Source organism: Periplaneta americana, chromosome 9, assembly GCF_040183065.1.
Source record: "Periplaneta americana isolate PAMFEO1 chromosome 9, P.americana_PAMFEO1_priV1, whole genome shotgun sequence".
In the NCBI taxonomy this organism is placed as follows: Eukaryota; Metazoa; Arthropoda; class Insecta; order Blattodea; family Blattidae; genus Periplaneta; species Periplaneta americana.
In genome coordinates, this window is record NC_091125.1 from 29116347 (window position 1) to 29188435 (window position 72089).

A 72089-nucleotide genomic window follows, 5' to 3' on the forward strand; every position below is an offset into this window, starting at 1 on the left:
CAAATATCAACAACGGGAGTTGGTTCCCCATATTCAAATATCAACAACGTGAGTTGGTTCCCCATGTTCAAATATCAACAACGGGAGTTGGTTGCCCATGTTCAAATATCAACAACGTGAGTTGGTTCCCCATGTTCAAATATCAACAACGTGAGTTGGTTCCCCATGTTCAAATATCAACAACGGGAGTTGGTTCCCCATGTTCAAATATCAACAACGTGAGTTGGTTCCCCATGTTCAAATATCAACAACGGGAGTTGGTTCCCCATGTTCAAATATCCAAGGCTGTGATTTTGTAGCAGGCTGTGTGGGACATGGATGTTAACCGATCATGTAGCAGAGTAGTTGTTATTGCCTATAACGCCACCTATAATCGATCATGACCCATGACTTCATCTACGCTGTGTGGGACATGGATGTTAATCGATCATGTAGCAGAGTAGTTGTTATTGCCTATAACGCCACCTTAATCGATCATGACCCATGACTCCATCTACGCTGTGTGGGACATGGATGTTAATCGATCATAAGTTACAGTGGCAGTGGAAGTACAGGACAGCTGTATTGCACTTAATTATGGATTTTACTACTATGCTCAGTTCTTTGATTACCTCCTCCATACTTATATTACACCAACAAATGAGCATCCACCTCCAATATGGGCTGAGTTTACTTCTTCCTTAGAGCGAAACCAACTGTTGTGAATCTTTTCACAGTAAACTTAATGCGCACTTTTGTGCTCCATACCCAAATATATTTGCACTTGCAGATGCTCTGAAGGAGGTTCAGTGCGATACTTACATTAAGCTTAGGAGTAAAAGTAAATGTAGGCCTAAGATAATGCAACACAAGGAAACTTTTGTGAAAGATTGGATGGAAAGATTTCTGATGGCAGTGAAAGTAGATATGCATTCCTGAGGCACGTTTGTTTCAAATTTTTACCAGTACAGAAATAAAATTGTGAAGTTATTCGACGCAGCGTGTCCGCCAAGCACAAAACATTTTTAACCTACCTACTACTGTAGACAGTAGTTGACAGTCCTAAGTCTGTATAAAATGGGAAGGGAAATGTTTTCTGTCTTGATCTAGCGCGGGAACCAATTGCAGTACACAGGAGAAATGAACCTGGAACTAACTCGAGTATAGCTCGGGGACGAACTGGGAACTAATTCACAGATTTGGGAACCAATTCCAGTACAGCTTTAGTCTGTCTCTTTCCTTTTCGCCGTAAAGCGCTCAGGCTCTCCTGGGCTCTAAAGCGCGCGCTTGCTCCTATGGGCATCAGTTGACATAACTGCTCTACTGGAAGGATTTGTGTTGGATATATCGGTTTTGCACGCATCAATATTTGTAAGTCAAGCAGTGTTGTCACATTTTCGTTCCAAAGATAATTCCTAGTTACAATTATTTTTATACCCATATCAATACATTGACTTCTACCACTCTCATCTGACGCCCTGAGTGGCGCAGTTTGTACAGCGCTGGCCTTCTGTGCTCAAGGTTGCGGGTTCAGTCCTGGCCTAGGTCGATGGCATTTAAGTGTGCTTAAATGCGACAGGCTCATGTCATTAGATATTGTGGCTTGTAAAAGAATACCTGCGGGACAAAATTCCGGCACCAAATATAACCTCGGCAGTTGCGAGGGTCGTTAAATGAATTTAATAATTTTTAATTTCAACCACCATCATCCACAGTGAATACATTTTGAGCTATAAAATGAATTTTAATTAAAATTGAAATTAAAATTACTAACTTTTTTGTCGTCATCAATCAATTCCAGGTACGACAACATTGGTTTTAATCCACGTTGAGTATATGATATGAAAACGTCAATTACAATTGCTAATGCATCACTGATAGACATAATATTATCTTACCGCTTCTTGTGACTGAAGCGGCATTTGAGACAGCCTAATCAATAAAACAAACTCTTGTCTATCTTTTCAAAAGAAAACGCCCTCTTTGACACCGGATGCGTTTTAACTGGACGCGGATACTGATGTATATATGTAATGTAATGTAATTTAATGTATGGCATGGTATTGTATGTATGTATGTATGTATGTATGTATGTATGTATGTATGTATGTATGTATGTATGTATGTATGTATGTATGTATGTATGTGTGTGTGTATGTATGCCTATGAACAGTATTTATTTATTGGCGCAATTTAGAACAATTTTGGGGAAACTACGTTGTAACTGTTATACACAAAATTCGCACTATCACTACCATCATACATATTGTGGTCGCCATCATTATAATTGCCACTATCATCATATTATGTTTTTATTTCCGACCGAGATTAGACTGTTCAACCTGACTCATTGAAGTTCCATTTCGTCCATAACGTACAGCTTAATTTTTTCCATCGCGTGACACCCCATCGGCCTCTTGTCCACATGCTTCAGCGGAGGTGAACAATCATTCAACGAGAACGGAGGGACCATACAGTTAATTTTTTACATATTTTGCTAAATGTTGATTCTATACCTATTAATACATTTTCCAATTGAATTGAATTTTTTTAAAAGGGCGTAAGTCAACATTTTTTTACATTTTCATTTTTATCGTAGTTTCAAAAGTACATTGATAAACTCATCGTTTTTGCTTGAAAGGACGCCGATAACATTATTCGTTACCTTGTTACAATCAAGTTAAATTCACAATTTGTTTTAATTGGCCAGTATTCAATGACATGTATCGTTTTAAAACTATTAAATTGGCAGTGGTTACTGAGTGCGAACATCTGAAAACAGAAGCAATATTATAAAAAGACTGCTGTTTCTGAAGAAAGAAGGAACAAACAAAGAAGTGAGATAATCAATTTTGCAATGTGCACCATTCCACTTTGAATATACACATGACAGAGTTGGATACATAAAAGTAACTAATAGTAGGCCTATTATTGAATTAGCAAGCCACGCATTCTTCATGGCACTTCTGCGAGGATCTGTTCCTCCATCAACAAGTCCAGTCTATCCATCAGGAAAAATGCCAAAAATACAGAAAGAAGTGCAAGACTTGGAAAAAATGAAGCAATAGGCCTTACATCTCAAGTGAGATTAAGGCATTTTATAAAGAACTTTTCAGCTGGTCTACAGAGAGTAATGCAACGTACGATGACTGGAAAACAGTACATCCTAAGTGAAAAGACTGATTTCTCTTCATTATTGATGATATTTTCCTATTTGCTTTCATTTATAATTTTATTATTATACATTCTGTTTTCAACTTGGTGGATTTAGTGAAGAACTATTATTTTTCAGAACATGAGAGAAGTGATAGTAGGAGAAAGAAGAATAAAGTGCATATGATTTGTTGATGATAGGGCTTTGTTAGCAGAAGAGGAGATGATACTAAGGGATATGCTACAGGAGCTAAATAACAGCTGTGATCAGAATGGGATGAAGATAAATGCAAGTAAGACAAAGACCATGGTCATAGGAAGAAATATAAAAAAGGTAAACTTGCGAATTCTAAATGAGGGAGTAAAGCAAGTGGACAGCTACACATACATGGGATGTACTATAAGCAATAACATGAGCTCCTAGTCAAGAGGAGGATAGCAATAGCATTTAATAGAAAAAGGAGCATCTTCTGCGGGCCTCTGGAGAAAGAACTAAGGAAAATATTAGTGAAGTGCTTTGTATGGAGTGTGATATTGTATGGGAAAGAAACATGGACATTACGACGAAGTGAAGTGAAGCGACTAGAAGCATTTGAAATGTGGATATGGAGAAGAATGGAACGTGTGAAGTGGACAGACAGAATAAGAAATGAAGCTGTGTTGGAAAGAGTGGGTGAAGAAAGAATGATGCTGAAACTGATCAGGAAGAGGAAAAGGAATTGGTTGGGTCACTGGCTGAGAAGAAACTGTCTACTGAAGGATGCACTGGAAGGAATGGTGAACGGGAGAAGAGTTCGTGGCAGAAGAAGATATCAGATGATAGACGACATTAAGATATATGGATCATATGAGGATACAAAGAGGAAGGCAGAAAATAGGAAAGACTAGAGAAAGCTGGGTTTGCAGTGAAAGATCTGGCCTTGAGCAGAACACTAAGTGAAATTACATTGTTTGTTGATTGTGTATGATTTCCAGTAAAGTAATTCAAGAGTAGCACGAAAATATCTGTATCTTATTTGATTTTACTTGTTATAAATTTTTTTTTTTTTAGGGCGGCTTTTTTTTCATATTTTAAATCACAATGAAACTTTAAGTATCCACATAATTCGTATAATTACTTCTAAAACCAACAACTGTAACCTAGACAATCAGCCCACATGTTCGGAATTATATCTTTTCAAATAGTTTTCCTCTAACTTAGTTTTTTTTTCAGTTTCCCACAAATTTACTTTTCCTGACTTACACTCTTAAAAAAACCGATTCAATTGCATTTGTATCCGCGTACTATTACCCCAACTGCTGCTCCCCATTTCCCACTTGGTAGGGTAATAGCATACATTGCAGCTTTATTATATATCATCAGCAGAAAAGAATGTTGTTTAGAAATACACTTTGTAAGCTGTAAATATTATTAGAACCTAATTATCTTATTTTCTCTAAAATGTTCAGTGTTACATCAAAATTATTTTGGAATGTATAGCAATACGAAGTTAGGCGCTTGCAATTACCCCACTCTCACCTATGTTTCATGTGTTCTTCGTTGCTACAATATTTTGTCCGTGCGCATGTATTATTTACTTACCATAACTAACAGCGACTGAGTCTTAACATTACAACTAGGCAACGTTGCTTAAGTGCGAATGGCTCGTGGTGTTCTGGGCGGCTGAAAATCCGCGACCTCCATCAACTAATTCCCATGAAAAAGAGTACCATATACAGTAATTCTGTAATTGCAAACCTCCCCGGAATAAGGATGTAACCAACAAATCTATAATCAAGTTTCAGGAGAAAGGAAATTACTTTCAGGGACATATTTCATTAGACCTAGGCTTATATTTACTAACACAACCGTTTGACTAATCAAGGATAGATGTTTATTCAGCCATTTAAAGCAATAATTTATTGTTATAAATAAATGCTTCAAAGTCACTTTTTCCAATTGCTTCTTATATTCAACGATTTGATGTTACATCCTTCTTCCGGGGAGGGGGGTCTTCAATTGTGGTCAGATTTTTGTACTATAAACCGTCTTAAAAGTGAAGTAGTGTTAGTCGTCTTTATTTTTAAGATCGCGTTTCTCTGTTTCATTCGTCTATTCTCTATTTTCAAACTTGCATACAATATTCGTGTACTTTAGAGTTTGCATTTTGTTTTCTCTATATGTCTACCTGATATTTATTTTTCTTTAACCTATTTTGTGTATATTTTTGGAGTTTTTTTTTTTGTGAAGTATAATTTTAGTTATCTCTACCGGCAATATAACTTTTCGTCTCTTTCACTTATCTATACTCTATCTGTGGCACGCTAAGCATACCTCTTCATAGAACATCTGGTTATTTATCATCTTTTACAGTACCTACCTCGCGACATTGGAAGTTATTGTCACAAAGTATTAGGGGCTGCAAGACAATAAACATGTTTAAAAATAGCTTAAAGGATAACCTTCTTAGCAATTCACTCTAATTATACTGACATAAACGGTCACTGACTATATGGTAATTTCTTTCTTTAGACATTCATCCTGATAGCGCTGTATTTTCACTAATTTTTGTGCGAGATCGTGCGTATTTGCTTGTTTTCCGCACAGAACCAATACGCGGTAAGTGTGAAATACCACATTCAGTATTCCCAACGTAACACACATAAGAATTTCCCTCTTCTTACCGCTTAAGCGCGACATTCATTTTACTGCTTTAGGCTTTTAACATATTATTTTTAGAGACGTTTAACATAGTAATAATTATAAATTGGAAACTTACCACTGCAATTTCACCTAAATTGCAATGTTAATTATTGTTTTTAAATATTTGCAAAAATTAAGTAAAGTCTACTACTCCACGAAACTTATTGCATTCCTGATGCAAGTAACATTAAGGAAGCCGTGAAAAAATCAACGAGATTCCAGATGCCGATGTTATTACTGCAATATGTTATATAAATAATATTGTTAAAATATTAAAATGAAAAATAAATCATTACATAACCTTACCGTTTGTTTTAAGTTCGCATTTACAGACTGGGGGGGGGGGGGAAAGACAGACGTATATCACGGCCTGCTGGAGTATAGTAAACACAGAAAACATTTTATAGCAACAATGTTGAAGAAAGATATTTTGGTGTTCCGAAGTTGGCGTTATTAAACAGAAACCAACATGGAGATTTCATTGCAATAAATTAGAAATTTGTCTTTCAGGTATGTAATAAACGATCTTCGCACAAAATAATGTACGATACACGAGCGGTATGTTTGTTTTCATGTTCTCGGAAATTAAAAAAGCTCAACTACGTTTCGCTTTTTCAATCTTTTCCTCGAACATGAAAACGTCAACATACCGCTCTTGTAACGTATATTACTATTGTCTTAATCAAATTGTTGTAGTCTTTGTAGCTTGTAATTTCATTCATTTATAATATGTAGGCTATGCTTTTTGCTGGTTGAGTGGAAGAGAAGGCCTTACGGCCTTAATTCTCCCAGCTAGAATGAACTATTATTATTATTATTATTATTATTATTATTATTATTATTATTATTATTATTATTATTATTATTATTATTATTATTATATTTGTGTAAGTTTATGATTATTTTTGTAATGAACATTGGCCACTGTTCCTCTCTGAAAACACGATCCTCAATCAACGTATTATTGACTGTAACCCGCTTAAGTCCTCGCAGAAATTATCTAATACGAAACTGTGGAAGACTGCTTTGATCAGCGACGGCAACAAGATACCTCCGTCTGCATCTGATTACAGGCACTCTCGCCCGCTCAAGTTATGTGACTGGAGAGCTGATGGGTGAATTGGTGTCACAGGGGGGACGGGATAGAATGTGCCGTTCTGTATCTGGGTTATTGCATCTCCCTATGTCATGCCGGCAAAAGAAATAAACAAGTGTTCGATGGAATCACAGATATGTCGTATTGATTCAGGGGTTTCCTGACACGACAGGAGATATGCCTGCAAGGTAACTGAGTCTCAATTTCACCCAAACGCTCATTGATGTTAGCTATCATTTCCGTCACTCCTATCATACTACTACTACTACTACTACTACTACTACTACTACTACTACTACTACTACTACTACTACTACTACTACTACTACTACTACTACTACTACTACTACTACTTCTTCTTCATATATGTAACTTACCGGTATTATTTTCGGTCATAGCGCGGGTGTCCAGTGGGAGATCGACCGATCTCTCGCACGGGAGGAAAACGAATCGGCGATGAATGGCGGTGATTTAAGCCTATAGTCCAACAGATAATGCGCCAGTAGAGGCAATAAAACATTATTGATCTTATCTTTTATTAAAGCATATCGATGGCTAAGAAGTAATGGGATCCGGATCATTTGTCACAAATTTTTCGTCATTAGGACGATTCGTAATAAATTATAATTTCGTAACAGGATTCGTAACACGTTACGAATTACGGATTATATTTGAAAATCTAAAAGAAGAAATTGTTACTCGATTTAATAAAACATTGATGCCGGCTTTTATTTCGGTTGATTACAAATCTGCACTTTTGAGTGCCATTGGAACAGTCAACGATTGCTGGATGTCTCTTTCATCTTGCCCAAGCAGTCTGGGGACGTATACAGGAATCAATGAAGACTACATGAGGGAAGAAAACAGTGAACTTCGAGTTCATTTTCATTCCGTTATTGCCTTAACATTTGTTCCCGTAGACGATGTGACACTTGCATTTGGTCAGCTGCGAGAGATGGCTGAGGAAGAACTGCTACCAATTTTCGGCTATGCAGAAGACAGTTTCATTAGAGGTCGAAGACGCGGTCGTGGGAGACAACCCCTTTTCTCACAGAACATATTATGGAACTGCTATGATAGGACCTTAATGGAATTACCAAGAACAACAAAACCTGTGAAGCTTGGCATAGGCGACTAACCTTTAAATGGGAAAAGCGCGCCCCTCAGTATATCATTTTCTGGCACTCCTTCAGAGACGGCAGAAATCTAAGTGGAAATAGAAAGAATGGCAAGTGGCATACCTCCACGCAAGAAAAAGAAGAAATACGTTGACTTAGATAAAAGAATTCAGAGAAATGTTGAAAAACATAGGGAATACAAGGATAACGATAATATATTGGGGTACTTACGTTTCTTGGGCATAACGTAGCAGGAAATTTTTTACCTTTTCGTATTGAAAACATAATAAAATTCATATTGGCAGCAGTAGTACTGTGGAATAGTTGTCATTGTAAGGAATATGTCACATGTTACGAAAAAATACTTCTAACCAACTTATCACTGTGACAAACAGGATCTGTGACCAACTTATCATTGTGACCAACAGGTATTGTGACCAAATTTTCATTGTGACGAACTGCAAGTGACTGAACTGGCCGGTGACGAAACATTTGTGACGAAGCGTCTGCTGGAGCAATTGTTCATGCTAATTCAATTATTTGACCTTCCAATAAAAATCGATTAATATATTTATTGAAAACTCTGGACCCGAAGTGATACCTCGTATCTACAAAAATAGTAATTTAATTTAATTAAATTATTATTTACATTAACTACGTTATTATTATGTTCACAAAATTGGAGAATTAGCTAATATTTTGTCCTCGAGTAGAAGATCTTGTAAAGCAGAAACATAAAAAAGTTTGTCTATTTTTAGAGAAATTAATTGAGGGAAAGTGGTCCATGCCACAAAAAATAAATTTTATAGGAGAAACAGTTATTCCACTGAGATTATCTCTCTTCAAGTGAAGAAGAGGCATTTATAAATGTTTACCGTGTCCGGTAGACACATGCCCGAAGAATGGAAGTTCATAAAAAGATCCTTGATGGCAAGATCTGTCGGATTATCGAAGAAACTAAAAAGCAACAAAAATATGGCATGGACCCCTTTTTCATTGGGGCCCGTAATTTTTAAAACAGTTTTCTGATTCACCTGCAAATTTGCAGATACGAGTTATCACTTCTTAACTATCTACATGTTAAAAATGACGTCTATCTTTTCGGATGCAATAATAACATCGGAGAAACTTGCATTTATTCACGCAAGAATACCGCTAAGTCCTAGGAAATCTTCACGCAAATTAGCACGAGAATGCGACATGTTACAAAGAACAGCATTAAAAGGACTGAAAATGCTGCACTTTTATCCTTGTAGAGTGACAGTGATTAATCGTTTGCAACAACGGAATCCAGCCACTCGTGTGAATTTTTGTGAGTGGATGCTGCAATCTGTTCATGACGGTGCTGTGGATCCATCTCAATTAATAATGATGAAGGAAACTTTGTTCCATTCAAGCGGCTATGTCCACTCTCAAAATACAAAGAACTGGGACACTAAAACATTTTTGTTTGACATTTTTAATTTTCACAGCAATATATGTACAAATTATACAGGGCGATTCAGTGACTATGTTACAAACTCTTAGGATACAATTATGATCAACTTTCATATAGGAAACTATGTCCGGAAACATTCTGTTTGGTAGTCACAAGCCTTGATATGTTAGTCGGTGCAACCAGCTAGAATCGAACTCAAGGCCATCCTTTTGAAGTTTGGTTGCAGACAACCTTTTCGTGCAAACGTTGGTGATTTCTCACAAACATGGTATACAGTAATCTATTTGGCATCGTAAATGATATTTTGACTGACTAAACCTTGCAACTTTCCTTCCATTGCCTTTTGCTCTTTCATAAATGAAATGCGTATCAGCAAGTTGCAAGGAAAGTTTCAAGGTTTAATCAGTCAAAATATCATTTATGATGCCAACTAGCTTATACTATGTTTATGAGAAATCACCAAAGTTTGCAGGAACGAGTTGTCTGCAACAAGCCTTCAAAAGGATGGCCTTGAGTTCGATTCTAGCTGGTTACACTGACTAACATGTCTAGGCTTATAACTACCAAACAGAATGTTTCCTGACATAATTTCCTATATGAAAGTTGTTCATAATTGTATCCTTTATCATCCCTAAGACTTTGTAGCATAGTCACTGAATCATCATGTAGATAGTGTCAGAAATATGAAGTGTCTCAACTGAGATACCAAGACAGTAGCATTTCATGTTGAGGTAACTGTTCGTTCAAAAATTACTTATTGCTATTCTGTAACACAGGCAGTTAACTTCAGTTATCGTAAACTAAAATAAATTCAGTTGTAGATGATGTATGATTGATAAATGTGAAGGAAGTTACGGGATTTGAGAAAATCCTTATAATTTCTTTTAATGTTCATAGGGAATTGGGCTAAATGAATGCAACTTGGTATAAGATTTAAGTTTGTCTAACGAACGAAATGAAGTAAGCTATGAATAAGGGTCAAATTCTCGAATAACAGCTGATATTATAACAATAATAATAATAATAATAATAATAATAATAATAATAATAATAAACATGAAGTACTGTTCAGAAAACAAGTAAAGAACAGTTTTAAGCCACACACATTTAACAACTAACTGGTATAGCCTACTGTACATAATCACATGAGGATATCCCGCAGATGTTATATATATATATATCCATCTACGAGTAATGTCAAGCTTGTACGACTATTAACTTTCTATAGTTACGCATGTAGACTATTTGTACGCCTTTGTTTCGCGTCCATATCTAAGTACAACTGAATTATTTTATTATTTGAAATAGTTGTATTGCAACCCTTCATGGATTACAATGAACTCTACCAAGCAGGTTATGTACAGAGAGTTCCTTTGCAGACCTGTACCAATCTAACCTCTACCTAACAAAATCTGTTGTCGGACGGCAGTTCAGTGCAAGCTCGGGATGGGTGCACTACGGTCATTACGCCGTGGAACATCAATACCTGGGATTGGTTTGCATAGGAACTCTCTGTATCAGTGGCAGCTCCTGCGTATTTCTTAAGAGGAGGAAAGAAGTTGACAGTAAAAAATGACACTTTCTTGAAATAAACATGCTATAAATTAGCCTACATGCATACATGTAAGATCAGGTAATGTTGAGGTTGGCCTTCTCTTTTCTATAGCAATAATCTGTTCTTGTAAACTGAGTTTCCTAAATTGTCCAAAATATAATATGTTTTTACTTCCACTCATTGTTGATAATTGCACAAATTAAAGGAAATTCACAACCTCGCATCATTTTTCGCGCACACTACAGCATCACACGTGTGAGACTAGCTACTAACACATAACCGGAACCGTTTTACGGAAGTGGGAATGGGAAATAGTCTGTTAGGAAAGCGAGACCACTGCACCCACCCATGTGGTCTGTGTTGTCACATGTACATTTTACAAGCTCGGTATCACATGCTTTTGAAGAATGTCAGTTCTTGTGAAGTCGTACTACTATTATTGTTAAAACATAGTTTAAACATTTAAGGTGTAAGTGGCTGATTAATTTTTTTATGTTAAAATAATATAGTTTGGAGTACTTTCAATTTCAAGTATATTTGTACAAAACTAACAACTTGGCTGTCGCCCTTTCTATTAGACAACGAATGGAAGTGAATTTCAGTGGTCGAAAGATCTGCGATACTAACGTAAAACTACTTCATCTTTGTTTTATATAAACCCGACTTTAACTCTCAAATATCCTCGAAAGTTTCAAACCATGAATAGTAGCCTATATAAAGTGCAATGAATAATATTTTACTTATAATTTAAAATTGTTTTTATTATGCCTCCTATGTGTTATAGTCTGGTTGAATGCAACATCGCTAGATGGCATCGGTAGCGAGCTTGCTGCACGACCAGTCGGTTTCTGTCTGCTACAGTATTTCCCGTCCATGAGCAGAATCAGAGTAGGATCTCCTCCACATCAGTTCATTTACTTGCTTTAAAACTCTCTAAGGATTGATTTTCCTCCTCACAAACAATCTCGCATTTTTCTTACAGTTTTCGCGTCGTTTAAAACTCGATCAATCCAGGTTTTCTGTTAGCTGTGAACTTGAAAATTATTTAATCTTCCCCGAATTTTAAGGCGCATATTTTATTTGGTATTTACAATCAAAAGAACAAAAATGTGAGGAGGACATTCCTCCCTTCCCTCCCCCGAGTTGCTGTCACTGCTCTGTATATATGCAAACTCCGCTCGTGTATAGGAATCGACTAGTTCACATTGTTCAATTTATCAGATGTGACGCAAGCATTTCCATGTCGAGCGAAGTCGAATTTGCGTTCCACATAATCCTTTCATTTTATTCTGTTAGTATAGGTCGGATGTAGTCATTACACGTAAAAATTAAAATAGGAAAAATACCACATTGAATTCATACAAGATATTTACTGTTTCATATTTCTTGTATGAACCGTAACTGAAAGGAATTTCGAAAAATACAGTTCTTTCAAATTAAGTCTCTGTGGTTGTGCGCAAGAACAAATTGGAAAAAGGAACCAAGACATGAGAGAACTCTGTATATTTTCATAAGAGACACACTGATTAAATACTGAGTATAATACACTTTCATGGAGTCGTCGTCCTCGGTAACGTAGTTGGTATAGCGCTGTCCTTCTATGCTCGAGGTTGCGGGTTCGATCTCAGCCCAGGTCGATGGCATTTAAGTGTGTTTAAATGCGACAGGCTCATGTCAGTAGATTTACTGGCATGTAAGAGAACTCCTACGGGACAAAATTCCCGCACACCGGCGACGCTGATATAACCTCTGCAATTGCGAGCGTCGTTAACTAAACCATAATTTTTAAACACTTTCATGGTGACCAGCGTGGTGCGAGATTTTTTTTTATATTAGCACCGTCTAGTAGAAAAAGGAAAAAATGAGGAAACCTATCTCTGGTCTAGTATTGCAGAATGGCTCTTGATGACGAACCCAAAAGATAATTTTCTCGTTGCTGTTCCTGAGGATGGAACTGTCATGTGGTTTCGTAGCGTTGGATATGCCTACATCTAAGACACAGTGCATATACCCAACATTCTCGCACCATGATGGAATATTGCAATGAACATATGCAAAGAATTAAACTAAATCGTCTCCCTCTGCAATACTAGAATTGTAGACGCAATGGAAAAGAACCTTGGTTACGTCTGCAAAGTCCTGTTCACTCTTAGGCCTACAGGTTTTATAGCCTAATTCTTGAAAGAATAAGAAGAAGACAACGACGGTGATGATATATGACGGTAAAGGAAAGGTGGCATCGGGTCTGATATTATAAATTCTTCCTCGGTTACATTGCAATTCGGACGTGATAAATGTAGGTTGTCAACCCCCAGAGTTTCGCCCGCGGCACCGCCTTCGTTTTGTGCAGACACTGATTTCTAACACCTGTCTTGACTGTCCTTGAAAGCGATCACTGTAAGCAGTTACGACATGACTTATGGCTTCAGTAATATAACCTCACTACCATTTGTTCAAAGTGGCATCTTTCTTTATTTCATTGCCGGTCTCATCATACGTTTACATCTTACATACACATTCATTGTGCGCTGGACATGACTATGTGAAATTACTCGCATATTATTTTACCCCGCGTGACTACCGTAAGTACTGTTAGCGTCTCTGTCCTCATATAATGCGAAAGAATGTACAAGTGTAGTGGTCCATGGAACGGTAAGGTTACTCCCTTTTGAGTTCTGTACATAAAGTAGCTGTCAGTCATCCGGTTAGGAAGAAGTGCTGGGTACATCCATCTCTCCTGCCTGCATCAAGTCACAATTCTTCTCGTTTTCCACAATGACTCCACAGCAACCTGTTTGCTGACCTCCGCATTCATTTCTGTAACCTCGGCGTCGTCTCGCCTCAGACGTACAGTAGGCCTATGTTTTGATCGGTTGCGCAGAGCTCGACCAGAGTTGGAATATTATTCCTGAGTGCACGTAAACACTTAATGCCGTGGCTCCCAAACTTTTTTGATCCCGGATCCCTTTCGACTCGAGGAAAGATTTACGGATCCTCAAATTAAATTCAAATTAAATTAAATTAAATTAATCACTAGATTAATGGAAAGTCCAGGATAACAGAGAGGGCTTGGAATTGAACGGGTTACATCAACTGCTTGTCTATGCGGATGACGTGAATATGTTAGGAGAAAATCCACAAACAATTAGGGAAAACACGGGAATTTTACTGGAAGCAAGTAAAGAGATAGGTTTGGAAGTAAATCCCGAAAAGACAAAATATATGATTATGTCTCGTGACCAGAATATTGTACGAAATGGAAATATAAAAATCGGAAATTTGTCTTTTGAAGAGGTGGAGAAGTTGAAATATCTTGGAGCAACAGTAACAAATATAAATGATATTCGGGAGGAAATTGAACGTAGAATAAATAAGGGAAATGCCTGTTATTATTCGGTTGAGATGCTTTTATCATCCAGTCTGCTGTCAAAAAATCTGAAAGTTAGAATTTATAAAACAGTTATATTACCGGTTATTCTTTATGGTTGTGAAACTTGGACTCTCACTTTGAGAGAGGAACATAGGTTAAGGTTGTTTGAGAATAAGGTGCTTAGGAAAATATTTGGGGCTAAGAGGGATGAAGTTACAGGAGAATGGAGAAAGTTACATAACACAGAACTGCACGCATTGTATTCTTCATCTGACATAATTAGGAACATAAAATTCAGACGTTTGAGATGGGCGGGGCATGTAGCACATATGGGCGAATCCAGAAATGCATATAGAGTGTTACTTGGGAGGCCGGAGGGAAAAAGACCTTTGGGAAGGCCGAGACGTAGATGGGAGGATAATATTAAAATGGATTTGAGGGAGGTGGGATATGATGATAGAGAATGGATTAATCTTGCTCAGGATAGGGACCAATGGCGGGCTTATGTGAGGGCGGCAATGAACCTCCGGGTTCCTTAAAATCCAGTAAGTAAGTAAGTAAGTAAAGTAATCACTAGATTAAAATAGGCCTAGCTGTAAATTTAATATGACTCTTTATTTATATTCTGTACGTATTTAACATCGACAGTTCGTCTACAACTACATTAATTGTTATCATTAGAGGGCGGAAAAATGTGCGTTACCACGCGGTACAGGTTGGTTTGGTCTGAAGTATGGATGACGTCACAGGTACAAGAGCAATAACATAAATGCACTACGAGAGGGAGGCAGTGCAAGTAGGAACCAACAAATGACGTTCAGTGTCAACTTTTAGTCGTATGGAAAAGAAAGCCAGGTGTTTACAATATTGTTTATTGCCTTTCTGTATGTAGTAGTGTTGTGTAAAATTGATTAAAAATATCTTAGTCGAAGTATTTGGAATTAAACAGTCTAAGAAATAAATATGGAAGAGAGATTTTGATTCCGGAAAGGGAAAATATTTTCTGTGCATTGCGCAAATGTGAAAAAAAAAAAAAAAAAAATACGTAGGAAATATTACATAGAACGGCATTGTAAAAGCAAGAAACATACCGAAAACGTACAAAGGTCTTCGACATTAAATAATAAAACATACACCATTTGGATGTAGTATGGATTTATGTTATATAAAGATTTCTACAAATATTCCGTTCAAGAAACATGATAATCCACATTTTAGAGGTGAAAAAGCGAAAGAAAAATTCCTCAAATTCTACAAAAAAAAAAATACCAGTTATATAGTTATGTGTAACATTTTGAGTGGAGGGAAAAACGACATACTACAGCGCTCTTTTCATTTGCACCTCTAACAACTCGTGGCAAGGAAAGAAACTTTTCAATGTTGAAAAACTGTTTGAGTGAGAAACGTCGAACTTTCTCTTTTGATAGTTTACGGATATATATTGTGGTTCAGTGTAATGCAGCCTTTAATCATCCAGGCTGTGCAACCCAATATGAGCAAATGCTGGGAAACTTTTGGTGTTGGGACCCCGGACTCATTTCACCAGCATTATCACCTTAATCTCATTCAGACGCTAAATAACCTAAGCTGTTGATAAAGCGTCGTAAAATAACCAACTAAAATAAAATAAAACCAGGCGGTGGCAGTTAACATTTGAGGTAAGTCATAACTATATTACAACTTCATTCCAGAATTTATAAATCGATTGGAGTGATGAGGTTCTCATTGCCAGACTGTACTCTCTTGGCGCTATTTACGTGAGTGAATGACAACAGTATAGTCCGTTGATACTGAACTTAAGGCATAACGCACATTTTTCCACCCTTTAGTTATCATTCTATCAGAATTTATCTTTCGATTGACTAAAGAGGGATAAATATTTCGCAAAACACAATGTATTTGTTCAGAATACAGTTTAACACAAAGTCAATTTCCTGTTGTACCCGAACGGGTTTTCCCCTTTTCATTGCTTGTGACTATTCCCTTCCAAAATTGCACACGCAAAGGATATCGGATTATAATATAAAGACCAATCCCAACTGTTGTCAAATTTTATTAATCTCGTCGAACTTGGCTATTAAAATTGAATGATGGAAAACAGGCCGAGTGTTGTGGACATTTCTCTGGTGTGTGACAGTGTTTTTCCTTCGAATGTATCTCCCAGAGCTCCATCGTTTTCAGTATCGGACGGCTCTATCAACCGAGAACTTTAGTCAAACAAGTATCACCTTTGAATTAATCTATACTGATATTAAATCTGTAGCCGACATTTTTCTGGTAATTTTCGATTTTCCAAAACTAATTGGTCCTAACATATATAATTAACCGCCCTGAAACCAAAAATCGCTTTTTTGAAATTTTTGTTTGTATGTCTGTCTGTATGTTTGTTACCTTTTCACGCGATAATGGCTGAACCGATTTCGATGAAAATTGGAATATAAATTAAGTTCGTTGTAACTTAGATTTTAGGCTACATGGCATTCAAAATACATTATTTGAAAGGGGGGTTATAAGGGTGCCTGAATTTAATCGAAATATCTCGCTTATTATTGATTTTTGAGAAAAAAATGTTACACAACAAAAATTTCTTTACAAATCATTTCCGATAAGTTTTATTCTATACAAAATTTTGATAGGACTGATATTTAATGAGATAAATGAGTTTCAAAATTAAAATAGCTGCCATCTAAGGCGGTGTAATGAAATAAACAAATGAATTCATCTATAAGGGGCCTTGGTCAACAACAATCGAAAGCTATGGATCATAGCCTACAGAGAATGTTTCTGTGTTTGTATAAAGTAATATCGGAAGCTAAATTAACCGATTTGTGTAATTAATTATTATTTCACCATTGGAAAGTGTAGTTTCTCTATATGGACATAATGCTATAATGTTATTACAGTAACTTGTGAGTGAATTGAGGACAGGTAAGATTAAAATAGCTTCTTATGCACAAACAACTTGATAGGCTATTCTGTGTATTCGTTTCCTGTATTTCTTAAAATAATAAGAGAATTAACGAACCACAAGAGTGTATTGATTTAGTATGCAGTAATAATATGTTAGCTTAGCATTCCATTATTTTATAATCCAAATTTTAACTATGCTCAATTGAATCGTGTTAAAATACATAAAATACACATGCATTAAATGCAATGCAAAAAAAATTGGGTAATGAGCCAAGCAGATTATGTTGCCCTGTTGTAAAATAAAATTTGTTCCTCCTGAGATTCAAGAGCCCCAATAACAAATTAAAAACTTACTTATCGGTGTTCATCCGTTATCAACACATTTTTTATATAATATAATATAATATAATATAATATAATATAATATAATATAATATAATATAATTTAAGTTATTTGAAGGGTTCATAGTGGCCCAAGCGCCATTTACTGAATACGTAGAAAATAAGGATTATAATTAAGTTATTATCATAATTCAATTGAAACATATAGCAAGTAAAATAAAGTATACACATTAAATGTAAATGATATGTCAGTCTTCATTAAAGTGTGGATGCATGTAATAAAAATTAAGAAACATATTAGAGGAATTGTCATTGCACCAAATGAGTGGTTTCTGGACCAAAATGATCGCATTTTAATTATTTAAATACAATTTAAATTAAGTAACATATTAAACGATTTATCCTTATAACAAACACGAATGTTCCTTGGATCAAATGTCCTATTTTAATTATGTACTTACTCTATATTTATTTCTAACGGGTGCAGCGGAGCGCACTGGTACGGCTAGTGAAGGCAATATTTCTGTGCACTACCGGATCACCTTAAATTTTTCAGATTTATTCCGCAGCTGCTTTTGCACGTAAACATATTAGAATTCGAATCGAATCCAGAACAATTTTAAACACCACTACATGATCCATGTCGGATATAGTATCAAGAAATACATCGAACATGTACTTAATATGTTTTTGTCGACAAAATTATTATTTTCCCTTTATACGAAGTAAGAAAGGAAATACTGTACTTCCATGCTGAAAATAAAGTTCTTCGATATTTTCACGGAATACATATTAATAGCATTGCTAATACAGAAAAAGTGCAAACTTTTTACAGATAATGGGTATCATCAACAAAATTAATTTGACACAGATTAATGCAGAATAAAATTTGTATTAGTTACTTCGTAAAGCCTTAAGTGTATGAATTTTATTTCTGCATACTACTCGTAAGGAGTGGCAAATAAAACGGTAAAGAACATAAATGTAGGCCTATCTGTTTGTTACAGAGAAATAATTCGTTGTTGAATTAAGCTGCTTCTTCGGTTATAATAGGAGAGGAGAACGGGTCAAGAGGATGCTAAGGTTGTGGAACGAGAAGACTTTTAGATGCGCTATGCTATGAAGTACCGGTAAGTTTCAGTGACTGCTATTTCACATTCCCCATCAAAAAAATCTTCCTCCGTTTCGGACCGACTACCTGATGTAGCAGGCCGGGATTGCAGGGATCGCAAAACAACAAACTGAATACAATAATTGGTTGAGGATCAGGGGTTGACAATAAGAAAGGGATTTGTTCTGTTAATACACTCACTATTAGGGCTTTTAGTCGAAGAATGGTATCGGGCATGCTTACATAATTTTTTCTCTTTCGGAAAGAGAGAATACGTACGTATGTATGTTTTCGAACAGCAAATAACCTTATATGTATTTGTTACAAGATCACCTGTGATACTTTCTCAACAACTTTCGCATCTGTTTCAATATAATGTATTGTATAAAGCTGGGTGCACATTTTACATTAAAGTCTAATATACAGTATCATTTTTATCTGTAGTGTACGTACATATTTTTCATACTAATGAAATAATTAGACTACATAAGTTTCTCTAATAGTCCTACATTTAACGAGATCGGCTGCCATCATTTTCATTTAGGCAGGAGAACAATGATGCCAATTCTAAGCAAAAATATCCGGATTCAGATCAAGAAGGAACATTGACGGAGGGGGGGGGGATATTTACATAGACTTCTGTAATACTAATTTTGTCAAATAAGCAAAAAAAAAATATATAAACAGAGTGAACGGTAAATAATATCATTAATTTTAGGGGGTTATTCTTTGAAATATTTCAAACAAAAAAGTTTAATACAATGTTGCTCGTTTTTCTTTCTTTTCGGAACAAAAATTGTTTTATATGAAACATTTCATAGAGTGTTTTCGGAAAACCATTGATTTAATTCCCAGTAGGCCTCTGCTTAAATTTTAAGAGAGCAGTGTATTATGATAGTAAATGATTGAAAGAATTTTAGTTTTGTCATTTAAATGTGAAGAAATGTTGAAAATGTTATATTTTATTTAACGACGCTCGCAACTGCAGAGGTTATATCAGCGTCTTCGGATGTGCCGGAATTTTGTCCCGCAGGAGTTCTTTTACATGCCAGTAAATCTACTGACATGAGCCTGTCGCATTTAAGCACACTTAAATGTCATCGACCTGGCCCGGGATCGAACCCGCAACCTTGGGCGTAGAAGGCCAGCGCTATACCTACTCGCCAACCAGGTCGACTTGAAGAAATGTGATACGAACAAAATATAACATTGAAAAATTCCTTTGCAGAACTAAAAGTTACATTTGTTCGGATCATTTACAGGACAAAACAGGAATTCTTTCAGTCATTTATAATCATAATACACACTCTCTTAAATTATCTGAGCATATTGAGAATTCAATCAATGACTTTCCCAAAACACGCTATGAAATGTTTCATATGAAACAGTAAAACAATATTTATCTCGAAAAGGAAGCAAAAACGAACAAAATCGTATTCAACTTTTCTGTTTGAAATATCTCAAAGAATAACCCTTTGAAATTTAATTATATATACATGAGGTGAAAAAGCTCTTGAAGAATTTTCGAAATAGCAGATCATTTGGAAGACAACAGGAACTCCTTGTCATATTCAGTTAATGTTTCTTACTCCTAAGAAAATATGATTAAGCAGATACACATCATCTATTGTACTGGATGTGGTCAAGGCCATCAGGTTGTCACGTAGGCGGTCCGGGTTTGAGACATAGGCCTGGAATTTTTAACTGCAAAATCTACAATGACGCTTGTGACGGACAAAGTCTTAGTTGAGGGTGTTTTTTTTGGAGTTTTGAGGTACTCACGAATGGAAATGGTATAATAGGCATAATGGGTCACCCATCTTACCAGGTCCTCTCGACTGGCCACCCTCCAGCCCTGATCTCATAACCTGTGACAATGCGATGTGGGGTTTCATCAAAGAGCATTGTTGCACAAGAACAATATGACACAATTGATGAATTGAAGGACGCCGTGCATCGCGCTTTCCAATGATTTACACCAGCAATGCTGAGGCGAAAGTCACACCGAACCTGGCGAAGCATTATTTTGTGTGAGGAGAATGACAGGGGACATACTGATCCTTAGGACACACAGTTAGTGCAAATTGGCTGTATCTCTGCATTATGACCGGAATTACAAACATAGTGTATATTTGAGATATTTATGGGAGGTAACGGGACTTTGTGCCCACTTTGTACATTGCGACTGGACAAAGAGATAATTTATGACTTGATTTCAGAAAAGTAGAAAATAATCAACGAGACAGTAGACTACCGAAAAACCATGGATTCTATTGTGGAAAATTTCGATGACGTTTGACATTCTAAACTGCAATGATATATTCGAATACAAAATATCATCGCGTTCAATGTTTTGGTATTTGCATTTACTGACGTCGTCCCATAAACATTAGCTTGGCGACAGAGGAATTGAAACAATATTTTCGTTATTATAGTTGCATCATTTTAATGTTGTTATTAGGCCCGTTTCACGACAAAGCTATACCCTTGTTTATTTTAGAGTAAACCTATGCTTTCACTATAATGCTAAACTTTTTTGTTACTACAGTATTTTCAATATTTTACCGAAATGTTCGTTATGTGAGAATTATGAAATGAACAATAGCAGCAATTATTTCGAATGTATAAATTATAACATACGTATGAGTTACACTACGTTTACCGTTGCTGAAAATAAAACCTCGTAATTTATATTCTTTAATTATCGTTAAACAATATACTCTTTCATTATACAAATTATGCAGTAATAAAATGAATTACTATATTAAGTAAATATTTATCAATTTTCTCATAATCGTAATCATGAAGAGTTTTCCCTATATAAACAAATTATAATAATAACATTTTGGAGTTGTCCAACTCACTCCGCCATCAGCTTATCTCAGAGATTAGCGATCTGGATCCTTTCGGGCGTGCGTTCTATTTCTCTTTGAACTAATTCCTTGATGTTGGATTCTTTCCGAGATTTCCTCGAATTGCAAGGCGAATGTCAGGTAATTCTATGGTCGATCTCAGACTCATCTCGCCAATTATCATCTTGTATGAACAGTTACACCGAAGTTGAATGACCGCCCATGCGATGTAGCATCGTTAAATGAAGGATTAAAAATTTCACCCCAAATTTTAATTATAAACTTCTGATGGGACCAGAATTGGAAAAGCCTGCGGTAGGAAGACAACAGTAATGTAATATTGATTAATATATGCTGCTACAGTGTTTATTGTTCTATTTTCTTAACGGTTAGGACAGGTTCTCAAAGTTTTTGGGACCGCGCAACCCTTCACATGCCACATTTTCTGCGCGACGCCCTGTACCCCCCCCCCAAAAATACCTATCCAAATTCGATTTGGTGTTATATTATTTTAAAGGAAATAGACATTTACATTACTAGCTTCTATTCTTTTATATGTAAAAATAGAAAATTTAGAAAAAATATAGAACTGAATAAATAGGAATAAATTGATAAGATAGACATATTATAGAACTATATAGACACCACTTATGAGCCAACTAAGCCAGGAGATAATGGGGTAGAGTGGCCAGTTTCTTTTTCCCCTCCATTGCATACATCGCCGACTAGCTACATATTACACTAATCAAACTTCAGATATATACAAACAATTCTTCTTCCTCTGACACAGATCGTGAAGTGAGATGTAGGTTACTGCCTGATAATAGATTACAGTACATATCAGCCAGAACCTCAATCAGAGATAAATTACAGTTTTATATGCGTTTATTACTTATGGAGAACAGGAAGAAAAAAGTTTATAATCCTCATGCAACCAATGGGACACAGATTGAAGAACACTGCTCTACAACAGAAACTTTAGGAGACATAGGCTACGGTTTACCTCTACACTCTACATCAGCCCTGAGCAGCAGGGAAGTGAAACGGAACTCGGAAACCACCACCCATATCCTTTTCGCTTACACTGCCTTATAAACAAAGACACAGTAGCCACTGTGCATCAGTGATAGATTTAAGACGTCAGCGAGAGCCGAAAGTTCGTAAAAGCCTTATACAATCCGTCACTGAGCAATACTTACTTCCTGTGTACTCGTCTCAGTCGGGGAAGATGGTGGGGAATTAAGGGGAAATCTACAGTACTTCAATTGAGTTAATAGTGCCCAGGTCTGCTCTACAGAGTCTTACATCGTTTTATATGCTACGTTATATATTATTACGGAAGAGAAAATAAGAATATAATCGGTGAAAACAGTTTCGAGTGAAACCCTTTGTAAAAAGAATTATCTGTCTTCCATTGTCAGGTTTAAAAACCGTATTCGAGAGGGACTTCCCGTAAAATATTTTCTAGTGAACAGTTTGCTCTCAATAGTGTTCTTGATTGATTACTACATCATTATAACCAACTAATTATTACAAACCTGTATTGGAACCAATCTGCTGCTGTTAGACTGGAGGGAGAAAAGACTGAAAAAATCAAAATCTATTGTAGAGTGAGACAAGGTTGCATACTGTCGTCTCTAATATTCAACGTATATTCAAAGAATCTCTAGACAACACGAATGCTGGTATTCTCCTGAATGCAGAAACAATAATATTCGATATGCCGATGACAAAGTTGCATTTGCATATAATGTTGATGGACTATAACAAATTTTAAATAAAATAACACACAACAGCGAGAAATATGGATTAGATATAAATCTAAACAAGACCAAGTTCATGGTTATCAGTAAAAACAGTAACACATACTGCTATGTAAAACTTATATAGGCCTATTCATGGTAAGAAATTAAAAAAAATTGGATATCTGGGTACTAATATTAACGATCAGTAGGATCAGTCACAAGAAATACGAAATCGTATTAAAAAAGTCAGAGTAGTGTACTATTGTAAAACGGCTAAATTATTTAGAGATCATGACTTGAATTTGGACATTAAAATAGACCTGTCACGATACTATGGCCCGGTTTGTTAAAATGTAGCCTACCTAACATAACGTTAATTAACTGTAAGTTAAAAGTATAAATTGCTGTTAAAAATATTGCGTTTCTTGAACTTTACATTTCACATTTTAACATTCTGTTTGTTAACTCACTGTTAGGACCACAGATTCTAGAGTTTAACCATAACCTACAACCAAATATAGGCTCAATTGTGTTTTCTGAACTCTGAAAAATGCGATTCTCGCTTGTTTCCGTTGTTTGATTCAGAGAGGATAGAAGTTTTTCTATTCTCTCAGGTTTGATTTCTGCTTCTTTCCGTCGTCTGTATCACAGTAGAGTGGAGCGGTGTATTGGTATTGCTGTTGTGAAATGGAAAACACTGGAACAAAAAGAAATCCGGGACTAATTTCTCTTCATTCGAGAGAAGCTTTTGCTGGAAATAATTTTACAGTATAAACCAATTATTGAGAATAGATAAACAAACGGATCTACTAGTGTGCGCGCCAGCTCTTAAACCGTGAGGTATGAGGAAGTGGGGAAAGGGGGCATATGACTCAGCCAGGCCAGCTAAGGAGTGTGCATGAATGTTCCCTCCGTAGTACAAACATTAACTTTCTCGCTTATCGGTTTCACGCCGCGCCGCATTCCTGCCGCGTTAAATGTATTTAGCCTAGTATAGTACAGTCTTACGCCATCACCCGCTTATCGCTTCCACGCTGCATTCCTGCCACAGTTTAAGAGCTGGCGCGCAGACAGTACGTTGAAATCGAAAAGTGAGGCTTGGCAGAAAATAGCCTATACCTTTGTATGAACTTCTGTTCTGTCAAATCACAGAAATCATCGGCTCTGTTTATATATTCATGGATATCTTTTTCTAAATAATCAAGATATAGAAGTTCAGCATCTAACGCACCAGCTATAAGTTACTGAATACTTCTATGCTAACAGAGAGTTAAATTAATTAACTTCATAAAATTGAGCAGTTAAATTAACATAGGTTTTAACAGAATGTTAGTACTAATAGTTGTTGAAGAAATACTTCAGTTGTTGTTTACAGTTAAAATGAAATAACACACTGTTATAATTTAACTAAGGTTGAAGAAACCGGGCGTTCTCTGTACTTTTCTATGGAGTGGAAACATGGACATTTACTGAAACAATAGCCAAGAAATTAGAAGCTTTTGAAATGTGGCTGTAGAGGAGGGTACTCAGAGTTTCTTGGACTGAAACAAAGTCCAACAGTGAAATCCTTCCGAGAATGAATAAAGAAATGGAAGTTCTTAATACTGTTAAAAGTAGGAAACTTCAGTACTCGATCATATAATGAGAAATGGAAAAAGATGCCAGCTACTTCAAAATATTCTTCAGGGTAAAGATGAAGGGAGAAGAGACATCGTCAGAAGACGAATATCATGGCTGAAGAACCGGAGCGGATAGGCATCTCAAGAAGAACAATAAATTTTCACATTTATATCAACTTTTGATAAATATTTAAAAAAAATATCGTTTATTTAAAAAAAACAAGTTATAGTGGATGAGATTTCCGAAGACCTATGCCAAGAAAATTTGTATCAGTTTTATTAAAGACTTTTACTTACTTAAACCATAAATTACAAAGTAATTCAAGTCAGATATCTTAACTTTTGAAAACAGAAGTTTGCATTTCTTTTGATGAGTAAATAATTTCTTTTATGTAGGTAACATTTTTGTCTTTCGAATGAAAATTTACTGAACTACAATAGGAATTTATGATCAGAGTTAGTGAGTTAAAAGACGGCGGCTAAGGTCGTTGCCTCACGCCGAATGGGGTAGATAATTTTCGTTCGGTTGCTTCCTTGACATTACTCGTTATCGTGGTAGATAACCTTCATCAAGATTCATGCCGGTTTTCCTGCGTAATAAATCTGGACATATTTCCTCTGCAAACTTTCAGTAACTACATTGAGAAATAATTTGTACAGTTCGAAGACGTGACAATGCGCTCTTGAACAATTTTACAAGGTGAAAAGGCGGGACATGAGTAGCTGTGCGAGACGTTTGAAAGAACTGATACACCTGAAACAAAATTTTACGTGGCTGTTGTGTAAAGCCTGACGTTTACATTTTCCCATTTCCATATTTCTATAATGAACAACAACAATAATTCCAGTATAGATTTTAGATCAGAAATCTCACAAAACAATCCAAACAAAACTACTTATCCAGACAGTACAATAACCTAACAAAGACTGACGTTCATTGGACGAGACAGATTGACAGACGGCTTTCTTGTATCATAATTCTAGTAACATGAAATAGTCTATATTACGATACAATGTTGGCAAGTGCTTTTTACAAAATCGAGGAAATGTTTGAAAAACGAGCAGAGAGAGTTTTTCAATTTCCGAAATGTTGTAATGCACTTCACAAATCTGTACTGTACAATATTTTTTGCACGATAGTGTATTTTTAAAACAATATTTAAAAAAAAATTCATATACAGTACGTACATTACACTAAGAACAGCTGACTGAAAGTTAGCAGCCTGTCCAATGTACAAATTTCACCACCAACTTCAATATGAAGGAGTAGAAATGATTCAGGTACTTGTACTATATTTCGTGTTCAGTTGAAATAATGTTTATTTATTTTTGTTTAGTGAAGTTTTAATTGTTTAAATAAAGCTCAGTACATTTCAAATGGAGTGATTTGTTTCGTATAATGTATATTAATTAACACAGCCTTTTGCATATAAATTTTACATGCATTGTAGAATTGTAGCATACATAGAAGGCAGTGGTTCTCATTACAACTCTAGAGTAGGTACTTGTAATATTTTAACATAATTATCTACGTTGGCAACTCTAAATTCAGTAAAATTAACTTTCAATCCATTAATTTAATTACACAGAAGATTAATAAAAATTTACCTGACCAAAAATATGGATTACCCAACAAATTTAATTTATACAGATTTTAAAGTATTAACTATTGAAGAAATTTATAAATATAGTTTACTAACTTACTACAACAGAAATCAAATAAAACACAAATCTAATCGACATGAATATCGTACTCGAAGACAAAAGTCTACTTTCCCATTAATTGAGCCTAAATGTCATACAAGTGCAGCTCTTAAACATTGTGCAAGTTACGGCCCAAGACTTTATAATAAAATTACAAACCATTTTCTAAATTTGAAATATTTTAAAATTGAAGCTTTTAAAAAAGAAATGTATAAAATTATTCATGATATATAATATTAACAAATGTGTCTTTTTATCTTTTATTTCTGTCAACTATATTAATGTTTTTATTGAATATCACTGGCTTCTGTCTGATTGTCAATTTATATTAAATGTGTCTTTTTCTCTCTTTTTTTTTTTTTTTGCTCTTGTGTGTTATTTATTGTTTGAATTAAGTTACTTACTGTGCTTAGTAAACTGTCCTTGTAAATTTTATGTTATATTATTGGCTAAGACCACACCGTACACGAACCTGGCTCTTACGGTAGTGGCTAGAAACATTTTTGTTTTATAATTTTAATTTGTACTCGCTAGCTGTCTAGCTAGTTAACTAAATTAATCGTGGCGGGCGTTGGCTGTAACGATGAGAAAACACCCTTTCGTATAAAACTATTTTTCTTTTTTCGGAATACGTAAATTTTGCAGGATGGAAGGTGTTCAATGAGAGTCATATTTGGGACGAATACTGAGCATAATATCTTCTTCTTCTTCTTCTTCTTCTTCATCTTCTCCATTCTTCCATTATTGGCTTATAGCCTGTTCTTTTTCCAGTCCTCGTTGTCTCGTTCTCGTTTTCTGGTTCGTCTCTGTCTTCTTCTACCTTTAGGAAGATTATTCCTTGCAATTTTAACAATTCTGTTACTATATCCATTCTTTTTATATCACTATTTCAATCTTGTTTTAGCCTATATAGGCCTACCCATTCATTAATATTTCCAACGTTACATGTCTTTTTTAAACCACCACTTCCTTCTCTAACACATAAAATTTTTCCTACAGTCTTGCGAAGTACTTTCATTTCTGCTGTCTCCGACAGTCTTTTTATTTTTGTTGTTTATAAGCATAATATAAATGAATAAATTCTCTAACATTTTGTTCCTTTGCGCTTGAATTTCCCAGAAGTAATTTATTTTACGAGTGCATGATAATTTTTCAACAAATTGTCTATTTAAAAAAATTAGAAATGAGGTACACATTTTATAAACATATTTTCATTGCAGTTCTCAGTTTCAAAGAATAATTTAGCATAACGTTTTTTTCACCTTTACAACTTGAGAGTATCTTCTTCATATTAAATCATTATTGTCACTTGTAAGTAATAGACGTTTGGCGACGGTGTTACCAGACGCGAGTTTCACCCAGGCATGAGCACCGCGAGGAGGAAGGGCAGTCGCCTCGTGAAACAGATCTTACGTGCAAGACGGAGCCCTGTAGCTGGTAGCCTGACTGGTTACTTGACTGGAAGGAATGCTCGAACGTTAAGCAATGGAGACGTGCAAGACGAGACCTGTTCGGTCTACTGCTACCTAGCCTGTTAGCCCGCTGGTAGCTGGTAGAAAACGAATCACCTCATTTTTCCAGCTACCAGCGACCTAAATGGCTTTACTGCGTTTGCGTCCTGCGAGTCCATAGAACTTAAGGCGTAATGCTGCAAGACGGAAGATCGCGGATTCGATTTCCGAAATGAATTTTCTCCATTGACCTAATCCTTCCGACCGAGCCTGCACTATGGTCATAGTGTTTACTCATCCTCTAACAGAAATTAGTTAAGGAGTATTTCCTTGGGGATAAGGTAGCGGGCACATAGGACTGACATTCCTACTGCCTTTATCTGTAGGGCTACAGATCGAGTCTTAACCACCCGCCACCCGTGCGTTTTCATTGCCTGTAATGGCGATGGCTTTACCTACGTATTGTGCAGCCATACGTTGGCAATTTTATTACACAGTAACATCAGACATACATGAGAATTTGATAGCTGTCATTCTCTTTAATAATAATAATAATAATAACAACAACAACAACAACAACAACAACAACAATAATAATAATAATAATAATAATAATAATAATAATAGCAGTGGGGCGAAACATAACATTAAAAACTAAATTTGTGCAGTCACCTCTGAATCCAGGAGATTGTCGTGTCAATGTGAAATGAGAAAAAGTTGTGGGCTAATTGCGCTTTATCCAGGAATTGTTTGAAGTGTATAACCACAAACTGATCATAACAAGTAGAGAGCAGCGACCTCTTTGCGAAATAACTCGTCCCTTGGACACATAGTAATAATAATAATAATAATAATAATAATAATAATAATAATAATAATAATATATAATTTATTTCCAAGAAATAGTCTGCCCAGGCATCCTGGGCTGCCGAAAACACAGAATAACACACATATAAGAATAGTAACGATTACAGTAAAATAGATGAGTCAAATTGAAATGTGAACTAGGAGCTTAAATTTAAGAAATAATAAATTTGTACATATATTTGTAACAACCACGCACTAACGAATAGAAAAGGGGGTGGGGATTATGATATTCCGTATAAATGATTTTCCAGATTCGCCACAGACCCTTTAATGGTTGAAGTAATTATTTTTGGAATAATGTCATGGATTCAAAATGTTTTGATAGTGTTTACAGTTGATCGTGGGATGGTGCCCCTCGCTCCGATCATGAAACCATGTACTTCCCAGGTGCCTTCCAACATCCTCTGATTGAGGTTCTGGCTGATATGTACATCTATTATCAGGCAGTAAGTCCCACTTGACGATATGTCAGAGGAGGAACAATTGTTTGTGTGCATCTGAAGTCTGATTAGTGTAGCCTAATATGTAGTTAGTCTGCGATGTCTGCAATGGAGGGGGAAAGGAACTGGCCACCCTACTCATTATCTCGTGACCTAGTTGCCTCACAAGTGGTGCCTTATTGGTATCACTTGTGAGGTTCAGACCCTTCTTCAGACAGTTGACTAAACAACAACAATAGTAATAATAATAATAATAATAATAATAATAATAATAATAATAATAATGATAATGAACTACCTACTAATATCTACGCGATATGAGGAATATTTAAAGACTTGCTTAAAAATACAGTATTTAATAGAACAACATAAATACTGTATATTAACTTCATTGTAGCATATATCTACCCGTACAGCCTCTGCTAAACCATTTATTCGATTAAGAAAACATGACATTTATAGAGAAAAAGCAAAAGCACATATATGTTAAAGTTCTCATAACAGCAGGCCTACTAGCAGTAGCAAAATGTAATGTTTAACAAAGTAATGTGTATCTTTTCCTGTCGGTCTTTTTCGTAGTTGATTCTCATATTACCCTAATAGTAGGATATACCATTTTAAACAGCAGTTTTCTCAGTAGGCCTATATGACAGTTTTGAGCCATTTACGCTGCAAAACTGAATGCAATACGATTTGCTTGATGAACGTGAACAAAACATGTTAGTTGTTTCCGGTAGAAAGGAAGTGGAGCCTGTTGTTTAGATATTTATCGATAGAATTGTGTTTTCTCTGGGCATTTTTCGCTGCGAGTGGAATAGAGAGTACAGTTCACAGACCGAAGACAATGTATTCCACTGCCATTTCTTTTGCTAAAGTTTTCAAGAAACGAAAACAGACAAACATTAAAGAATTACCTTCACTTCAGAGCACAACAAACAAAAATGTATTACTTAGCTGAGGAAAACTTGGAACACGAGACAGTCGTAAACAATTTCTATCACCTATTCAAGTAAGCGGAAGGATCCTTGCTTTCCGCTGTTGAGAAAAGAAAACGAGGTCGCCAATGAAAACAGTTTTTGACAACAGACGATTCCAAACACTCAACTCAAATTTACTTCTTGTAGGAGGCAGATTATTGTATTTCTTAAAAACTGAAACATCTCAAGTTAATCCTTCTGCCTTAATGGATTGTGTAACATCACTTGAAATACAGAAAAAGCACTCTGAGGAAAGTACTTTATTGCATCTATATGGATATAACACACGCTCAATATCCCGCTTCTTATAGTCCCTTCTCTGAAATATTTTACTGACTTCAACAGGAATTAATTTAATTCTTGGCAGAAAAGCGTGTCTGTTACTTAAAAAATGTTACTTCCATTACTCGAAGAGAAACCTAAGAAGACCAACGACTAGAATTGGAGCCGGAACGAATAATCACGGACTGAGAAAGTAAATATAGGCCTACTTACTCATAAATGGCCTTTAAGGAACCCGGAGGTTCATTGCCGCCATCACATAAGCCCGCCATAGGTCTCTATCCTGAGCAAGATTAATCCAGTTCCTACCATCAAACTCACCATCCTCAAATCCATTTTAATATTATTCTTCCATCTACGCCTCGGTCTCCCCTAAGGCCTTTTTTCCTCCGGTCTTCCAACTAACGAACACTCTATATTCATTTCTGGATTCAGCCATACGTGCTACTACATGCCCTGAACTCTCAAACGTCATGGAACTATAGAATAACAAAAAGAGAAAGAGTACTGGCAAATAAAAAATAGCTGAATAGCCTTGTCGATAGAGCTACTCACTACTGGCCAGAAGGGCTCTGCCTCAAACCTCGGTAGGGGCATCAACTGTGTTATCGCAGTCCAGAAATGTTTTAAAACAAGAAGTGCAGTTTTCAACAGCGCGTATTATTACAAGATACCAGCACAATATGAAAAAAAAATTTGTCTAAATATAACATTTATTTTAGTAAAAAATATATATATGATATGCGTAATAAATCACTTTGTGATTTAAGACGGCGCCCATACCGTCGGATCCCGGCCAATCAGTCACTCATCTGAGTGCACCTCTACACATGTATGGACTTCGGTCCTGCGTTCATAGACATCTATGACGTAGTGCAGAGGGCGGCCACTAGAGGGAACCCAAGAGATGGAGCTTAATCTGAGACGATTCTAAACGGCGTCGGGATTGTATCCGGCGTGGCTTAGTGGATAAAGCATCAGCACGTAGAGCTGAAAACCCGGGTTCAAATCGCGGCGCCGGAGAGAATTTTTCTCCGTTCCATCACTCTTTCATCATTAGTAAAATATGACAAAATATATAAAATAAATATTTCAGTGCTAAAATATCTTCGTTTACACCATTATTTGCAAAATAGGCCTTTAGATGTAATAGTTTTATCTATATGTATGTATGTATGTGTGTATGTATTCACACTGCAATGGATATATACCCGGTGGCAGTGGTAACTAATTACACTCAATAATGACAATAATAAACTTATTAATTGAAAATACAGTTAATAATAATACTAATAATTAATACTAATAATAATAATAATAATAATAATAATAACAACAACAGGGAATATATTAAATTAAATGAAACGATCACTTAAAATAACATTTGAAATATTCTAATTTGTATCTTAAAACTAAGATCGAACTAAAACCCACGAGTATATGTTCATATCTGCACAAGTACCTTTCAACATTACACTCATTTCGCTGTCAACTCACTCACTGCACTGGAACTACGACACATTTCACTGATTCTATCCTGATTTCACTAACACTTCAAAAACATTTCTCTGTTCAAATTCTTTGCACTGCCACTATAAACCATAAAGCTTCACTGACAGGAACACGTTTCACTTACACAGCACACTTCACTGACACGACATACTTCTTCACTGATACAACACACTTCACTGACACAACATAATTCTTCACTGATACAACACTTCAATAACAACATATCATTTACACCCTTTAAATACTGAGTATAATTACCGTCTATTAGTAAGGTCCTGAAGCCTATTTTTAAATGCATTTTTGGTTGTTGGTAAAGCCTTTAGTAAGTCTGCAGGTAAAGCATTCCAGTCCCTGATAGAGCATTCCAGTCCCTGATAGTCTATATTTAATATATCGATGGCCCAGAACCAGACTGTTCCAAGTCCATTTTACTATTTTTTTTATTCAGGAGAGCTATTTTAAGCTCCTGACATTCAAAGATTCACGAAACAATTTGGAATAGCTTCACAGCAACCTTATGGAGAGGAATATTTACAATTTTGTTCGATTCATATATGCAGACAAGAACTGGAACGCAATGAAACACAGAATTATTTCTTATAAAAAGTTGGACTTAGAACAGCCTGGTTCTCAGGCATTGATATAAAACACAATTTATTATTCTGCATGAATAAACAGTTTTCAGCTTCATCAAATCCTTACCTGAATGCAAGAGCTAGATAACATATTTTTTTACACTAAAGTGAAAAAAAAAAAAAAAAACATATTAGACCTATATTAGCTGGACTCAAAAATGGTTACAATATAACACAAGTAACTTTTATACTTTTTCTGACAAAAGATAATGCCTTGTGTCAGTTAATATTCTTTTGTACGATGAAAAACCTATAAGATGAAAAAGAGAGAGCGAGGGAGAGATTAAGTGGAGAGTAAACTGATGGTTGAAACCCGTTTAAATTAATAATTTACACGTGTATAAGCCTACGTAGACATGGCAGCACTGAAAATACTTTCACTGAATCAGAAAAAAATAGGCAAAGGTAAGATAGAAACCACTAATTTTTTTCGGATTCTTAAATTCATTTACCCTATGACTATAAGGGGAATTTGGAGATTTCATTTTGCCTTCTGAAATCCCGGAATGTTGGTGGAATGAGTGGTTTGGGTTTTCCAAGTGTTTACTGAAACGCATCTCTAGCCTTGTTACAATGTCAGGAAATCTCGGTTCAGTGGTAGTTACAGAAACATTAATGGGGGGGGGGGATTGTGCGAAAGATGAAAGAAATAGGTATAAAGATTTTTACGGGATACGAAAATTTTACTAAAATGTTATGAAATATGAATTTTTTGGTGTTAATTTCGTTGTAATATCGTGAATTGTGAAAATGTTTGTTCCTATAGGCTACAGCGTCAATTTAAATTTGTCAGAGAACTTTCTGACGTGAACGTCCCAAACAAGTAAATTATAAAATTACAAAAAAATTTGCTGAAAGTTCTGCGTTGGACAAGAAATCAAATAGAGGAAGGACTGTTCTAACAAGAAACAAATTGAACGAAATTGGAAGAGCATTAGAAAGAAGTCTGAGAAAATCAACAGTCTAGCAGCACAGTGTGCAGTTTCACTCGAATCCGTATATCGTCGTCATCATTATCATCATCATCATTATCATCACCATTACCATTAACCACCACGAACTAAACCTGAATAAATCTGTGTCACCTCATCTAATAGACTCTTCATTGATCTTCCGAGACATCTCTAGCCAGAAGGATTATAGGCGTAACTTATCATTTGTAGAGAGATTCTTTTATTCAATCGATAAACATGTTGTAACCAATTGTTTCCATAGTTTTGAATTCTTTCTTACAATAATATCATGTTTAATTCTATCAAAATATTTTTATTTTTCTGAGGGTCGAAAAGTGTTTTGTTGTAATGAAATAGTGACCATACAAGGTTTCATTTCTTCAAATACTGATTAACCCCGATAGCAACGATAAAATTCAGTTTTGTTAATTGTTTTCTGCAGTATCTGACAGATTTTTTAAGCCAGAACTGATATTTTATACCGACGAAACGCAGAGATTTAGGCTAAATGTCCGAAACAGTCGTTATTGGATTTCCGGCGTGAGATATCTTAGTTACTTGAGCGCACATTACATGACATTAGTAATGTCCTTCATAACATTACACAGGAAGAACTTGAGGTAGTGTTCAACAATTTACTGAAGCTTGCCTACGAGTGGGAGGCATTATTTACATGTGTTGTAATTTAAGGTGTACTTCACTCTGGAAGTGAATTCTGTTACGGCAACAAGCTAGAAAACGGGCTCGGGCAGTTCATGTTGGGGGCGCTAGAGATTGTGAAGTCTGTATAAATATGTTCTGGGAAACAAGTCAGTTTTCTATGTTCTGTCTTAGCAGTTCTAACACCCGTGGTTATATTACGGAGTTAGAATACTCTGTACCGATTATTTAGTCCTGACAGCTCGACGACGCGAAAGAGGGGAAGTAATAGGAGTAGTGGGGAGATCTCCGGAGTAGAGATAAGGGCGAACGGTCAGTAAAGAAATGCAGTACAGCTTAACTGTACTGGAAACATACATGTCTACCTCACGCATGATATCCGATCGCTCTGAAGGCAAGCGACTGACTAACCCAAACACCCCTTGACGTAACTAAATGAATTCGCTTGATCTAGGTGCACATTGCCAGCCACTGTCAGGACTAAATAATAATCATAATACGTTGGTAATTATTGGTAACTACATACGACGCCTCCGGTCCTCGCGAAATGATTTTTCTCAAGTCCAACTCAACTTCTAAACTATTGATTAAACTCAGTACGGAAGAATATGAGATCCTCGAGACGTGAGATCAGCACGATATCGGACCCCAATCTAGAACAACACAGCACTTTACAATTATAACGAACATCCATTCCGTAGAAGGAATATGAATTCATGGCGTTGCTTCCACCCAAACTATGTTCCTCAACCGTTTCATACACTAAGGCAGAAAGTAATATTTTATTTGAAAAAAAAATCACTTTAAAATTTTCTCTTCTCTCGTAAGTAAAATACTTATTTTGACTACATATTTCCAGGTCCAGAATTTAATCCCGGATGGTGGAGGGATTTTTCTTGTCAAAATTTCCAAAATATCCCTTGTGTCCACTCAGTCTTCTATGAAATTGAGTAGTACTGGATATTTGCCGGGGATAAAAGGCGGTCGGAGCTTGGTGCCGACCACATCATCTCATTCTAGTGTCGAGATCAAGGGTGCATGGAGTTCTACTTCTATGACCCCATGCACCTTCATGCCACGCAAAGGGGTTATCTTTATATTTACACTAGTGGCTTGTGCTGCAAATGCTGCGAACTAAGTTCATTAGAAGTTCAAATTAAAATTTTTCAAATTTATTTCCAATGAAGAATACCAGACATTTTGGAAGTTATTTGCTTCCATAATAGTGAAACATACTCCCTCTGAATGCTTTTTGTGCCAAATACTTTTCCTTGAACCTATCAAGTCCACACCTGCGGAGTAACGGTCAGCGCGTCTGGCCGCGAAACCAGGTAGCCCGGGTTCGAATCCCGGTCGGGGCAAGTTACCTGGTTGAGGTTTTTTCCGGGGTTTTCCCTCAACCCAATACGAGCAAATGCTGGATAACTTTCGGTGCTGGACCCCGGACTCATTTCACCGGCATTATCACCTTCATTTCATTCAGACGCTAAATAACCTAGATGTTGATACAGCGTCGTAAAATAACCTACTAAAAGAAAAAAAAATGAACCTATCCATCTTCAGTTCTTGAGTTTCAATGCGAAAACGCAAGTAACAATGTTAGGACGATCAGAGAATTTTTCATGTTGGAGTAATGCAGTAGCTATTTCAGGTCATTGCGGATTATAGGTGAGAGTTAAGAAAATTTCAGGTTCGATTAAACCAAAGAAATATGAAATTAATTTTAATTTAGTTTCAACACGCAGCTAAAATAGGAAACATGAATCATTACTACCTTGGAAAATTAGAGAATCACACATATAAATATGTACATCACACTGCCATTAAATATATGAGAAAGACCCACATCACTTGACTAATAACTATAAAATATTTCATTTTTAATAACAATATTGTTACCTTACGTACGTTTTATTGTTTTCAGTAACATTATATATAGCTGTTATTCAGTAACTTATAGAAATGAAGATCTAATTTAAAATATTCTTTCTCTGCGACTACTTAGGCCTAGATAAAACCTCAAAAGGTTTCACTTTCATATCATCAATATAGCATTGATGTGTGTAATTAGTGGCAAATAGGTAAACTCACATAATTTAAACTATAATAATATTTCATTTTTAATGGTAATAATCTCATCAAACATTCTTAAGTTTTGTAGTTCTTAATATCCAATACACAGCTGTACTCGGAAAACTACAGGCCAGAGAATCAGACCAGTAAATTATTTTTTATACGCCATCTGAACTCTAAATATGTCAGCAAACCTGCAGGTCATGGCCTTCATGTAATATTGTTTATTGAAGTGTGTGTTTTGTTTTATTCTAAAAGCCATTATTTCTAAAAACTGACGACAGATGGATTTTGGAAAATAGGGAAATGATGTAGGAAAATTGACATTTCACTGAAAACTACTATTTTTCTGAAAAACTTTGGGTTCCAAGCTTCAAAATGAGGAGTCATTTATTAAAATCCGTTCAGCCGTTTTCCCGTAATTTTCATTACCAGTTCAAATTATATATAGATATTTCCAGTAGAGACATAGAAGCATGGAATGACACTAGTTTTTATGTACTCGTGTATTATATGCGTGAGCGTGTGGATGATTTGTTTTTGAAAGTTCGTTTCACAATGACAATTTTATTAACTATATTGAATGAGAGTCACTATAAGATTGAAAAATAAAAAACATGTTTGATTGCACAACTTAAATTGAACTTCCGCAAAAATAAGTATGCATGTTATGTGAGTAGGTTGACATCATTGAAGGACTAATACAAAAAAATCTTCTATTTACGGACAGTAAACAGGAGAATGAAACTGCAAAACTGCAGCAAATAAGCTTAATAGTCTAGAAATATAATATTCTGCAAGGTATTTACAATAATTCACTTTTATATCTGTGTCACTGTCAACGAACTAGAAAATTGAACAAAGGTGGAACAGAAAAGAAAGAAAAGGAAAAGGAAGGCCAAACATATGGTGCTGGGCTGTTCTAGTTATGTATTCGTAAGTATATTATATGCACGTATTATTTAAAAGTTACCTATATCTCAAAACTACATTTTTATACATTCAAAATGCTCTGTGACACATAATTTTCATCTGATTGTTTTCACTTCGAAAGCTGCTTAAAAAAACTGTAGTTTGCATTCTGGATGTAGAATTAAAAATACTCCCGTTAATGGTTGTTAAATATAAAAATATGCAAAATTTTCAGCGGAATGGACAGCACATAATTAATAAATTTTTTTATTTCAACATAAAATGATTGAAAGTTGAAATGACAACTTGGAATTATTAATAAGTGTATAGTAAAGCTGGAAAAAAATGTACGGCCTATACTGAAATTGTGATTGACGTAGAGCATTTTGAATTTGCATATCATATCATAATTAAAATGTTGATAACTCAGAAACTGTTAGTCCAATTGAACTGAAATTTTGCGCAGCGGTATGAATTTCATTAAAATCCGTTAAAATTGTAAACGTTACAATTTTCACTAGAGTTTCCCCTTAAATTGAACTTCTGCAAAAATAAGTATGTATGTTATGTGAGTATGTTGACATCATTGAAGGGCGAATACAAAAAAAAATCTTCTATTTTACGGACAGTAAACAGGAGAAAACTACAGGAAATAAGCTTAATAGTCTAGAAATATAATATTCTGCAAGGTATTTACAATAATTCATTTTTATATGTGTGTCACTGTCAAACAAAGACAGGGACAATACCAAATACAAGCTGTAGTAACAAATTTTCCAGAAAATGTAAAGACTTTACAAAGATCACATCTACATCAGGAAAGAAATTAAGACTTATGAGATAAGAATGATTATATAATGATTATGTAATGACGAGAATGGAACAGGATAGAATGGGGTAGAGTGGTGTACGATAGGCTAGATTGGATTTTATCTATCCTCTGAGGAGAGGGGTACAAACTGGGAACTTCACTTGCACTTGGGTGGGTCCATTGTACTACCCGGAATGGAATGGTGTGCATGCCCTAAGGTTCCCTACAGTTCCCTGCGCTTCGCCTCCGAACTCCCCTACAGACTGCAGAATCCTTTACCTACCTTTCCGCATAGGCATCACAGCGGTCCCTCAACCCCAGGCCCCATAAGCGTCCATGATCCAAGGGGAGACCCACGATACATAGTTCTACCACCAACAACTAATGACCACATACCGTGGGCGGCCCGCAGTCGACTCTACATCAGAACAAGACTGAAATATGGGAAAGAAACGGAGGTGGTGTAATTATGATGGCGAAATGAGTCCTAGGTCCAACGCCGAAAGTCACCCAGAAATTCTGCTTAATTGGTTAAGGGAAAAGTTCGGAAACTTGTTCCAAATAGAATTTAAACGTAGATGGGATTGTCATAGGTAAGATATAATAATAATTAGGACAAAGTCAAATATGTGGACGGACAAATAATGCAATTATCTGACAGTAAGACCGTTATCAATGCTATTAATTTAAATGCACAAGGAAAATACTCAACTCAACATGTAACAAATTCCACAATTTGGGACATCTGGCCGAAATCTACGGCTGACCACTAGGATCCAGAATACAAAGCAGAGGTTAAATGAAAAATACAATATGATTGCGGAGAAAATACGGAACAATGATAAATTTAAAAATAAAGTACAATTTGAGTTCGGAGAAACACGAGATGAAAATACATTGAAGAGTAATGAAATGAAGTGAAAAAAAAATTACATACTATTATACAAGTGATTGTGTAAAAATGGAAATGAATCTCTCAATACCATTAGACAAATTTTGTTAATGTCCTCATTAGAAAATTTAAGAGAAAGGAGAGTGGTTTTGGTTAACTTAAATGAAGTTCCCCTAGCGCCAAAAAGAAGTCCTTTCACTTCCCATGTATTAATATTCATTATGTATCTCTCACTGAAGTGAGGAATACATGGGTTGTAAATATACTTCTTTTCATTGTTAACGTTATTGGCTTGTTGATCATCCTTCTCGAAACGGACAGTGGGGTCAAGAATGAGACTTCTTTGATTCCGGCGATCGATGGCTATAATGTCTGCTCTTCTCGTTGACCCATTCTCAGCCAAGCAGTGCACTTCTTCGTAAACCTCCGACTTTGCCTTCCTTATATCATTATATGAAATGAATCAGAATTTTGAAGGATAAAGCATGTAGTTCTATGTATCGAAATGAGTGGAAAAAGAGAATAACATCTTGAGATTCAAGAAAATTGTATATGCAAGGACAACTTCATAACAATGATGTGGCGACAATGATAAAATCAAATAAATTCTCGAAGTTATACAAACCAAAAGAATAGCGAAACAATGTTTTCTAGGCTATAACAATGAAATAAAAACCAAAAAGCTGTGGAGGTCAGGTAATAAGAAGACGAAACAGACATACTTCCACATCCCTATAATGAAGGAGAAGAAGAAATGAAACTGCAGGGAAATAGAAGTGTCTCGAGAAAACGTCTCTCAACACTTACTTTATCCAGGACAAATTTCATTTAGGATCATCAAAATGTGAACGGGAAAAACCGACAAGTTAGTCATTTCGCGTACAGTACGACTTATTCAATTACAGTGTATTGATTGAAGTAATAAAAGCAAATAGAATACTTTTCAGCAAGTTGCGCCATTGATCACTGTTTATCTGTAAGTCTTACTAAAATGAAATACTTCGAACTTAACATATTAGTCAACATATAATTTAAATGTTTATTTATACATTTGAATTAAAGCAATAACCTTAGGTGAACTCGGAAACTTCTAGGAATATGTCGGAATTGTTGATCACACTGCTCTCACGACAAACTTGACCGAACTTTAGGTAGAGTTGCCCAGCATATAAATGCTACGATGAGCATCATTGGGGCAACTGACCCAAGTGCTGATTGTGAAACAACAAACAGAAGTCAAATAGAACTAGATTCCTGGCCAAACATGACGTTGTTTATAGTGAGAATGCGTCAACAATCCATCTCATCTAAGAAGAACCATCCTTTCGGTTTCTGGCCGCGAAACCAGGTGGCCCGGGTTCGATTCCCGGTTGGGACAAGTTACCTGGTTGAGGTTTTTTCCGGGGTTTTCCCTCAACCCAATATGAGCAAATGCTGGGTAACTTTCGGTGCTGGACCCCGGAATCATTTCACCGGCATTATCACCTTCATCTCATTCAGACGCTAAATAACCTAAGATGTTGATAAAGCGTCGTAAAATAACCTAGTAAAATAAATCCTTTCGGTTGCCAGTCTCTTTTTCTAAGTGCTTTCCATGTATCAGTGGTTTCCGCTTTTCCTATGTCGTTACAGCCGCCCTTGCTTCTTGCGAGAAGGGAGCGCACTCAGTTGTGATATTTCCCGGTAGTCTATAACGAAAATGAGTGGGAAATATGGTTTTATAAGATAATCGGGTACGAATGTATATGTACTGAAATGTATAAATATGAAAATATATATTTATTTTTATCTGAATATGTAATTAAGTATTAGCTTTTAAAATTACCAAAAATTACAGTTTTCATTTAAGTACAGTATATCTGCAGTGCTCGGGAAAAGTGACATAAGTCAGTTTCCACAAACCTTTTTTGATAATTTATTGACAACTTACACTGGTTTATGTCGATTTGATTTTTTTTTTCTGTATGAATTATTGTAATGGGACAAATACTTATGTATTTTTTTCCAAGCGAGCAGATGTTCCGTAAGTTGTCAATAAATTATCAAAAGAGGTTTGTGGAAACTGACTTATGTCACTTTTCCCAAGCACTGCAGATATAATGATTTAATTCTCATTATTATACGGAATTCAAATAAAATACATTCTTTTGCGCCCTGTTATAAAGCCCATAGAATACGAAAATTTTAGTTAGTTATTTTAGTCTTAATGTGTAATACCTAAAAATTACTAAAAACAATAATTTCAATTTAGGAGTATATAGTTTATTGCTTTCACGTGTTAAATACTAGGTTACGGTACCTTGTTCACTAATTTCAGCCTGTTGTGGGCTATCTTCAGAACTGGGTGGTCCTCGTCTTCGCGCCTTTTGATTCGTTTCCTGTGGTAGTGTGTATAGTACAGGGACATCATTTTATTTTTACTAACATTTTTAATATTAACCTGGCTATACCTTTTGCTACCCCTTCCCACGACTGGAGTTCGATGATACTAGGTATAGGGGGGAAGAAAAGTAGTTAATCCATTTACGTAAACTAGGAAATATCGCAATTTCGAGTTTGATAATTTTCATTAATTTTTTGTATAATCAAAATACAGTACAGTATTAACAATAAGTGTTTTTACTCACGAACTGAGTTATCCATGCGAACGTATTCATTCTGCAGTGTATATTATACTGTCTACAGTACATTAGCGTACAATATAGAGAATGAAGTTAAATTGTAAAATAATCATATTATGGATATTTAAACACATTTTTGAAAATGGTGATCGTTCATTTCGATGCAGGGTTCAGTCCTTTTGTGCATATTATCGCACTATAGACTATTGTACCTAATTCCAATTACCAGTTTCGTCCTTCGTACTAATAACTCATGTTGAAATAATTCTGTACCTACTCTGTAAAAACGTACCTTACGTACTGTAAATTCAATCTTCACTTCTGTCCGATCCGAAAAAATAAAATTACTCAGACATGCTATCTACTGTCCGTCCAAGTAGTTATGTCGGAGGATCGTAGAAAGGGGGGAAATCACTTGACAATTAATTATTTAACGAGATCCTTTTATTTAAGTTATTTTAAACATTTGCATAATATTACATAGACGTCCAATTCCTAACAGAAATTAATGTTTTCAGAAAAGACTAAGACAGCCCAGCCACCAGCCTTTTCAGCGGCGTGAGCAGAAGCAGGTGGGGAAAATCGGGATGCGACGTAGGCAAACGGACGACAGCACCTGTGCGAAAATATGATTCAATATTGAAAGCTGTTTCGTCACTGGAAAACGCGAACATATTTCTGGAACGTACTATACTCAGTACTGCTTGACTGCATGTACGCGGCCTTGGTTGTGTTGGAAGTTTACTAGTAGAAGGGATGGGAGTGAAGTACATTAAAAAACTCAGGTACAATATAAATTGAAGTAAAAATAAAATGATGTCCCTGTATAATGAGTTAAAAAGTGTGTGTGTTCTGAAATTGAGTTGTATGTTGAGGATTTGATGCGGGTGTGTTTTTGTGTGCCTGCATGAAATTCTCAATACACAACTGCCGCATTTAAGCACACTTAAATGCCATCGACCTGGTCCGGGATCGAACCCGCAACCTCAGGCACAGACGCCAGCACTGTATCGACTGCGCCACCCAGGCTGACTAACTCTTGAATGACAACGGAAACTAGATCAATAGATTTGGACAATTGATGAAAGATAAAATCAGAAGAGATGAAATAGACGAGATGAGTAGCAATAAAAAGTATTAGATCGATTAAATGGAAACAAATTGTGCGTAATGGAAGACAGAAATTTTCCACAACAGTTACATTAATAGAAATAACTAAAAACTTGTATTACAATTCTATAATAATGAACACAGAAAAATCTGAATTGAGTGACATAATGATAAACAAAGTTATTACTTAGCGGTTCAGTATGCCACAAATTTTTAATATCGGATATAGACAGAGACACATTAATTACATCGTCAAGGGTTTGAAGAACTACTTCTTCCAGGGGCACAATTGGAATAAGGCACGAATTCATATACTTTTCCACGACATTCTTCTTCTTCTTCTTCTTCTTCTTCTTTTAAGTTAAGTGTTATTCGTAGATTTCAAAAAGGCATATGACTCCGTTAAGATAGAAGTTTGATATAACATTCTTATTGAATTTGGTATTCCCAAGAAACTAGTTCCATTAATTAAAATGTGTCTCAGTGAAACTTACAGCAGAGTTCGTATAGGACAATTTCTATCTAATGCTTTTCCAATTCACTGCGAGCTAAAGCAAGGAGATGCACTGTCACCTTTACTTCTTAACTTCGCTCTAGAATATCCCATTAGGAAAGTTCAGGATAACACAGAGGATTTAGAATTGAACGGGTTACATCAGCTTCTTGTCTATGCGGATGACGTGAATATGTTAGGAGAAAATTCACAAACGATTATGGAAAACACGGGAATTCTACTTGAAGCAAGTAAAGCGATGGGTTTGGAAGTAAATCCCGAAAAGACAAAGTATATGATTATGTCTCCTGACCAGAATATTGTACGAAATGGAAACATAAAAATTGGAGATTTATCCTTCGAAGAGGTTGAAAAATTCAAATATCTTGGAGCAACAGTAACAAATATAAATGACACTCGGGAGGAAATTAAACGCAGAATAAATATGGGAAATGCGTGTTATTAGGTTGAGAAGCTTTTGTCATTTAGTCTGCTGTCAAAAAATCTGGACGTTAGAATTTATAAAACAGTTATATTACCGGTTGTGCTGTATAGTTGTGAAACTTGGACTCTCACTTTGTGAGAGGAACATAGATTAAGGATATTTGAGAATAAGGTTCTTATGGAAATATTTGGGGCTAAGAGGGATGAAGTTACAGGAGAATGGAGAAAGTTACACAACACAGAACTGCACGCATTGTATTCTTCACCTGACATAATTAGGAACATTAAATCCAGACGTTTGAGATGGCAGGGCATGTAGCACGTATGGGCGAACCCAGAAATGCATATAGAGTGTTAGTTGGGAGACCGGAGGGAAAAAGACCTTTGAGGAGGCCGAGACGTATATGGGAGAATAATATTAAAATGGATTTGAGGGAGATGGGATATGATGATACAGACTGGATTAATCTTGCACAGGAAAGGGACCGATAGCGGGCTTATGTGAGGGCGGCAATGAACCTTCGGGTTCCTTAAAAAGCCATTTGTAAGTTAGTAAGTGGAGATTACTACCGTAGCATTTAGCCATACATGGCTCATTGTGTAAGCTTAGCCCATAAACTGGAAATCAATCCAGAAGACCGCAATTTGCTACCAGCTTTGCGATGCTACTGGGTTTAGTGTCGACGATATTGAGTAACTACCGAACAAAAATTAAGATTATTTATAACATTTTTATGTCGCTAGAAAATGCATTTGTACATGATGTTTTTACAATATTCCCTTAACGTATGAATCCCACCACGCGCGCGTCCAGTCAGTAAATATTAAACTCGATAATAAATTTACATTATGCTTCTATACCATTAGTGAACATTCTAAATATGGACCTACTATTTCCCCCCTCTCTCAACGTTTTTAAATCTCATGTCTTGAGAGCTTGAGATGATGAGTATTATCCTTGTGTAAATGAAGTGAACAATGAGACACTAAACTTATGAAATAATAACAAAGTGTGTAGCAGGGTGTTAGCTAGGTGGGGACACGGGCAGGCGGCGCCCCGCCTGAACATTTTCGCCCAAATGGGCGCTGAGTTACGCCTCAAAAACCTTGTCTGCATTAATTTCAATAGAGATAATCTCAACGTCGCACTCATACAACCGAATTATTAGATGCTACTGTTCTTTCATTGTTTTAGGCAGGATATTAAGACAAATACAATTGCCTCTCTCGAACTTATCTCCCTACTTTAACTTTTTCATCACCTACCATGAAAGAGAGGATTCCTTGCCTCTTCTCGTCCCCACCCGTGCGAGAATTAATCAACTTCACATATTCACAAGAATCAGGAGTCCCTGGTTATGTGATCAGCATGACTCAACTTAAGGTCATCAATACTGACAACATATGATCAAGGATGCAATCATAGTCTCTACGAGAGGAAGATGATCCTCCACTCCTTGTCGGAAATCGAACTCCGGTCCGCTGAATTTGTAGCCACATACCGAGCACCATGGAAAGGAAGCAAATCTCTGCTCTTTTACCGAAAACCGAACCCGTGTCAACTGGGTATATAGTCGGGTGCCGTATTACTAGTCACAACAAAGGACTGTACAGTAGTGGCATAAAAACCGGACCGACCTTGTAGTTGATTTCAGAGCCTTGTTCACTCCAGAGCACGATAGACTGGTAACTAAGACTTTCGTGGTTCGAATCCTGCCTGGGGAAGGAAATTTTTTTTTGTTCCTTATTCAAATTTATTTCCAATACTTTTCGATTGCAGCGATATTTTACTATTTAATTAACTTATTATGCCCAGAACATGAATTTTTTTTATTATTATTATTACTACTACTACTACTACTACTACTACTACTACTACTACTACTACTACTAAAAATTAATCCTTGTACAAACACTCGTGATGCCACACTTTGACTACTGCGATATTATATTAAGTAACCTAAATGCAAATTTGAGCAGCAGGCTACAACGTGTGCATAATGCGTGCGTCCGTTATATTTGTAATATTCGTAAGTATGATCATGTTTCCCCGTCTTTCCAAACTCTGTCTTGGCTAAGGCTAAGCGATCGACGAGCCCTGCATTCTCTTGTTCTCTTATTTCAAATTCTGCGCACCGCTACCCCAATCTATTTGGCTTCTCGTTTTCAAAATTTATCCGCATATCATCAGCTAAGTACAAGATCTCATCATAACAATTTACTCATTATACCCTACCACAAGACATCTTTATATTCTTCATCCTATGCAGTTTCAGTTCCTAGAAATTGGAACTCGCTTCCGAGTGATATAAGGGGTTGTTGGACAATAACTTCATTTAGGTCAAAATTGCATAAATTCTTACTTAACAGATGAATTGCTGATTAATATTTGTTATTTATAATGAAACTAACATCTGTCCATTCTTCTTCTTCTTCTTCTTCTTCTTCTTATTATTATTATTATTATTATTATCATTAATTTTTCTAAATAGATTTACAAAACCTCTAATGGCAATTACATTAATATTCTCATTATAGAAATAGAAATATATATATTCTCCCTGTAACATAGTCCTAGTAAGCTTATATTAAATTAATTTTCATCATTTTACTAGCTATCTCAAATATTAAATTAATTATAATTCATTGAATTAAATTAGCTCATAAATTAAGTTACTACTTTACCTTATAGATTTATCTAAATTTAAATAAATGTGTAGTGAAGAATATTGCTGGAGAACCTTTTAAGTGTAGTGTAAATATTTGTAATTTAAATTTATGTATTGTATTGATTAAGGCTGGTTGAGTGGAAGAGAAGGCCTTATGGCCTTAACACTGCCAGCGAAAATAAAACATTATTATTATTATTATTATTATTATTATTATTACTACTACTACTACTACTACTACTACTACTACTACTACTACTACTACTACTACTACTACTACCACTACTACCACTACTACTACTAAGGAATAAATTTGTCAATGCTATTAACCTTTATAAAAGAATAATAATTTTGGTCTGCAGTTACACGAACATTTCGTTTCCCACAAACCGCCCGGACGTGTTTGAAGCGAACTGCGCAGACAATGTGATGTGGAGGGTGGACATTACCGGCCGGCTGTTGCGGGGCGGACCGCTGCGCCGTATATTACGGCTTATTCTCTTGAGCTGCAGAGGAGTCGTTGGGGCGGGCAGAAATGATATCGCACAATAACAATAAAATATTCCAAAGAGGTAATCAGAGGGGCGGGAGGGGAATCCGTGACAGGTATCATGCTGTACGTGACTGGAATGCGGGATACACACCCACTACTACACATCCTTATACTACTATTATATTTAGTGGCTCTGATAAAGCCATTTCCTTGTATTGCAGTGGGAGCTGTAACCCTGGCATGACAATTATAACTTGTTACGCTGTACGCTACATAACATCTATATTGCAATTATTTCCTGACTAATATTTTGTTGCCACTTGAACTTCGTGTAGGCCATTATAACAATAATACGTTGCAAGAGGAAGAGTTTATGGTTTATAGATAAATCGTCGTAAGGTAATAAACAATATTTTCATAGAAATTGCTACCTGGTAGAATACCTTCAGGGGCCAGTTTTTATAGATTTATATAGAGTTAGTATTTAGAGTAGTCTACTCCTATGTTGTCCTCAGAGGTAAATATTTTGTGCTGACATCAGAGATCAATAAAAACTAGACGCATTCGAGAAGTAGAATAAATTTGTTTATTTTTTTATTTACAAAGAAAGATTTGCAGCAGTTTTTTGATGTAGAAGTTCCGTAAAGAGATTGCAAACGAAAACGTACAAATAATTCATTCGCAAATATCGTATGCATTTACAATATCTGTCTCAAGGCAATTCTTCAGTCAAGTGAACTTATCCAATTGTAACGATCTCAACTTGGAGAATACTTCATTTCACCCATTTCTTTTCATTGCAGGTGAATATATTTTCTACATTCGAATTATAGTCGGTTAAACTCTGTATTTCCCTAGTAACAGAAAAAACCTAATCCAAATTTCTCTTGATTAGGTCTACACTACTCTACCACTAACTTATTTACTTACTTACTGGCTTTTAAGGAACCCGGAGGTTCATTGCTGCCCTCACATAAGCCCGCCATTGTTCCCTATCCTGTGCAAGATTAAGCCAGTTTCTACCATCATATCTCACCTCACTCAAATTCATTTTAATATTATCTTCCCATCTACGTCTCGGCCTCCCCAAAGGTGTTTTTCCCTCCAGCCTCCCAACTAACACTCTATATGCATTTCTGGATTCGCCCATACGTCCTACATACCCTGCCCATCACAAACGTCTGGATTTAATGTTCCTAATTATGTCAGGTGAAGAATACAATGCGTGCAGTTCTGTGTTGTGTAACTTTCTACATTCTCCTGTAACTTCATCACTCTTAGCCCCAAATATTTTCCTAAACACCTTATTCTCAAACACCCTTAACCTATGTTCCTCTCTCAAAGTGAGAGTCCAAGTTTCTCAACCATATAGAACAAGCGGTAATATAACTGGTTTATAAATTCTAACTTTCAGATTTTTTGACAATAGACTGGATGATAAAAACTTCTGAACCGAATAATAACACGCATTTTCCATATTTATTCTGTGCTTAATTTCCTCCCGAGTATCATTTATATTTGGTACTGTTGCTCCCAGGTATTTGAATTTTTCCTCGTCTTCAAAGGATAAATTTCCAATTTTTATATTTCCATTTCGTACAATATTCTCGTCACGAGACATAATCATATTCTTTGTCTTTTCGGGGTTTACTTCCAAACCTATTTCTTTACTTGCTTCAAGTAAAATTCCCGTGTTTTCCCTAATCGTTTGTGGATTTTCTCTTAACATATTCACGTCATCCGCATAGACAAGCAGCTGATGTAACCCATTCAATTCCAAACCCTCTCTGTTATCCTGGACTTTCCTAATGGCATACTCTAGAGCAAAGTTAAAAAGTAAAGGTTATAGTGCATCTACTTGCTTTAGCCTACAGTGAATTGGAAATGCATCTGACAGAAACTGACCCGTAACATTCCAAGTACCAAATCTCAAAACCTTATTCCTTTGCTGTCGTCGTGCCAGAGAATCAGTCCCATTCTGAGGCTTATTTGAAGGTTTCGTGATGGGTTGTTAGCCCTTCGCCCAACTCACTACTACTACTAATACTACTACTACTACTACTACTACTACTACTACTACTACTACTACTACTACTACTACTACTACTACTACTACTACTCTATAATAGTTTCGACATTTTTCCAGACTACCTTCGAAATAGGAGCATTCGATTTTGTATATTGCCTTCGGTATATGGACGAATTTACATGAATTCCACTCGCACAATGCAGACTTTTTACATCTTACAGCGTTTCTTGTCCTGAAGCGGTTTTGTCTTGCTTCTTCCCGTTGCCCCTTATGTGGTAGCTATAAGGTTAGTCAATTTTCGGCTTTCCCCTTCAAAATTATCTAGAGTTCCTTCAGTGGAACGGCAAAATTCGGAGTGAGACAAGTGGCCAACAGGCTTGGAGCTCATATATTCAGTTTTTCTCAGCCCCAAACTCCCTTGCACAAGGACGCGTTTTCGCATACCTTTTAATGTTGCATTATTTCATTCATTCATTCATTCATTCATTCATTCATTCATTCATTCATTCATTCATTCATTCATTCATTCAACTAGCGACCCACTCACCCACCTACCCATCTACCCATCCAACCATCCACCCATCCATCTACTTATTCATTCATTCATTCATTCATTAATTAATTCATTCATTCATTCTGCTGCTTAAGACTTTGTTTTTCTGAACCGACGCATGAGAGTTGCGAAGTGTGAGGCCCGCCTCGCACAAATCCGGACTACACGAGAAATAATAATAATAATAATAATAATAATAATAATAATAATAATGATGATGATTTATTTTAGCTGGCAGAGTTAAGGCCGTAAGGCCTTCTCTTCCACTCAACCAGCAGAAAGTGTCTCAACCAGCAGAAAGTGTGGTTTCTATAACTGCGAGTACGCAGACCTCGCACCTCGCAGTTATATAAACCACTCACTATATTTCGTGTAGTCCCGACCCCACAACTCACATGCGTCGGTTCAAAAAAAGAAAAGCTTTACATAATCGTGAAAAGATTTTATTGGGAATTAAAATACCATCAGTCATTTTCTGGATCTTTTCTATCTGTGGCCTTAAAACATACAGGTATTTTTATTATCCTTCCTGTATTCTAACGGTCTTACTAATAAACCGTGTATAGTTTTTATGCGAGACTTATGCAGAGTTGAGACAGAAAACGTTAGGCCTACTAATAAACCATGCATAAGCGATGGATGTATAAACACGCTGTAACTATACATGGGAATTTCCTTTGCAGTAGTTATATACACGAAACCCCTTGTTTAAGCGTTGTATTTAGAGAAAAAATGGCCGCCTCTCTAACAGCTGTTCGTATCGACTGGCATTTATGATGACTGTTGCCCTGTAACCACAGAAAAATAAACCAAAGAGCACAGAATAATTAGAATAATGTTGCTGTAGTTCGTACTCTTTGGCCAAAATATAATGTGGTAATCGATCATAGCCATTTGTACTATCGATACATAACACGGCACACTAGAGCTTTCTACCGGATGCAGTAGAGAACCTCAGATATTCTATTACCTTTCGTAACGAAGTAATGACGGAAGTATGACGTAGCTGTGTAACAGTTATACAGTTATACTCGATGTATGTAGTGATTATTAGTAAGGAATTTACACACGACTTATAAACGAACTACTTATTGTATAAGCCAGTTAAAAGTCTGTATGTAGAGTTTTATTAGTAATACCGTAATTGTATAATTTATTTCTGTTGTCTCCCTTTCTGTTACTATTTCCATCTGAAAGTTACGAATTCACAATCACAATAATAGGTACTCTTTTGGCTTCGCTTTCTTCCGTTATTTATATACCATTAAATTAATCGAATTAAAATTTTCGGAGACTCATCGTCACATTCTTCATTCAGATACCGTTCACTCACTCACTCACTCACTCACTCACTCACTCACTCACTCACGATTTATATTTTTTGTTTCGTCATAACTCGCTCACTTTCTAACAATCGTCAACACTTGAAGTATGCAAGTTTTTATCTCCGTTCCTATCTCCGACAAGTTTGATGAGCATTTCGAAAGTTTATTTTAAATTAACCTACCATTTTTACCTTTCAGAGCGACGATTTTCATTTATTTTATTATATGCTCATTTAGCGATAGTGTATGAATCACTCAGTATGTTTGCTTCTGAGAACTGAATTAAATTGTTAAGTTGTTTGTTTAGGAGCCAAAACTACTAGGACAGCTTTATACATTCCACAAGACCTTGTTGAAATGCTAATGGAGCAAGTTTCATGCTGAATTACATGACATTTTTATCTGCACCGAACTCGTCATATTAAAAATGAGAACCGCCAAGAGAAATTTATAAATTAAAATATTCAAGAATATTTAATATGTTTCCAATAATAGAAAATTGAAATAAATTCCATTTATCTTAAAAGGAAGTTTATAGATCTGCTTTCATTACATCCATCTCACAAGAAGGCGATACTCTTAACCGTGTTACCAAATTTACAGTATCAAAACTTATAATTATAAGACAATGGTCGTTTGGGGATGAGCTAGCAAAATTTATAAATTCACTCACTCGTTGATTTACTGACTGTCATTCATATTAAGTAGCTAAACCTCGACGCTATAGAGGACAATCATAGAAGTTCGTAATATTGTTATTATTATTATTATTATTATTATTATTATTATTATTATTATTATTATTATTATTATTATTATATCATGCAATTTGTTAAAGGTATGGTATGCCCAAGGAAGAGTTCATTGATTTCCCCCCTTGAGGATTCGAACCAACGCGCACTCCGTAACGCGAGTCCTAGGCAGGATGCCTTCGATCACGATGCTACGGCGCGGGCATTTTTATAAATGAACTTTTTATATTATTGCCGACGTTATATTTGTTTTACATTGATACCACAACTCAGGGTGATTTACAAAATATTTTAGTTCCAATGATGTGGTGAAATATGTATCCCTTTTCTAAATAAAATTATAACAGAAATAATTCTAATATCTCTAGTTCAATATGAAATATATTAGACCTATTTATTTCACATGAAAAAGAATCTTATATTTCTTAAACTTAACTCTTGCGTTAACACAATTCAAATTAAGAAACTTCATTTATTTTTAATAGGTATCCGAAGCATCCCCGAACTGCAGCATTGCATATGTTTCAATATTCTTTCCAAACATCCCAAAGCAGCTGTCTGTTAACAATCAATCATTCAGATTCTCCAATAAACAGGTAACCATGCTGTTTTCAAACAAGAGGTACAAATTTAGAAAAATGTCGATTTTGAATTTAGGAACCATTACAGTTTCTACATTTTCCACATTTCAGTTGACGTTTCAAAATATCTGCAAATGTAACATAATAAAATACAGTGCCTTCACAAACAATAAGAAAGAGAACTAGGCCCAGCAACTTACTTTTTTTATTACGAGATTGAAACTTGCAGAAAAAGCAAATTCTATGTCAAACAAATCAAAGTGTGTAACAGTTAACGAGTAGTCGGAAAAATTTTGAGATTCGCTATAAAACAATACATTGGTGATAATTCGCGGTAATGATTTATTCCACTATTGGGTTTCCATTTCACAAATTATCGCGATTGTTTTATCTATAGGTAGTGACTTATAATCCCTCAATTCATGAATATTAATTAAATCAGTTAGACTATTTCGTTTATATAACGTCATTGCATTTTCGACCAATGAAGTGTAATGAAATTTTGAATTTCAACCAATCGCAGTCAGACTTTGCGATAATTTCTGCAGCTAGATTTATCGCTATCAATTTATCGCATGGTCCTTCTTTTGTTAGTCGTTGTCGCCAACTGTTTCCCCGTAAATTGATGATCATGAATACATTAAGCTGCAACTACACGGTTAAACTTTTCTTTCAACTTTAAAGCAATGAATGCAAGATTGATATTTAATATTAATTAATATATTTACGCAGTGAAGACCACTTTCAAATCGGTGCACCATGTAGACACAAAATCTTTATGCACCTTAATTGAACGTACCTTTTAAACTTGATTCTTTCAATATTCTTCCCAGATTGCACGCATACGCGATTGGAATATTGAACTGTGTAGATGCAGCTTTAGTTCCGTTACACACTATAGCGAGAATGCGTTTGTCGAGCTATAAAAAATGATTTCGTGTAGCATTGATTGTAAGTAACGGTCGAAACAAGGCACAGCTGACATTGGTCCTGCTTCCACAGGCAGGCCTAACGTAACCTATAAAATTGTAGCCTATAACATTTGTATTGAAATTAAACAATTAATAGACGTTCAAATTTATGTAACATCATCGCATATCAAACTCAAAGAACTTGCATAGTAATAATGTCTTTGATCAAACTGCCTTTCGTATGGCGTAATAAAATTCGTGTTTTAATTAGGCATATCTATACAGAGATGGTTTCACTGTGTAGCAACATGTCTCGCTGTGAATACATAAGCATTGGTATATAGCTGTCCCCACTGTTACTGTTAAATTAAATTATGATTTCAGCAGATAATGAAAATGTATTTGCTATAATAATAAGAGAAAAGTGCAGTACATGTTATTAACATTGTTAAACCAGTATTTCGCTTTTCGCAATTGGCATTACTGAATAATAACATCGAATTTCTTCATTGCAATAATCGATATTCATCTACGAGTATTTCAACTTCACAATGTCTGAATAGGTTAAGTATTCGTTAATATACAATTATTAACATTTTGTGATCGAATTTTAGGGATATGTTATTTAAATTTTTATTTTATTCACGAAATAGTCCTAATAAATGTCACTCGAGGTCTGAGATTTCCCAGATAAATCCACTCGCTTCGCTCGTGGATTTATCGGCAGATCTCAGACCTCTCGTGACATTACTACAGATAATATATAACATTTCCCTATTATCGCGATCTCCATAAACACCCGTATCTAATAATAATAATAATAATAATAATAATAATAATAATAATAATAATGCAGAGTTATGGGGGTATGGAGGCACTCCCCTCCCCCCCCCCCAAACTTGTCTGAACTTTTTTTCTTCTATTAATGTTAGATTCAAAAGACTTTTCTTGCCTTTGTTTATGGTTAAGTTTCTGTTCTTAAATTGACGAATTCATATCTTCAGATCATGTGTCTGGACTGTAATATGTATTTTATCTATACCTCATTTGAGGAATGGAAGAACTGTAATGTTTCTTTTGTAACAGCCAGTAGTACACATGTGTTAGAAGTATGCAGGTGTTCAGGCCGTCACTTGGAGAAATATGAATCACACACTGCACAACAATGCAGAAAAAAGAAAAGTGATCCTGGTATAATGTGTAAACTTAAAGATGAGATTAAATAAAATAATTAGAGTTTATATTTCATATATCTTCAGGAACATAAGCTTCATATAAAAAGTTTCTGTTAGCACTGACGGTACCACGTTCAAGCTATAATGGGGTGAGGAGGTAAATGATGTCCCCCATAATCCCGTTATATGGGGATTCTATGGTTTTGCTTTGCCCCCCCCCCGAAGATAACGGTTCTCTCTCCGCCTATGAATAATAATAATAATAATAATAATAATAATAATAATAATATTAATAATAATAGTAATAATAATAATTCCTTTGAGGAGACCGAGACGTAGGTGGGAGGATAATATTAAAATGGATTTGAGGGAGGTGGGATATGATGATAGAGACTGGATTAGTCTTGCACAGGATAGGAACCGATGGCGGACTTACGTAAGGGTGGCAGTGAACCTGAAGGTTCCTTAAAAGCCATTTCTAAATAATAATAATAATAATAACAATAATAATAAATAATAATAATAATAATAATAATAATAATAATAATAATATGCAATTTCTTTGCCAATAGTTGAACATAAGTGTAATGCTGAATCAGTCCTGAAGCACAGCTGTAATTTCCTCCCAAAACTATACAAATTATTTTACTAATACTCATCCTCACCTGCGTAACATTAATGAGTGATTTTGATTTTAAAAAGGAAGTGCACAAATTATTTTTGCAAATTTTATTTAACACAGAAATGGACTATTAAAGAATATTTCCTGCATTCATATATTATAGTTAATCTTATTTCATTTTGTTTATAATGTACAATCTTGTATATTTGTAGGATTATCTTAATGTGCTCAATGTAGGCCTACATAATTTTACCCTTACGTTTTCATGGACACTCCTAAGCACAAGCTTTCGCTTTTCGGGAAGTGAGCTGATTATAATTAAGTTTTGTGTTAAAGAGTACAAATTTAATAATAATAATAATAATAATAATAATAATAATAATAATATGCAATTTCTTTACCAAAAGTTGAACCTAAGTGTAGTACTGAATCTGATCTGAAGTACAGTTGTAATTTCCGCCCAAAACTATACATATTAATTTATTAATACTCATCCTAAACTGCATAACATTAATGAGTGATTTTGATTTTAAAAAGGAAGTGCACAAATTATTTTTGCAAACTTTTATTTAACAGAGAAATGGACTCTTAAAGAATATTTCCTGCATTCATATATTATAATTAATCTTATTTAATTTTTTTATAACGTACGATGTTATGTTATGTTTTATTTTTAACGACGCTCGCAACTGCAGAGGTTATATCAGCGTCGCCGGATGTGCCGGAATTTTGTCCCGCAGGAGTTCTTTTACATGCCAGTAAATCTACTGACATAAGCCTGTCGCGTTTAAGCACACTTAAATGCCATCGACCTGGCCCGGGATCGAACCCGCAACCTTGGGGATAGAAGGCCAGCGCTATACCAACTCGCCAACCAGGTCGACATAACGTACGATCTTCTATATTTGTATACTAGCCGTAACCGTGCGCTCCGCTGCACCTGTTAGAAATAAATATAAAGTAATTACATAATTAAAATAGGACGTTTGATCCAGGGAACAACTTTTACAACAGCGCAAGATAATCTGCTTCGCTCATTACCCAATTTTTTTTGCATTGCATTTATTGTATATATATTTTATGTATTTTAACACGATTCAATTGAGCATAGCTAAAATTTGAATTATAAAATAATGGATTGCTAAGCTAACGTACTATTACTGCATGCTAAATCAATACACTCTCGTTGTTCGTTAATTCTCTGAGATTAAAATGAGTGTACATAAATATTATTTTAAGAAATACAGAAAACGAATGTACAAAATAGCCTATCAAATTTTCTGTGCATAAGAAGCTATTTTAATCTTACGATTTACTCAGATTTACTCAGACGTTACTGTAATAACATTATAGCATTATGTCCATCTAGAGAAACTACACTTTCCAATGGTGAAATAATAATTAATTATACAAATCGGTTAATTTAGCTTCTGATAATAATTCATACAAACACAGAAACATTCTCTGTAGGCTATGTTTAATAGCTTTCGATTGTTGATGTCCAAGGCCCCTGTTTCGATTGTTGTTGTCCAAGGCCCCTTATAGACGAAGTCATTTGTTCTTAATTCATTGCACCGTCTTAGATGGCGTTATTTTAATTTTAAAATTTAATTATCTCATTAAATATCAGTCCTATCAAAATTTTGTAAAGAATAAAACTTATCGGAAATCATTTTTCAAGAAACTTTTGTTATGTAACATTTTTCACAAAAATCAATAATAAGCGAGATATTTCGATTTATTTAATTCAGGCCCCCTTATAACCCGCCTTTTAAATAAAGTATTTTGAATGCCATATAGCCAAAAATCTAAGTTACAACGAACTTAATATATATTCCAATTTTCATATAAATCGGTTCAGCCATTATCGCGTGAAAAGGTAACAAACATACAGACAGACATACAAACAAAAATTTCAAAAAAGCGATTTTCGGTTTCAGGGTGGTTAATTATATATGTTAGGACCAATAATTTTTGGAAAATCGAAAATTACCAGAAAAATTTCGGCTGCAGATTTATTATTAGTATAGATTATCTTAATGTGCTCATTGTAGGCCTACATAATTTTACCCTTACGTTTTCAAGAATACTCCAGAGCGCAAGCTTTCTCTTTTCGGGAAGTGAGCTGATTATAATTAAGTTTTGTGTTAAAGAGTACAAATTTAATAATATTAATAATAATAATAATAATAATAATAATAATAATAATAATAATAATAATAGCCTACAACATTAACTGTTACTTGATGCTGCTGACTATGTGTTGGTGTTCATTCTGGGAAGCGAAATTCCTCGAATCTCGTAAGTGTGAAGATGAAACCAGGATTATCAGTGGCTTGGCCGTCGCGCGCTGCACGCCAAGAGGCGCCGCGCCGGGCAGGGCCGGCCAGCTTCTCAGCGCACAGTAGGAGGCAGCGCACCTGATGCGAATTCTAAATTGATCCTCGAGTAAAATGGAGGGACTTTCAATTTAGTAAGTGTGGGGGTCTCCGCGGGAGATTGTGGTGGAGAAGTGGTACAACCATTTTATTTACACCTGACTACAGCGCCGAGTCGTGTCACGCCGTCACTCAATGTTAAAAACTGTGTGCCACGTCGCATATAATTCCGTGTGTAAACATTGCAATCAAGTTGTTTTATTACTAAGATCCAATTTACGCTCTGATGAATGATGCCTGCCCTGTTTTATGTGTGGAGTGTTTGAGTCAGATTTTTTATTTAGTGTGCATTCACTCAAGTGTGACATTTTACAAGCAGAATTTCAATTCTCTTTTTTATAGCGCATCATATTCATGAATACGTAAGGGTGGGAAGGTACAAGCGTGAAGTGCAGTGACTGGACAACATGTCGAGAAGATGTAAAGGGGGCATGGAGTTAAAATTCAATTCTTAACATCGGCGAAAATGAATAATGTAATATTCTGCATGTATTCAAGAGATTTATAAGTTGGGGCACTCACTATAAACTGACTAATAACTGAAGTTCGTCTTAATATTTATTTATTTATTTGCAGAACACAAAACTGATCTAGATGTTGAAATGCAAAAATGCAATAAAATGAATAATCATTAGAAGAAACAGAGCAGAAAATATATTATAATTATTCATAATAATACATCAGATTACAGAATATATTATTACAACAATAGAAATAGAGATAAAATAATACATCAATATAAAAAAGAGAATACATTAATATTAATAAAACTTGCGGACCGAATGAGCAGCGCTCGTGTTCGGTCACAGTTCAGATATATTATGAAACGGACTATAAGAGCAATACTGTTTATGATATAAAATAAAATAGAAACTAAATGTAAAATTACAGCTACAATGAAATTGAAGACATTAACACGTTTCTAATTTTCTTGTTACACCTTGAACATCTTAGAAGTTCAGGCTGTAATTTAGCTAAAGAATTATACAACCGAGGGCCAAAATTAATGCTATGCTTTAGACCAGCAAATGTGGAACATTAAGAGCCATATTCATAGACATTCATAGCGCGGGCTTCCGGTGGATGATTAGCGAACTAACGCTTTTCGTATTCATAAACCAGTGTTAGCGATATGATATGATATGAATCCTGTACAAGTAATCAGTCGATAGCCGGAGCTTGTTTAGCACGCCCGTAGCGCGGGCTAGCGAAATGTCTATGCATAGCACCCTTAGGTTCTACTAATTTTGAATTATTATTTCGTCTTGTGTCATGATTATGTGCCTGTAATATAAACTTATTACGATTTGTATGATAAAACTTTAACAGCGTATATTTATACATTTGTTCAATATTAAATACATTCAATTCAGAGTAAATTAATTTAGTTGGATAATGAAAATGTTTCTTCAAACAAATTTTAATTATACGTTTTTGTAGTAAATTTAACGGACTAAGATTAATTTTTGTACTTCCACCCCAAACAATAATGCCATATTGAATAATAGACTGAAAAATGGCCAAATAAACATTTCGTAGAACTCTAATGGGTAAGTAGCGTCGAAGATTAACGAATTTATAAATTATTTTACGAAGCCTCTTACAAAGATAAGTAATGTGATGAGGCCATTTTAAATTTTCATCTATAATGATACCCAGATATTTCACATAATGTGGCTTCTTTTAATGGTGAACATTTACAACTTTTGGGATCTAAACAATTTTCACTGTGTATTATTAGTGTACATTGATCACTAATTTTTAAATTTTGAACATTGGCATTTGTTAAAAAAAAAAGGAATTAAGGTTGATTTAGATATATTTAAAGGAAGGAAGTTAGAATTAAGCCACTCGACAAAATTATGAGTCCTACAGTTCAAAAACGTGCCTTATCCCGAAAAATGGAATAAGCTGCCCTTATCGAAACTAAATTGCACTGAATAATACGACAATAAAATTAATTAGCTCCTTGAATTGTTTAGGTTGCATAATTTCACAATATTTATTTATTCAGTTATTTAAAGACGATGTTTCAGCTATTAAGTTATTTAGCGTAGATGTAATTGATGATAGCGAGATGGTATTTGGCGGCATGAGGCCGAGAATTCACCATGAATTACGTGACGTTCTTTTGACCACTCTAGATTTATTTCATAACATTCACTTTATCTTTCACACTTAAAATATTTCATTGCACCTTGTTCTTCGGTGCCTCACCAAATTCCGCTGCAAAAATTTGTACCTGAGAACCTTTAACCTTCGGCATTGTTATTCAGCAGGTACACTGTTTACGCATGCTACGGTACTGACTGTGAACGGATTAGTAAACTTGAAACCACCGTAACGCATCGTATCGGTCCCCATCATTACAAGCCTAGTAATCACTTAGGGTACTATTTTATTTATTTATTTGTCTAATGGCTTGTACATAATAGTTACTATCATTGACTGAGCGAAAAACAAGAAAGTGGTGAACAAAACTACGGATTAAGTAATTAAAAACATTCGAGCTCTGACTTCCCAGTAATGGCCGACTTCCTTGGAGGATTTAAGAGCAGGGCATTTTGCAAGATGTCTATCCATGTCTTCCTGTTGATGGCACAAAATGCAAGCTGATGATGGCAGGATGCCAAGACGATTGAGGTGTTTACCCAGGATGTCATGTTCAGTGTTAAGACGAAAGCTTGCAATTGCTAGTCTTTTCGGTTCAGGAGGTATTCATTCAGTAATTTCTTACGTTGTTGCGAAATGTTTACGTCCAATTCTTGTTGGTGATTATTTTTTTGTAGTTACTTGATATATTGTTTTACTGAGCTAAATGACAAGGTTTCCGTGGGTTTATTTTGAGATTGGCACCCTTCTTAGCTAATGTGTCAGCCTGGGATCCATTGTAACACAACTATTTTGCCATGTTCTTTTAAAGTTGCAAGTATTTTTTGACAATTATTGATTTGTTCTCTGTAGGGGTGGTCAGTTTTATTCTTTTGTACCGGTATTATTATATTATTGTGTTTTTTTTTTTTGGCAACCAAGAATGCCTGGGCAAACATTTTTTGAAAATAAATGTGTTATTATTATTATTATTATTATTATTATTATTACTGCATATTATTATTTCACTAACATCGTTTGTTTAAATTGTATTATTTAATTTTTTATTATTATTTACTGTTGCTACTCACTGTTATATTATTGTTGTACATTCGAGATATTATTGTAACATTATTGTGATGTAAGGCGTTTGCATTCAATTAGTATTAGAGTATAGCTGGGCGGAAGAGAAGCCCATTGGACTTAGCTCTGCCAGATTAAGTAAAATATAATAAACAATTGACAACACAATTATTCCATACCTCAGTTATAGACGCAGATTAACTTGAACACAGAACAGAAAATACTTTCCGAGCCTACATAATATTATTCATTCATTCATTCATGAAAATCGACAGTTTTAACAACTCAGAGATAGAAGCCTCAGGGCTCTAGTGGGCTGCTCATAAACATGAAGCCCTGGGTTAGAATAGCTAATTATACTACCTATATTGGAGCTTCAGTTTCGCGAATACAAGTGCCACGTCACCGCTCTCTGTAATGATACGGAAAATGCACTCAAAAACAGTAGCCGATCACCTGTTTGACCCCTGCCGTATACCTGGGGGCGAGGTCCAATTCCAGACAAGGTTATAGCTATTTTAACTGGAGGGCTGTCGATGTTACACAATGGCTTCGGGGAAGATGCGAAACCAATCTCCGCCGTTCATAATTTATTTATAACCTGAAGTTTTATGTGTGCCCCTTTAACAACAACGCTTATCTGAGTCGTATTTGTTTAGTAACGCTGTAAAAGTCACACAAGTCAATATATCATGTTAGGTGATAATGGCAGAATTATGACAGTCCGCTTCAAACAGCTTTGATTCAGTGATTCTCAGTATGTGGTCCGTAACCCTGAACTAGTTTACCAGTCTCTCAGTCACCACAACATATTCAAAGCCGTGTTTTATAGGTAAGAATGATTATTAGTAGACAGTGGATGCGGGATGAGTTATCGTTGAATGTAAGTGCACATTTACTATATGTTACATTTTTTCCATTCAGACCATTGGCTGAACAGGTTTTAAACGTGAACATACGACGTCAACATGCTACTGTATCTCCGTACATTCAGAAGGAAAAGAAAAATAACGTACTGTAGTACATACCTTGCAAGGTTCAGTCCTCGTCATCATTGATGCAATTACCAGCGTTGCAGTAAACGACGATATATTCTCGTAAGTTGCCGTAGCTGAATCGTCTTCGCCTATCGCTTAAACAGTTTTTGGATCGAGAGAATTTCTGAAGAAAACCTCTAAAATGGGGATCACTCAATTTATTTAGAGGAATATTTGTACTGAGTATCATGTTGCACGTGTCGTTAGACCCGCACAACTAAATGATGGTGGTGATGATGATAATGGTGATGGTGATGATGATGATGATGATGATGTAGATGGTTCCTCAGATTTCATTTCAACGCATTTCCTGTGCGATATACTGTTGCAATGTTTCTCTATAGCCTGAGTTGTTCTGGTTAATACACTCTCATAGGGTAAACTAGGGTCTGTTGGACAGTCGGGCATGTTGGACAATCTGTACTTTAACGTGTTACCTCGCCACTTGTGGGCACCACTTGACTTCTAGCAGAATGTGGTGCCCACAAGTGGCGAGGTAACACGTTAAAGTACAGAGTGTCCAACATGCCCGACTGTGGCGAGGTAACACGTTAAAGTACAGAGTGTCCAACATGCCCGACTGTCCAACAGACCCTAGTTTACCCTACTTCTTAATTGCATTTCGATCGCTGAGAGAATTTAACGTTTTGCCATTACGAATGGAGCAGCACAACATATTCAACGCGTACTAAATACTTGAGCAGGATAACACAACTGCACACATTGCGTTGCAATATTACTATGAACGGACCGGGGTTCCTTCGTTCCTTCGCTGCTGTACTCGCCAGGTACACAAAAAACGGACGACGCGGCACGTGCCATATACTCTGATTCGAAACAACTTCACTTTTCCTTAAGTCATCCCGCATACACTGTCTAATTATTACTATACATATGGAACGCAGCGTATTACATTCCTTCTCCCTATGATACTCACAAGAATAAATTATTGAAATAATTTTAGCTTTGTCCTTTAAATGTGCAGGAATTTGATCTGAACAATGTAATTTTACGTTCCGCAATAGTATGTTACGATACAAGGTTGGGAAGTGCTTTCTACAAACAACTAGGAAAAGTTTGAAAAACGAACAATGCGAATTTTTCCATTTCCGAGATTTTGTAATGCACTTCACAAACACGTATTGCACAACATTTTTTGCACGATCGTATTTTTAAACCTACAAATATAATATGGAAATTTCAACAGATAAAACAAAAATTATGGCATTCTGTGGGAAATACCCAATACAAAGTAAAATTTGTCTCCATAATAAAATATTAGAAAGATGTAATAGTTTCCCATATTTAGGTTACAATCTTTCCATTTTTGAAGAATTGGACATATCACAGAAAATTAATAAATACACAAGAGCTATGGGCATTATAAATAGTTTGATGAAACCATCCTTGGTTCAGAAGCACGACCGATGCTCAGCTATGGCAGCGAAGCATGGACACTGAGGAAAGCAGATCAAAGCAGAATAACGGCTTGTGAAATGCGATTCATGCGAAGAACAGCGGGCTATGCTAAATAGGATCTGAAAAGAAATTGTGAAATTTTAAAGGAACTAAAAACTCAACCAGTTTTAGATTACATTGTTCAATATCAAACTAATTGGAAACATCATTTGGAAAGAATGAGTAATAGTAGACTCCCAAAGGCAATTTATAATTATGTACCACATGACCAAAGATCTGTGGGTCGTCCTGCTAAGAGATGGCGTGAAAATTTTATGTGAGACCGTAACAGGCCTTGTGGCCTAACACTTGTCAGGCAGAAGAAGAAGATATATTTTTTCATTGAAAATTTAGAGCAATGTTATTTCAAAGGCTTCGCAAAACTGCACTGTAATGGTAACTAAGTAACTGTAAGTGCACTGTAAAGTGCCTTTTTTCTGTATAGTTTTACATTGTGAAGAATAGTTTCCCTAGGAACAAGTTTCTGTGTTGGAATTCTAACTTTCAAGGCTTAACAAAAATAGCTGTAAATACAACAGAAAACACTATCGTGCAAAAATGAATTTTACAATACATTGTTCGGATCGAATTTCTGCACATTTAAAGGACAAAACTAAAATTTTTAATAATTCATTATCATAATACACTTCTCTCTTAAATTGACTGAGCTTATTGGAAATTGAATCAATGACTTTCCCAAAACACGCTATGGAATGTTTAATAAAAAACAATGTCTATCTCGAAAAAAAAAAGAGAGAGAAATTGCATTAAACTTTTGTGATTGAAATATCTCATAGAATAATCTCCTGAAATTACATTACTTACGGTCCCTACTGTATTTAAGTTATTGTTGTAATTATTAATAGTTAAAGTATTTGATCTGAAGTTCTGATGTTGAGTTTCTCACTTAAACATAAGTAACATCAAGAACACAATACGGCTACCGCGTTTGGCCGCGAAACTAGGTGGCTCGGGTTCCATTCCCGGTCGGGGCAAGTTAATTGGTTGAGATTTTTTCGGGGTTTTTTCACAACCGAATATGAGTAAATTCTGGGTAACTTCCGGTGATGGACCCCGGACTCATTTCACCGGCATTATCACCTTCATCTCATTCAGACGCTAAATAACCTAAGATGTTGATAAAGCGTCGTAAAATAACCTACTAAAAAAAGAACGCAATACGTAAAGTAAATAAACATATTTCACTTTTAATAATAATAATAATAATTTTGTAAACATAGTCTACCGGTCTTAAGAAACCAAAACAGAATAAAATAACTTTTTGAACCTTTCTATGTGCTTATAATTCATTTTATAAGATTTTCTTTTTCTCTTTTTCCTTCATCCAAATAGGCCTATTTTACCCAAAGATTCGTTGCTACTCTCTTATTATTTCCTGTGAGAGAATTTTTTGGACCACTGATATTTCATCTTCTTCTCAATGAGTACTAGTGAGTTATTATTTTTGGAAATCTTGTTAGTTCCTGTCTCTGCTAATTATCCCACGAACGGGTTTTATGCATATTCATTAATGTTTTCTTTCACTCCTCAGACATTTAGTGCCAAATTTCACGGTTCCTCGTCTTATTTGTTCATATTTTTCGAAATACAGACACTAATCTCAGTTGTTTGCGTTTTCCTTTCATTAATTTTATTTTCTGAGGTTTTCTCAAACAGAGAGAGAGAGATATGTATGTTATAGAAATAAATACATTCACATTGAAAGTTTGTCCGCTAGTGGCGATGCTGATTTCGTTAACAAATTAGAACAGGGGACTGAGAAGATGTACACTCATGGAAAGAAAAACTGGCTGGCTTAGAAACGTTTCCACGGCGGCCATGCAGTAGAGTTGTACACAAATTTTACATTATACTATCTTTATGATTTCACTCACTGTTTTGATTCCTACGCCTTTAGAACGAATCTAACCTTTTTCTGCCTTTATCTGTTTTTAATTGTTTAAATAATTTTTCCAAAATATATGCAAGAAACTACAATAATTCTGAGAAACACACGTTCAAAATTGCAAAGATGTAATAACATACCCTAATAAAAAAACAGCCACGGTCGGGGACCGAACACAGAACGTTTTCTTGACAGGCTAACATGATACCCATCCAGCTATGAAGAAGATACGGAAAGCATAAGTATAACGTTGAAGTTGATTGATATATACTGATATTATATCTAATATATATTTCTCGATGAACAAACATTTACGCATGTAAGCTTTTCAACATTCTAAATCTTGACCGCGATGCATTTTCTTGTATATCACAACATCAGGAATAGTTTTAATTGTATTATTGTGTTTTACATGCATGTTGAATTTATGCAGATAACTGTAAAGTTTGGTTGTTAATTAAAAACATGGCTGGCCACTTTTTTTTCCGTGAGAGTACATCCACAGCATTACTTACAAGGAGAGCAACGTGGTAGCAAAAAATTCCATCTTCTTGTGTATAACAGCCATACACATTATGAAAGTGCCAATATTTGTGAGTGTGGAACATTAGTTTCCGACTTTTGTAATCCAAATAACCTTTAAGACCACGTGAGACACTCGGTATAGTAATCAGTCTGAAAGTTGATACACAAGCATTTCCATAGTTTTAAGTTAGTATTATCCCACAACAGCTTCTGTTTGCCTCGAGGTCTGCGGTATTACAAAGTTTGCCATTGATTCTATCGATGGTGACACTATTGACTTCTGTACTATGAACACAAATGTAAATTGAATTGTTATAGGAAACGGATACTTTTCACGCAACCGTTCTACACCTGTAGGTAACATTGACTGTGACATTTATATTGGTTCTCTCTTTATTTGCCTCACCTCAGGTGTAAAATATATCTGGATATCGTTAATGGAAATATCATTCCTCTGAGGCTAAAATTTGAAATCGTTGTTTGTATTTTCGTGAGTCAAACCCATTCAGTGTGAAAATGTATATATAGAAAATAAATATATTTAATTTCAGAAGAAAATATAACAGGAGATTTAAGTAAATTCATATGATTGTGTGAAACGCCTGTACTCGAATTTATGCAATAAAATACGATATGTTCCTTCTTTAACTCTGAAGTATGTTATTTGTTATCTATGTACATATAGACATATACCCATATACCCAGTATTTCCACGACTGTTGTGTAAAAAACCTCAATAAACAATAAATAAATCACTCAATTAATCAAGTAGAGGGAAGCCCGAGTGAAGTGTGATGGCAGGCAGATTATTATCTCATACCTCCATGTTAAAATGATAATCAATGCACTCACACTCATTAGAACCAGATACCTAGCTGCTGAAGCCGTTATCTCTGATACCTTACAGTTCACTTAGTCCTTTCGAAGCGCATTAAATAGAGAATGGCGTGAGACAGATTGAAAACCATAAGATACGAAATTTGTCTCACACTTCTGTTTCCATGGTACTACGAGTGAATAGAATGTTTTATTTTCGCTGGCAGAGTTAAGGCCATAAGGTCTTCTCTACTATTTAACCAGCTTTAATCAATACAATCGTGACATACATATTTAAATTATGAATATTTACAATACACTAAAGATTCTCCAGCAATATTCTTCAGTTAAATTTTAACGACTAGAGTCGACGGCAATTCGGAAGGCAGTAGTCTGCTAGCGTTTGCGTCGAGAGAGACAGATAGAGAGAGCAAGACAGCGTACAACATTGCCACATCGTACTTCACGCGCACGTGCAATATAAATAGCGCAGGAGAGAATTTAAATTATCAAAAGACAATAATAACCTTAGCCGTTGATTACTATAAGCATGAGACCAAACAAACCCTCTTTCCTTCACTAATAATATTCTTTGCACGGTTCTCAATCCCACATTACATGTTTCTGCAGTCGTTTCTTGCGTGTTGGCAACGTTGCAGCCAGCATCAAGATGGCCGGCAGCGTTCTGCTCGTCAACGTTTTTAAAATAATTATACACCTTAAACACTATTTTCCGTGCCTGCCTGTGCAATACTTGTCTTTTTACGGTCTCTTCTTCCATTTAATTATCTTACACATACACAGTAAATGTTAGTTTTACTTATTCAGCGTATTGAAACACTCACACGTGAACAAACGAACTCTGGAAGTAGTTGTTATAGATTGATTCTGATTGGTTCTACTGTACAAGTGACGCCACATACCAGAAATGCTACGGCGCATATAGTAGCTGACCGCCTTCCGAAATGCCGTCTAATCTAGTATATGTTTATTTAATTTAATATAAAGCCTATACTAAAAAGTGCTAACTTAATTTATGAGCAAATGTAATTCAGTTCAGTCTATATGCAATATATAAAGAATTATAATTAAGTTGAGATAGAAAGTTGGTTGAATGTTGAAAATTAATTCAATAGTAACGTACAAATTTTTATGTCTAATCGTTACAATTTATTTCTCTTATACCTCTAAAATAGATGTTCCAGATGGATGTAAAAGTACAAAATATCGCCTGAAACCTTCCAGATACAGTACATTAATATCGAATTTACTGGGCGAATGAAGAGGCACATTGAAGATCATAAACATTTGAAGATTCTGCAACAAAACAAAATATGTTTCCTATACTCATAGCTGTTCTTAACATGTTCACTAACATTAATAAATTATCACTAGTCTGCGATGAAATTACTGCCTCCAAAGTTTGAATGTTTTTAGAATATCTTTAGCATCAAATTCAGAGTCAAAAAGTTCCTATCACGTACCATTTTTTTGTTATTTTAATTTTATTATAATATATTACGACAATTTATAACATAATTATTTAAACTGTAATACTTTAACATATGTAGTTTTAGTATGTTAGGATATGAAAACCAAAGTATGCAAAATATTTTTAAGGTGTTTACTGGGTGTATAAAAAACCGAGGACACCGGATGTTTCTTAGCTGATAGGGGGTGCAAGCACATAGGGAAGTTAGAGCGAAATGACGTGCAGCCTTGCCATTATCTTTATTTGTGGGATATAGAAATGTCAGTCACTCCTTGGTGAGAGACTCAACTCAACTCAACCCAACCCAACCCAACCCAACCCAACCCAACCCAACCCAACTCAACTCCAACTCAACTCCAACTCAACTCAACTCAACTCAACCCAACCCAACCCAACCCAACCCAACCCAACCCAACCCAACCCAACTCAACTCAACTCAACTCAACTCGTCTAGTTACTCTCAGATTTCATTAGTCCGTGTTTCTTCTGGAAACGAACCGAAATCAGTTTGTAGCTTTATTGTGGGTATAAAATGTTGAGAGTTTTTAGTTCAATAAGAAAGTATTTACCATGTGGCATCGAGGAAGTATAAATAATCCAGATCACTTTTGTTATATAATATGTGGGAAATACACATTGCCTAAGCAGAGGTGTAATATTACAGATTTTCTGAAAAAAGTCATATCATGCCTATTTTGGAATCAAACTTGGAGACAAAAGTAAAGCTTGAGCACCACACAAAGTATGTAGAGTATGCATTGAAGAACTTCGTCATTGAATCAACGACAGAAGACTGTCGCTATCTTGTGGAGTACCTATGGCTCGGAGAAGGCAGTCGAACCATAGTAAGGACTGGTACCTTCTGTTTGTATGATGTGAAGGGGTAGAATTCTAAAAATAAAAAGCAAATTGTGTATCCAGTTGTTCGATCAGTCATTTTACTTGTGCCACATGGGCCTGATGTACCAATCTCTGTGCGACCAGAAAATCTTGAACAGTTTTCATCCGAGTCTGATGTAGAAGTGAGGGAAATTGTAGCGAGTGACTGACTATCTACCAGAATCGGGTGCTGCAGAACGAGGATGTTTTAACCATAGTGAATTAAATGACTTAGTCAGGGATCTTGCCCTCCCTAAAGAGTTAGCTGTGTTGTGAGGTTCTAGACTTCAATAAAAAAATCTGCTGTGCCAGAAACATCATTCTATTGGTACCGACAACGCGAAATAGGTTTTCAATCCTTTTTCTCCGAAGATGATTATCTTGTATATTGCAGTAATGTGAAAGAATTTATGCTAAAACTTGGACTTTCAAACTATGACCCAAGTGAATGGAGACTGTTTATTAATGCTTCCAAGCTAAGTTTAAAGGATGCCCTCTTTCATAACGGAAACATTTTTGGTTCAGTACCCATTGCCTATTCAGTGATCCTCAAAGAATTATACGCAAATTTGCAACTACTGTTATTGCGACTGAACTACAATGAACACAACTGGCAAATTTGTGATGATTTTAAAGTTCTTACTATGCTGCTGCGTCAACAAACTGGTTTTACCAAATTTCCATGCTTTATTTGTCTGTGGGTTAGCAGGGCACGAGTTGATCACTGGACTATGAAAAACTGGCCACCTCTACGAAATATGGAAGTCTGTTCAAAGAATGTTCTGCGCCAAAGCCATGTGAGCCCTTCTAAATCTGTGCTGCCACCTCTCCACATTAAGATTTGCTTAATGAAAGAGTTTATAAAGGCTTTAAATAAGGAAGGAGACTGTTTAAGTACATATGTGAGAAATTTCCACTACTATCTGAAGGAAATTAAAAGAAGGTATATTTCATGGTCCTGACATAAGAAAACTGATGTCTGATATAGTACTTAAAAACACTATGAATGAAAAGGAGATAGCAGCATGGATATCTCTCTGTGAAGTTATTTCAAAATTTCTTGGTAACAACAAGGACCCTAATTACCGAAAAATTGTGGCTAACATGCTTGAAGTAAAGAAATAACTTGGTTGTAACGTGAGTATCAGCATTCATTTTCTGTCTTCTCACCTAGATTATTTGCCCGAAAATCTAGAATATTTGAGCGAAGAGCAAGGTGGAAAATTTCATAAGGATCTGCAGGAGTTCGAAAGGAGGTACCAGGGATGCTTGAGCATCAGTATGCTTTCTGATTATTGTTGGATGTTAAAGAGTGAAATACCTGAAGACAAACATAAAAGGAAAAGGAAAAGGAAGACTTTCTCAACTAAGAAGCAAGTGGTATGATTTTTTGTGTGGTATATTGTGCTAATTTATACATCCAATAGTGATCTGAACAAGACAAAACGAAGTAAAAACAGTCTAGTGTCATGTATGAACAACCATACAGATAATTTCAGCAAGTTGTGTTTTTTAAATATTGTTTTTGCATTTGAAATAAAAAAGTGAAATGAAAAAGTTTGTGATAAAATTCACGTAATTATACAATACACTTAAAGTGATTTCGCAAATAAACCTGACGTGATACAAGTAAACGGATTGAAAATTCGGATTCAGCACATCGACATTATATAAAATCATATTATTTACTTTAGGCAACAAACACAAAGTTAAAATTTGCAGGCTATTATTAGTGTACAGTAAAATATGGTAGCATCTAATTCATCATGAAGCTTTAAGCAAGCAATATCAAAGCGATAAAGGAAAGAGATCATTTTTGGCATCTATTTGGCTCAACAAAGGTTACACAGGAACTGCTTTGTACAAGACCTCTTACCAACCATGCCACAAGATGATAAGCTGCAGAAATTAATGGACTGTGAATCTACATTCCTCCCAAAATATGGCCCGAAAAAACAACAAGCTCTAGTATCAAATATACGAATCCCTGTGAAACCTTTCATCCACGATTCAACCAGTCATTCTACTCTCTGCACCCAGATCTTTTTACCTTCTTAGATGTGTCTAAAGGGTATCAGACGAACACAATCATAGCTGCAAACATATCTAAGACTATGACACACAAAACCTGGCCTTTTGTATAATAGATTTCTTTCTGTAAGAAAAGCAGTAAGATGTATAAAACAAAATTTGGGTTTCACTTTCTTGAAACTTATGTCATTCCACCACAGAAAGTTCACCACAAGGCACAAGAAATTTTAACATTTTAATCAGTATGACACAACATTAAGAAATCACTTAACATTTTAGGAGTTTAAACCAATAGGCCTCTCTATGTGCACCATGGGATACTAAACTAGAGATTAAAATATTTATAAGGGTGTAATAGTTCTAGTTAGGATCAGCAAATCAGATATACTGATACACAGTAATAGGGCACTAGTAAGCATTACTTTTCAACATAGTCACCATGCTTGACCAAACACTTGTTCCAACGGTAGACCAAAACATCGACGCCGGCACAGAGGAAATATGCGTCAAGTCCCTGAAGTCACGTTATGACGACTTGGTTAACGGTCGTATCGATGTTAAATGCCTTATCACCCAGGTGCTTCTTCAACGGTCAGAAGAGATGAAAATCATTGTTCCCAGGTCGGGCTGTAGGTAATGGTCCAGTACCTCCCACCGGAAGTGCCGTTTCCATGACATGGCATACACATCGCACACCGTACACCTCAAGTTGGCGATAACTTTCTGCTGGTGAGATGCCCTTCAGACGCAAAAACCGGATCACAGTACGCACGAAGATGTTTGACCGTGTTTCGGCGCTAACAGAAAATTCGAACAAGAGAGAGAGAATATGTCACCCGCGAGAGCTCTTGTTACCTAGATTTTTAATAACCTTTGTATGTAGCAGTAAATACTAATACTTTGCCAAATATCAACTCCCCTTCAGATATAATTAATGATAATATTGTTATTATTATAAATGAATGAATAATAATGAGAGATAATTGGTCTCGTATATCAATAGATATCTGGATTATGTGCTGTAATTAGACCTCAGTGTTTTCTTTCTATTAAGCATAGATTGTTTTTAGCAGTATTATGTTATGGTTATGAAAATATATTCCAAATTAAAGAAATTAAATTTCATGTAATAAATTCAGTAATGTGTAAATAATGTTTTGTATCTATATCACGGATTTGTAAGTTTAAAGGGATTTTCTTTACTTCATTTAGACACAGATTATATAGAATTAACACTAAAGGGATGCGAGAAAATGAAAATGAACGCTTCAATTATTCCCAGCATACGTGATTTTCTTTCTATGTTTGTTTCAAAGGTATTGAGGGCCAATTTCACAACATGTTACTAATCCACAAATAACTAATTGTAATTTAACTTAAATATTGAAGTTAAATCGTATTTAATTCGTTTCACC